The following is a 64,290-nucleotide window of genomic DNA, read 5'->3' as shown; positions in this document are numbered from 1 at the left end:
CTTTGTATCTTGATAATTGCAAAAAAAACACAATTCACATATTATTATCAATAATTTTATATTAACAAGCAATAACAATTATACTATATCACAAAATTATATCGTACCTTAAATGTTAACACCTTGCTGCTCCAGGAAGAGTAAAGACTAAAGTAAAGTATTCTGTAAGGAGCTTCCATCACTTATATAAGCCTCACTACAAATCACGTGACACACAATATTGAACAGAAAAGTCAAAGTACCCTCTTATTTAATATCAATGTTATCAATACAATTAAAAAATAACTTAAATTAAATTATTATTATTACAGAATTGATAAAAACATACAATACATAGCGTAAGCCTTGTTTGTAATCGTCTTATTATTTATTTATTTCTAACTTAATCTGACAAGTGCATATAAGCACAGATTAAAAGTAAATATTTAATACGTATACTTATCAGTACACAAAAATTTAAATAAAAAATTCTCAAATACTTAATAAGAGAAGACTTTTACAGGCACTTTTGAATCATCATTTTACAAAACGCTAACGTTTAAATGTTAAAAGTAAAGATACCACTGGCTTGGAATGCAGATTCTACCGAGAACCGGTAAGAAACTCAGTAATTACTCTTCAACATTTGAAATAGAAAGTTATGTTAGTTAAATAAAGTTATATATCCTGCCTCAAACACAAGAAGTATTAGGTCCACGCATCCGGTGTTGAATATTATTTACCTATTAATGTTTTAGAAACAAATGATTTGAATTTATGCATCGGCAAAGTTAAAAATATCTGCATAATTTTATTACAGAAACGAATACCTCGCCCTTTTACAATTCAATTAAGAAGGATTTATTGACTTTGCGGAGTCGGAAACTTGGCGTTATAAGTTTATACTCACTTATTTATCATCACTGATTCTATCAAATTCGTCAATGTTAAAATAAATATATCGTAACGCCAGTACTAGATCATTATCTCCATTTCCTTTTGATTCACTGGTGTTTTTAAGTTCAAAAGTTTTTTTCATACTACTTGAAGAAGTTTGGCTGTAGTTCAAATGTGCTCAGCCACGACTACCACAAATCTTATTTAAGACGTTTGATGCCGTACCATTAGATCAAGGCACTTTTATTCTCCATTAAATGACATCCTACATTTCTGTGGCAAATATCCATTTTATAATTTTTTAAGATATCTAAATATAGACTGACCTTTAAAACGTCTAAAAAAATCCATCGCTGCACGGCGCGGCGGGATGTGTAACATAAAAATTGATGGTAACTCGAATCGAAGAATGTATAAATAAAAATATAAGGATTAAGGTATATATGTATACATCCTTACTGTTTTAGTTATGTATAGCAATAGGAAAGTAGCGAGCGGCGGAGAGAACGTCCTGTGGTTCGTCACAGTATACGAGTCGTCTTTACCCTCACGGGGAGCCAAAAGTTTATTACATATCAATTAAAGAAATGAGAGCAGAAATATTTTTTAGTTTATACTAAATTGCCGAAAACTCAAACAATTATTGAGAATTCGAAATTCTTGGCTTTAAGCAAGAAATACACTGGATACGTACATTTGCGACGCTTGGTTGTCGAAGTACCTAAGCCTAAACGTGCCAGACCGCTTTGATGTGGAAATGGACGGCGCTCCCATACAGCTTATGCTGTACAGATAAATATGAAAATGAACGTTTCCTCGCATATCATATAATAAATTCATCATTATCATTTCATTAGTTTCAATATACTTATGTAAGTTATTATGTTTGATGGAACATTGGAGATATAATGAATGATAAATATATTTTACGATTTAATATAAGAAGACCTACTTGTCAGACTGCTTACCTACATCATATTAAAAAATAATACTATAATAAACTGAACGTTTGTAAAAACTGTATTGAAGTTTTTATTATTATTAAATTGTTAAGTTGTATTAAGAGGTCCATTCATTTGTTCGTTTCAGAATTCAATTAATTTGTACAGAATAGTGTAGTTTGTAATACATCGTTTCATAAAATAGTTAAGCTATTTGAATTCAATATATAGTTAAACAAAGGTAACAATTTTTACATTTGCTATTCTAGTATTAATTAAATTGTTTTTATGTTTTCATTGATAAAACAGAAGCAATGTTTCATGAGTGATAATTAATTTAGACGATCACTATTTAACCTCCAGAAAGCTCTCGAGTCTCGAGACCGCTTCGTATCCTATCACTTACACCTTTATGTCGCGTTCAATTTAATGAAACAATATTACTGCAATGACGACCTCCGTGGTCAAGTAGTGTGTACACCGGTTTTAATGAGTACGCCACTCCGAGGTCCCGGGTTCGATTCCCGGCCGAGTCAATGTAGAAGAAGTTCATTAGTTTTCTATGTTGTCTTGGGTCTGGGTGTTTGTGTTACCGTCGTTACTTCTGGTTTTGTTTGTAATTACATTGTCACATTTACCTTTTAAAAGAAACACAGCAATAAATAATAATGTGTAAAAGGTGGCTCGTAAAAGTTCTCTTCAAAATTGATAGATATCCTTATATAGGTTTTGGTTCCAGGATATGTACTCGTAAAATAATATACTCGTTCATGTTATAGTGTTTATTTATTCGCCAATTTTATTTTGCATAATAATACTTTTTAATTCGTTTCAGATAAGGAAGAGTTGGATTGCATAGATGGCACGTCACCTTATCCTCTTTTTTACAATAATAATACATGTTTGTTTTCGAATATTTAAATAAAATTCCAAATTTCAAAGCTCTTACACCGTAATACCGATCACAGATCAGTTATTCTGGCACTCAAGAGCTACGCACCTAAAAGCTAGTACTTTGTATTAGGTACATTTAACAGTTATTATCCTCGTTCAAATTGTTGTATTACGATAATAATCTTAGATTTCATGTTAGGCGATAATTAGTAGTGTATGAAATGCCTTACATTAATTAATCCCAGTATTGACTTTAGATATTTTAAGGAGTAGGTGATATGTTGTTATTATATGACTCAAATCCCGGTCTGCTGCTTTGTTCTTAATATATAAAGAGTTTTATTACAACATAAAAAATCATCATCTTACACTACACACGGTCTTTAATGATAATTAATGCTTGTGATGTCTAATAACTACAATTTAAAATATAAATATATATGAAGATATTAAATGCTATTGAAATTACAAATGAAATGAATTCATTAACAAGCTTCCAAGTGATGCGAATTTTGCATATCCAAGGCTAGGTTATAAAGAATTTATTTTATATAGCAGATAGCAGACTTTTGCTGCGGAAGGAATTTTAATTATTTCAAAAAGGAAATTTATTGAAATTAAATAATATAATATTTTATCGAGAGACATAATTTTGAAATTCTTTAATGCTTTTATGATATTCAATAAGATATTTTGTTAGAATATCATGCTTTACACAATATCTATATATTATTATGTAGATGCATTAACAATATAATTAAGAATTCAAGGACAACATATTTTAAACTCCCAAATGTATCATATGTAACATGAAAGGTATTCAGTTCTGTGTAAATATGTACGGCTTTACTTGATTCGTTTCAACAATGCTGTGCCCTTTTCTTGCGAATGTCAAATCAATAATGACAGAAAGAGACAAATCATTGTTTATTTGGACATACGTTAAACAATGGTTAGACCAATAATAATTATTACATATGCAATAGCACCACCTGCTCAGTACAATAGGATTGACAATATCCTCTTAAGCCGAACTAAATCAGCGAATCGTGTAACGCTATCAGATAGACGGATTTACAGTCCGAACTGGCAACGACAAAGGATCTCGGGATTCCTTAATAGCCTTTTGAAGGCTTTTGATCCTTACGATTGCCGACGTCTTTTATCTGCGAAATTGTTGAACGCCGAATAACATACCTGTGAGATTGAAAATATGCTGTAAGGAATATTTGTGCAGCAAATCGAACCTATGTAAATATATTTTTTCGTATATCTGCCTCGCAATTTATATTCCATATAGACTTTGGTCTTGACGATCCCCAGAGAATCTTTCCAATTCCAGGGATAAAAAGTATACAGTATGTTGATTTAGGTTACTAGCTTGCCGTGATTGAGTTTGCTGAGTTTTCATGAAACTATCAAATACTTTCCGATCGCAAAAAGAGAATATAGAAAATCTTTTTTAAAATTCAAATATTCGTTACACAAAATGTAATACTTAGCTGACTTAACAATTATTTTTATATGATTATGTACCAATAGATACCTCGAATATAGCTTCAACTATCAGGATATTCTCCTTTTTATAAGAATTAATACTTAGGATATTTAAATCGTAAAAAGTAGTAGCTACTGTAATTAATTTTTTTTAATCATAAACTTTATTGTGAGACATCTAAAAAAGATAGATTAATAAGATAGATTTTATATAGATATTTTGGAGTTCTACAAATGTGTTGTCTATATACTTTTCGTAGCGTATGCTTCTTGGACTTTTTCAAATCTCTCCAACAAGGTCAGAATATTAAAATATAATTAAAAAAATATGCAAATAACATTCCTTATACTACAATAGTTTAAACAAACTAAAACTGTAGGCTCGAATAATAGTAAATAAGTAATTTTGGTGTGAAATTACAAAAAAAACCTCATTCATTTCTAACATTAACTAGCGACGCGCCCGGCTTCGTACGGATGAAATTAAAAGTGGAAACTGAGTTTAGAAAGAAAATATCAACTTTGTATATTTATTTAATAAAGTTTATTTTTAATTTATAACAGTAGGTCATCAGTCGAATTTAAAAATAATATCAAAATTGGTTTGAATCGTAATTTTAGTGTGAAATATATATCAACATTTATCTATGGTTTATAGATTCAAATTTGGATAATTTTAACTGCCAAAGGTCCTATTTCATTATTACAGTCAGTTATCTGACCGTTTTAAAGCGAAGGTTTTTTTAATTTACCTTAATAAAATAAAAAAATAACATATTCATCTGCATTATTTATTAATTTGGTTAGTAATGGTTAATATTTCTTACGGCGCCAATGTATATGGGCGATGGACATCACTTATCATCAGGTGGTCCATTTGCTCGTCTGTCTGCTCCTGAACTACTTCTACTATATCATTCATTCCCTAGAAAGACTGGCAAACTATGCAGTTTTTATTAAAGCGGTCAGGTGTGTTTGTGAAAACAAGTGTAATCCCTTTTTCCTAATGTACATAAATCCCATGATGGAAGGGAATTAAAACATTACTAAAAATAGTTGAAGTGCAGAAACATTGGCTTTGCTGGCTTTCCAGATGTAAACACTGTCAGCTGTCAACAGAGTCTGGACCTCGGACCGATAAAGAGATAAACTATCTAATTTTCGGGACACAAATCTAATACCAATGTTATTGACCCAAACCGGGATTTTCCAGGAACTCGGGTTCGGATTAAAAAGTTTTTATTTAACTTGCAATGTGAGTTAGTTTATTCGGATCAAACATCGCAAACTGAATTCGAACTAGTTCCTCTGATGATATTGAATAATAGTTATAGACTTGGACCCGGTGCAGTACCTAGCCGGGATTGAATCCAAACGAAAAAGTCTCCTACCACCAACACCTTAACACACAATTTTGAATATGAAAGATTATAGTTTTTTTTATATATTAATTTATATTATATTCTAGCTATTAGATTAATTTTCATATATTTAAACAGTTCATATTTTTTATATTTAAACAAATATAGTCACTATCATAATATAAAAATGAGAGCCCGAGATGGCCCGAGAGCCGAGATTGCCCAGTGGTTAGAACGCGTGCATCTTAACCGATGATTTCGGGTTCAAACCCAGGCAGGCACCACTGAATTTTCATGTGCTTAATTTGTGTTTATAATTCATCTCGTGCTCGGCGGTGAAGGAAAACATCGTGAGGAAACCTGCATGTGTCTAATTTCAACGAAATTCTGCCACATGTGTATTCCGTCAACCCGCATTGGAGCAGCGTGGTGGAATATGCTCCAAGCCTTCTCCTCAAAGGGAGGGGAGGCATTAAGCCCAGCAGTGGGAAAATTAACAGGCTGCTAATGCTAATAATGCATAATATAAAACATCAAGAAAATAAACTATTTGTAAATCAATCAAATATCTATTGAATGCAATATATAACGTACCTTTTTTTTTTTTTATGTCATAAGGTGGCAAACGAGCAGGAGGCTCACCTGATGGAAAGTGACTACCACCGCCCATGGACATCTGCAACACCGGGGGGCTTGCAGGTGCGTTGCCGGCCTTTCAGGAAAGAGTACGCTCTTTTCTTGAAGGTTCCCAAGTCGTATCGGTTCGGAAAAACCGCCGGCGAAAGCTGGTTCCACAGAGTGGTTGTGCGAGGCAAAAAATGTCTTAAAAATCGCGCTGTTGTGGATTTTCGGACATCTAGGTGGTGCGGGTGATATTTGGAATTTTGAAAGTACCTACGGACTAAGTGTATTTTCAGGAAGAATATTAGGCCTTTTGTTTAAGCCGTGAAGCCTTCGAGTCGATCAAGTGTAAAACTAATCGACGCCAATATAATGATTCATACACGTTTGCCCGTTATGTAAAAGGAAATCGATTTCCAGTTACCTCTTCCATGTTTTCAGGAGTAGGGTCGAAGAAAACTGCATTATCAACATTCAATAATAATTTATTATGGTTAAATTCACACGTTTTACCGTGAGATTATAGTTATATATTTACAACCTAATTTTAAGAAACTGTTTTACAATATATTAATAAAGTTTATTTATAGCGTAACATAACATACATTAATCTGCGTTTCTAATAACGGAAAATTGGCATTTTTGAGTTTACAACACGAGTTGATAACAAAAGATTATAACTATAAACAAAAATCAATAAACGTTTTAAATTATTTGATGGATTTTGAAGTAGACTAAAAGTTTCAAAGATATTAATTGTACACTTCATTAACCACGCCTCCGTGTAACAAAATATATCTTTCATAACAAAATAAAGCTGAAGGTTACAATATTACATTGTCATGTCACGATACTATAGACTAATTTATATACACAAATATAACTTCAACTAACTTTGTATTTACATATAATATAAATAACAAGCTTCATATCAGTATCATGTACTAACTCACTTATCGTCCTTGTGATATTTTGATTCGCTTTAAAATTTTACTACAGTAATTTATTTGAACATCTTTCTGCTATTTACCATATTTACATTTTGATATATTACAAATTATGTAATTTTTATTATAATTAAATCATTTAAAATAAAATATTAGTTTGATTATAAAATAGAACAATACATTTTTTTATAGAAATTTATATCAACGGGATATTTGTATTTAAATTAGTAATTATATTAAATCGAATATTGCATAAATATAGTATAACAATCATTTGTACGATTTCATTTGTTATCAGAAGTCCGGATATAACACATAATTACGAGCAAAATTCACACTAACTGTAAGAACTCATTTGTGTCATAGTGAGTGCAAACTCGCGTCAGTGTCGCTTTCCGCCCCGCCGAGAAGGAGACTTGTTTCACAGGGAAGGGGGCGGCTAGGCGAGTCTATTCGGACGTCTGGCTGACGCATTAGTCACAGCTCGATAGCCGCGGAACCTTTCCACGTGATACCGGCTCTTAGGAGATGATATAATCGCAACACGCACCATATACATAGACACTGAAAAAAACGTATGAATTAAATTTACAAGTCGTAACATGTAATAGGAAAAACTATAACTACTAACATCTTTTTAAATCATTTTTGTCATGAACGAGAATCGAAACCGTGACCTCGAGCGCATCTTCATAAGGTAACTCGCGCGTTAAGATCAAAATATCTTATTCAAATAGCCAACCTCCTCAGAACTCATTCCGTAGATTCTACTGAGAAAACCCGGTTAGTCACTCAGCAGTAACTGTTATATAAATGAAAAAGATACGAATTTCTTTACATATTTGTCACTCTAGTTGCTGGTGGCAAAGCAAGCTCATCTTGCTAGTTACAACCCACTCATCAAATATTTTACTGTTGAATGGTAAAACTTAGTATTTTTGTGTTCCGGTTTGAAGGGTAAATGAGCCAGTGTAACCATAGACTTAAGGGTAACATCCGAGTTAGGTGGCGTATTTATGGCAAATGTTTAACATTTATAATAGCTCCAATGTTTATGGGCGGTGGTGACCACTTACCATTAGGTGACCCATTCGTCCGTCCGCCCAATTATATCAAAAAAATAAAACTTTATGTTATGTATTTCTACCCAAAACCCATTGTTCTCATTCAACCCATCATTATCTCGTGTATAAATAAAAATATTTTGGTCAATGAATTGACTGGACTATTCATAGTAGAACAAAAGGTAGATTTAGATCTAACATTGACTGCCACAGAAAACTTTTTCGAATTAACATTTGTATAGCCTATTCCATCGAAAGGAGAAGATATACATATTCGCACATACGTTGCGTGTATGTGAGTAAAATTTTCAACCGTCTGTTCTGCTGGAACGACACGGTCAGAAAATTAAAATATATATTTGGCCAGTCTCTTGTTTTGAACCCAGAACTTCAGGATGTGCATCGCTTACACATCACAAGCTAGACTCGACCAACAAGGTATGTTTAAAGTAAGTATTGAAATATATAATTTATTGAGTTCCAATGAATCTAAAATTTAAATGTAACTTCCATTTTGTAGACTTTCTGGTGTTTGAAATGAAGATTCCCTCTTTTCCATTTTATATAAAACTTTTTTAAGATTTTTAATTTAAACATTCAAATATTTGTTCAAATAAAATCGCTGGAGTTTATAAATATTATTGCGAAGGTAAGGAATGATCTTTCGCTGAAACGAAGATCCGACTTAATAGTATACTTACATTCAGAAGAATTCTCGGTATTAAGAATGATATTTCCGCTTTGCACATCGCGTCGAATTGCTGTAACAATGGATTCATATTGAGTATCTATAGTAACACACATTTCAAAAAGCATTTTAAAGTAACAATAAATAAATCTGGAGCATAGTATTAAAGTATATAGGTAGTATATGTGTCACGCATATAAAAGGAAGTAGAGAGCGAGGGCGGAGAGAGAGCACGACGCTATATGAGAGCCATTAGGCGTGCATCAATATATAGGAAGTATAAAATTGGTAAAGGTAAACATTTAAATCCTAAAACCTAATACTAGGACGGACGCCAGGACATAGCGCCTGTAAAAATATGCAGACTACAATCTTCCTCAATAAATAGTCTATTTAATGCATAAGAAAAAAAAAACGATTTTTCGAAAAAGGTCTGGTAGTTCTTTTATGATATTAACAAAGCTTAATCAATGCATCTTCTGACATGTTAGCTGCTATAAATATATTTATGACCACCAAAAATCCCTGATCTTTATTTCGTAATAAGAAGGGTGGAAATATACGGAAACGTTTTCCTTTTAGATAATAATGAATCATTATTGTAACACAGAGTATATTCTTACAGATTATATATAAAAGTCAGAATACGCATGTTTGTGCGCGTAAAACTTAATAAGTAATCCGATCGATTGACTATCAATGTTGATAGAACGTTGCATTTGAAACAGACGTGTTTTAATAGTCAAATAAACGAATACACCTAACAAAAAAAATTACAACATTTTTTATTATTTCAAACAGTAAATAGAATGAGAACTTTGATGTATGCTAGAATTTCAACTGTTACTTTTTGAATAAAATTCACGAAATAATTTCATAGTAGACAGAGGTCATATACGGCAGCACGTAAAATGGGGTGTAATGTTTAGGTTATATGTTATTTAATGGTGTGTTAGCTTGATATATAGGGTGTTGCTCGATTAAACTATGTTCGCTAGAATACTTATAGTTACTTAACTAACAAATTCATATCAAACTGAGCCACACACGACTAAGCGTGGTCAGGCTTAGCTAGTTTTAATATAATAATAAAATTAATAATATTATATTATTTTTAGATATTAAATCAAAAAAATATATATTTTGATCTATTAAAATAATCATGCATTATAATTATACATATTAGTATAAATTTCTCATAGTATATTTGTGTCTCATATATTTTGGTCATATTTTTTTAAATAAACCACTTTTTCATTTATAACTATACCCATCGTTACTTTATATATTTTGATTATTTATTTCATAGTCCTTTTTTCAAGTACATTTCAATTAAAGTAATATTGGGCGTGGCTAAATTATGGAAACATTGAAGATCATCTATCCACTGGGCTATCGAAATTCACTTGTCTATGTTTTGTTGTATAATGATGACGATGAAGATGTCATCATGATTGATTTCAGTCACGTTGGAATTTCTCAAGGGAGACTGCTCGTGATGAATGTTATAGGACATAAGTGTGTGCGTAAACAAGGACACTCTTTATTCATTCGCTGTAATAAGCAGATGGGACAACAAGTCGAATGAAAAAATAATCAGATGTAATCCATTTTCAAATAATTGGGATTTTATGTCTTTATAAGCCAGCCATTCGGCTAATGCATTAGAGGCAGTGTTAACTAGCGATCCACTCCGACTTTGCACGGGTGCAATACTGATACTAAATATCCTACAGAATGTCTTTATATATGACACCGTAAGATTACAAAATTCGTTAGATTACAATCTAACGAGACAGATTGTAATCTGTCGAGATATTGTGAACTGTGAAATATGATTGCAATTTAACGCATTATTTTTCGCTATATTGTAATCTGTCGAAGTCAAACTGTTAGATTACAATCTGTCCCCTGATTGGTCGGTCTTGTTGTAAGAGCGACCAATCATACGTCACTGTTATTATTCGGTAGCTTACAATCTATCGAACTTAATTTCAGTAATAAAAACTCTAACTTAACCTAACCGAAATATTATGAATTATCGAAATTATTTATATCTTATTGCAAATTGAATACGCGTTCACAATCTATTACAATTGCGCGAAATAGATTATAATCTAACGGTATTTGCAATTTTACGGTGAAATAATATGGCGGATGCCGGGGAGGCGAGGGGCACATAACGTTCAACCAATCAGCGCGCGAGATGCATTCCGTTCTACGCCAGTTCACAATTTGCCCGCTTCCCATAGATTACAATATAGCAAAAAATAATGCGTTAAATTGCAATCATATTTCACGGTTCACAATATATCGATAGTTTACAATCTGACGAGATAGATTCTAATCTAACGATGTTTGTAATCGCTGACATATACAACGTTAAAAGCTTTTTTATCATTAGAAAATACAACCCGCTATGTCCCTGCAAATTTAATCTGTAATATCTTCGTAAAACTCAATAAGAATCCGATCGATTGACTATCAATGTTGATACAACGTTGCATTTGAAACAGGCGTGTTTTAATAGTCAAATAAACGAATACACCTAACAAAAAAATTAGAACATTTTTTATTATTTCAATCGGTAAATAGTACGAGAACTTTGATGTTTGCTAGAATTCCGACTGTTGAAAAATGTTCATTTATTTTACTTGCTGTACCATATTATTCGATACTAAATTCATAATTAATTTAAGGTACTTAATTGGTGAGCAATAATGCTGTATTACTTAAAATCGCTTCGTAAATAAGCCCTTAATTCTCGTAAAAAGTAAAGCATAATAAATGGTTATTATTAGCTATCCCTAAGAGATAGACATATACTATCATGGACTTTTTTGTAGACCCTTTTAAGGTGTACAATACTGTAGTACATTATTTTGATCTATCTCGTAAGGTTCAGTAAGCGTTAAGTGTGTAAGTAAAAAATGTTGTGTTTATTTACAATATAACATTAGAAACCTCTAAAATTATCCGTGTTTCTCTACTTAATTATGCATGTATATATATTATATATGTATACTTATAAGCCTTCCTCTTAAACAACTTTATTTAAAAAAAAATCGCATCAAAATCCGCTGCGTAGTTTTAAAGATCTAAGCACACATAGGGACAGACAGACAGCGGGAAGCGACTTTGTTTTATGCTATGTAGTGAGAAAATACCTATTTCATTTGTACGACCAAACGAAATTCAAGTTACTACTACGGAATCATAATGCTATTCAAAAGCACCTGCTTAATCTATGGATATAAATACACGAGCTATCTCGGTTTACGGATGATTTCACTTTGCGCTTTCGCTTTGCTTGGTCGTGCAGGTATTTTTGAGGCTTAAATATTCTTATGTACATAGGAACACACCGTGTACGTTTTTAAAGGTTAAGGTGACTCGAAGGACAGAAATACAATTACACTGATTGATTTTATTCATAATATAAAGGAAAATTGGTCAACAAAGCATCTGATAATAAATGAATAAGTCAGTTTTAAATATTTCACCAATTTGGTTTCGAAAGCAGTTGTTGTAGAACAAATAGCGCAGCAGAAACAAGTGTTTTGTAATTCATCCTTTTGAAATTTGGAAGGAGATTCAAGTCAAGAGAATTATTTGTATAGAAATGAATCGGGAAAATATATTACATGATAAATACGACTGAATAGCGTGACGGATTGATCTCCAAATCTTCCATAACTCTTTAGTTACATATCTACAACATCTCTCAGAACTCGTTCGATATAACGAGCTCATTATTTTGAAAGCTCCGAAATCATAAAATTAAATGGATATAGATTTATCAACTTTTAATATATATGTTTATTAAGCTATTCAGATAATGAAAACTCAAGAAACAGAAAACTTAAGGTTGTATATTATCATCACTTCTATATAGACTGAGTCAGTCAGCTAAGAAAAAAGCTCTATGAAGTTGACTTTTTTAAATGAATCCTCACAATGCTTAATTCTAAAGAATTACTAATTTACTCATCCAAAGAAGTCTTAAGCTTGTACGGGGAGTGGACACGACTATAGTCTAAAGCGTCAGGATCGAACGTGAAACTCTTTTACATCACTATGCGACGGTAAACCTTTGCGCTATTGACGTTTCTTTGATTTACTTGCAAGTAGTTGCTATACTAAGTTATGTAGGTAGTATATTTGGATGCAAATACAATCATTTGGCACCATCTGACTGATGTGCCGTAAATGAGTATTGTTAGACTTGATTCTAATACTGGATACATAAATTAAAGTGTATGTGATTTGAGTTTGATAAAAGAATAACTGGAGTAGTAGAGTTACTTCTGAGTTTTTCTTCCTTCTCATAATTCAAATTCCGAACCGTTGGTAGATATCAATTTAATGTAATCTTGAAAAATAACGATTCCAAAGTGCTTGTAAGTGCCCACTTGAATCAAATATATTATGAGTCGGAGTTTTTTAATTTTCGATGGTTGATTCTCAGGTTTGAGTTAATGTGGACTGTTTTGATGTATGTTATTAACTGTTTTTATCATCAATCATTTATCCTGATTATAATATATTTATAAAAAATATACGTACCATAATAATACCTAATATTTATAACACTTTTTAGTGTTTCTGTTTACTTGTAAATTTGATAAATTGAATATCACTCCGCGCAAGTTTCAGGCATACTTTGCTCTTAAGATGTTTTAATCTCGTTAATTTCGGTAGCACAGAAATTTTGTTTTAAAGGTTCGCGAACTCAATTCAAATTAATCAATTTCGTTACATTGAAGAGCACATATATAACTTGGATTTAATTCATCGTTACAGACAGAATATTTTACGGCGACTTAAATCTTGATAATTTTGATGTCTTTATAAAAATTAGTTCTAAAGCAATTCGTACAAAAATGAAAATAAATATAAATAAGTATATATTAGACAACATCACATACATTACTCTGATCCTAACGTAAGTAGCTAAAGTACTTGTGTTATAGAAAATCAGAAGTAACGACGGTACCACAAACATCCAGACCCAAGACAACATAGAAAATGATGTTAATTTTTCTACATCGACTCGGCCGGGAATCGAACCCGGGACCTCGGAGTGGCGTACCCATGAAAACCGGTGTACATACTAATCGACCACAGTGGTCGTCTTTGGACAAGATTAACGTGTTCTATCAATTAACCAAAAAGAAACAAAAACATAATTCACGGTACGCCAGGCAAAGTGATGTGAAATTAATAAAAGTAATGTTATAAATTACATATTATTGTAAAAGCGATGAAATTTTTGAGAACTGCGGTGGAGAGGTGCATGACGGCAAAAGACTTAAGACAGTATCATGCTTTTTGTCTTTATAGCATGAGTTGGTTTTACCCCCAATGCGACCACAAACAAAAAAGGACTGTTAAAAGTCTAATCCAGCTATTATACAAGTAGAATACAGTACTTTAATTTAAAATAGTAAATTATTCAATAATTACTAGCACGAAACATTTTATTATCTGTGTACGGACCATCTGTTTTATATAACTTAAGTAATTACTACTAGGTTACATCAAACGTAGCACGTTCATAAAAGTTGTCCACTCATTAGCTAATGAAAAATCATTATGGCAACACTCACTTAGAATAAAATTAATGTCGCAAGTGGTATTAATTACCCTAGTTACACGTGCTGTTATTTAAATACGTTGTTTTAGTAAAACACAATATTTTTTACCTTAATCACCGTAAGTCATCGAATTCAAAGCACAATTAATAGTAACAATATGGTAACAAAATATAATAATAATAATATTTTTCAGACAGTATTATTACCCAGCATTACTTGAATGAGTAAATATTAAATAAATCTAACATAAATAGAAAAATAAGGTAAGAAGACCGGTAGTTAAGATAGGAATCTTTTGTTACCGTCACAGTAGCATGCGGAAATCAAAAAGGGAACACGGCGTCCGCAGAAGAGACGTAGAGTACCGCCGGTTTCATAGTGGGTATTCCGGCTTACTAGTGTACACTATGTGTCCTTGGCAAACTAGGTGTGTCCCACATAGACAATCCCTGCCGTGGGGGAAACGCAAAACGCGTTTATCCAGTAAAATAAAAAAAAGAAGGAATCCCATGTTACGGTAGAACTCTTTCATTATTGACTAAAAAGTATATGTTATGTACCTTTTAGTTCCTACAGGACAAACATATAGTTAAAATATTAACAATTATAATATAAACTAAGCATCACAATATTATCCGTAAAGTCATTGAAAAACGGATACCCAAACGAACGTATTTATAATATTAATGAGATACAGGTTAGAGTTAATTTATTACAACAAAACACCGTAAATCATCGGCAGCAAATGTATACAGCATATATATAAGAGCCGAGATGGCTCAGTGGCTAGAACGCGTGCATCTTAACCGATGATTTCGGATTCAAACCCAGGCAGGCACCACTGAAATTTCATGTGCTTAATTTGTGTTTATAATTCATCTCGTGCTCGGCGGTGAAGGAAAACATCGTGAGGAAACCTGCATGTGTCTTATTTCAACGAAATTCTGCCACATGTGTATTCCGCCAACCCGCATTGGAGCAGCGTGGTGGAATATGCTCCAAACCTTCTCCTCAAAAGGAGAGGAGGCCTTTATCCCAGCAGTGGGACATTTACGGGCTGCTAATGCTAAAAAAAAAATGTATACGGGTCTGTAATTTGACATTTCAATTTTATCTGCTCTTGATTGGTGAACTGTAATCGAGAATTCTGCGGTGTCTGCAAATCACACAAAGAGATTTTTGTAATAAACGCTGGTTTTGTTTCCCTTTGTTTTCTAGACAATGAAACTTATGCGGTTTTAAGATAAAAACTTAATAGTTAAGTTGTGAAAAACGCGAGCAAATGTCCCGAAAAAAAATGTTATAAAGCTTATTATATCAAGGTTATATCGATGCTTGGCAGTGGATTCATTTGTAGCAGAATTTCATTGTACTGATGTACGTTTCCTAACAACGTTTTATTTCATTGCTAAGCACGAGTTGTCGCATAAATTAATTACATGAAAAGGCAGTGGTACTCGTTCGGATTTTATGCCGCAGTCTTCGTTCAAGATTAAAGTGAGATTCATATGTTCTAATCACTGGACCATCTCTAATGTTATATTACTGCAATATGTTAAAAAAAATATATCATGTATGATTATTATGGTCCAGTTAAGTAACTGCACCATAATAATAACTACACCTACATGTGTATCTCATCATATATTTTACCACCAAACAGCGATATTGTTGTGTTCAATTTGAAGGGTGAGTAGGCCACTGTAACTCCAGGCACACGTGACATAACATCTTAGGGTTCAATGAATGGGGAATAGTTAACACGTCTATGGGCAGTGGTGAACATCATCAGGTGGTTTTATTTACCTGCCTATCACATAAAAAATAAATTAATAATAGTTTGTCTTTTTACTTCATTTTTATTAATAATGTTTTCACATGTCTTCACAGTCACATCTCACTAATTCATATGAAACTAAATAGTATTGATACCATTTCCAAAAATATGTTTATCATAAAAAGTATGGATAATTATTACATACGTGATGTTAGAATTGTTTGAAGGCCGAGGGAGTTTCTGATCGATATACGTGAGGACGTATCGTGTTAACGATTTATTAGTATTCGGAACATTGATATTGGGAGACGAATGACCGAATATTTTGTTGATTTAGTCCAGTCACAAAAACGTCGCATGTTTTATTTCGACGAATACTGCATTCTATTTGATTGAATGTAAATTTCATATGTAAATAAGTACTAGTTTGTATAACTATGCAAGAGTTTACATGGGAAGCCTAGAATGACGTTTTCTGACGCCTGCGACGTTGACATAACAAGCTACATTTCAAACATAATATATACATAAGTCTATAATATATTCTAATTGAAGAAGGAATAAAGATAATCAAACCTTAGATTTATGTATTTCATGCGATTTGCTAATAGTTCGGCTATGTTTTTGATTAATATGTCATTATTTACATGACAACCCTGTTCTACTTCATGACTTATAACGGCTTCAACGTATAAAATGCATATTTTCGAAAATCAAACCAATGATATCGCGTCAAATCATGACAAATGTTGTTTATTTGGCTTTTGTCCTTATGGATGGAATAGACTGTACATGTAGATATAGCAAGCTATATATCTGAAGTTTAATAATTATATAAAGATTTCAGGTAGTAATAACATTATTTTAAAATACTGTGAAACTTAAAATCCATAAAATTTAATGTCATAAATGTATCATATCTATCAGATTAGCAATTTTTTCTGCTTACATTTTATCTTTAAATATATATTGTAAAGTTGGAAAAAGAAGAATTCATTGCTTAATAAGTCAATGCATACGGAGAAGTTTGGAACTTCCTTGGTTCGGATAAGGACCTGTCACCTTCATGTAAGGATGAGGATACGGACTTAAAGTAATTTTATATGTCGAAATTCACGTATATTTATAACTTACATATTTTATACATTAATATATCTCTCCCGATTTCATACGGGAAGAATTTATACAAAGATTTTTTGTTTCATTTTTAAAGCCAAATTACTAATATCTATAAGTTATCTTTATACTGAGGTGCATAGGTCGTAATATCCGCCGGTAATAATTATTTGTTACACCCAAAACTGCCAAACAGGGACTGTATTGATTTTTAAACAGCGTTGTCAAAGATCTCTTGTAACATGATTTTAACTGAAATTTCAAAGACACGTTTAATCTTTTAAAGTGCATTTTAGATAATTAAGAAGTTTATGTAGATTTAAAAATTTATTAAACTGCATTTTTTTGTTTCTTTATTGAACTTATTGTTTTTAGCGAGGTTTGAAGGATGAGGTTGAGCCAGTATAATGATCGGTTTAAAGGGCATGACTTCACAACAAATGGTGCGTCTGTGTTGCAAATAATAGTGAATATTTCTTACAGAGCCAATGTTTTTGGGCGTTTGGCTCATTTCTTTCTTCAAACAATAAATCAAGAAAAATTAAAATACATTATGAAGTTGACTATTGTGTTAACTCAATCTGATATCATATTTTACATTCTCTTTTGTAGGTGTACATAAAATTCATATACTTTTTGTAGTGTGTCTTTAGTTTATCTCTTTCTGTCATCATGATTTGACATTCGAAAAAAGAAGACAGAGAATTGTATAACTAAACTTAAACAAGATTTATGGGTAAAGACGTAAACGTATATGGGAATTAGAAAAGCATGAGCGTGATATATATATTTAGATATACATCACGAAAGATTGAACGTAGGGTCAATTAGTTCGTAAGTCAGACATAAATGTATGGAGGATAATTGTTACACTGCTTCATGCTTTTAATTAGCACTTAAGCTTTTATCTCCCTCAAACGTAACTAACCTTACTTAAAGACTTGTAATAAAAATGACTAAAGTATATTTGTCTCTGTCTATCAGAATATACCTTAGAGGGAGAAACAAACCATAAAGTTAAATATAAGTATATTATATGATTAAAAACTTGTTTCGTTTTAATTAGAACATTTAAAGAAATCGTGATAGAGTCAGTTAATAACATAGGGTTTATTACGTAGCTATTACGTAAGGTTACATTAAAAATAACATGGCAAGGAAATTAATTACATCAACTATAATAACTAGAAATAAAGCTATTAAATAAGTTACAGCCTAGGCCTCATAAAAAATAACATTTCATTTGTACACTGACTTCATACTGAGTCAATTTATATTTAAATGGAAAACAGAGAACCCTTGCAACGTTTATACGTGAGGTCGGTAATAATTTTCGTTCGATAGAACATGTTAAATACGTCATACGAATCTGAAAAATGTTCAATAAGAAGGGTCGTTTGGAAATTGCAAAAATAATCTGCCATTTTGAAAGTGCCTTTGTCTCTGTATTGTAAGGATTACTTGTCCTTTCATTTTAAGAGTTTTTTTATTAAGTTTTTAATAATCTTTTGTACTATATAAAGTAACGTATATTTGTATTTCGTTACATTGAATCGGTAGTGAGTTAAATTAAATATAGTTTTATGAACTGTAAATGTTAAGGAATTTAATAAGTTCACATGAAAAACAATACCAAAGCAATAACAATAAAAAATATATTTATATATTCATCTTAAATATTAAAGTGATTTAAATTCACGTTAACCTTTCGCGATGTGTACCCAATTAATACTGTATATTTATTATGTGATCATATCATCTTATTTTAGTCGATGTTCGCAATTGTTGCTCTTGTGGTCACGAACTGACTGGAAGCTACGTACGTCATACGATGTTGAGTGCACGAGTTTTCAACGCTTACGTCTACCTTCATTACACTTTTATTATCGTTATTTCTACCATAATGTTGTGAACACACTATTATAATACAATCGGACCGCGCGCGCGTTTGAGGCACTTTAATTTTATTAAATTTATGTCGGTAAGAACCGGATTTTATTTTGTTGATAAATTAAATAAATCATCATGATTACATTGTTGTTTCCTTATTTCGCTTCGGGTACAAAAAGTCTGTATTACGATGTGGAACTGTTGTAACTGTGTAATATGTGCAATGTACGCCTTGAAAGCTTGTTAAATCTACTTTTGTAATTATTTTTGCATTAACCTGACATTGAAAGACGACCTCCGTGGTCGAGTGGTGTGTACATCGGTTTTCGTGGGTACGCCACTCCGAGGTCCTGGGTTCGATTCCCGGCCGAGTGATGTAGAAAAAATTCATTAGTTTTCTATGTTGTCTTGGGTCTGCGTGTTTGTGGTACCGTCGTTACTTCTGATATTCCATAACACAAGTGCTTTAGCTACTTACATTGGGATCAGAGTAATGTATGTGATGTTGTCTATTATATATGTATTATGTATTGAAATTGATTACCGAGTATCAAAATATTTAATATGGTTACCGAAACCTTTTAGTTAACACGGTTTTCCATTAAAACTGAGAGCATAAACGCAAATGTACTTTTTCTATAAAACAAAAAAAAGTGTAATTGTTTTTATAATGAGCTTGGGAGCTCCCATTATCTTTCAAATTCATACTCCTAGTCTACATATTTTAATTAAAATTCCAAAAACAATGAATATCGATGAAGTATATTGGCTGATGTAGCGTTATTTACTTTGAAGATTAAACGGAAATTAAAATGTTCATCCAACTTTGAATGCGTATGTATAAATGAAGTAGACTTTTTGGTAACATAGCTTTGAGCGAGATCGTCTGCGCAGATACCGACCACTTATGAGTTATTCTACCGGTAAACTGCAGTCCAATTATTCGCTGTCTGTCCATTTATTTGTCTATACATGGGCTTTCTCTTATTAAAATTACTATTAATAAAAGTTTTTGTAGTCTTATTTATTCATATTGGTCACTCAGGTCGAATGTGGATTTGGTGTACTTAAAATCAAATTATGGTTAAAAATAAAATAGGTTTTTTTTTTATAAAACTCAAAATTAAAAAATAGAAGTAAACCGTCGCATTTTAACATATCTAAGAAACTATATAAATGTAGCATAGAACCTTCGTCAGAGAATTAATTATACCAACATCGTGATTATAAATAAAAACTTTTTGAATTACTCACAATTATGCATAATCTAGAAAAATAAAAGCAAATTAAAAATAAATGTATTAAAACATCCATCGCAAATAATTGTTTTCTTATTTAGTAATCAACTATTAAAATAACTTTTGAAATATACAGCGAAGCAACTGAAGTATAAAATAAGAACTGAAATGAGAGCGTACAATTGTATTTTTTGTAATTTAAAAATCATAATTGAAATTACGATGCAGCAAGACGCTACATTCTTGAAAATTTTAACAAATATCGTTTTTTAATTATTTTATTATATGATCGCTTGCTTCACAAGTGAATGTTTGCATTAGATGTAGTTTTGTAATATAATTTTAAAGGGTATTAATATTATTATTTGCCATTAGTACTACTATTTACGCGTAAAAAAGTAATAAAAACGTGTTTATATAATTTAGTTGCTGCTCCTGCGGATTTAACTGAGCGAAATACCTAAATACTTAATACTGTACCTATAGCACAAAAACCATCACCCCTATTTTACTCCCTTTATTCACCCCGAATTTAAAAAAAAAGTTGCCTTTTTCCTTACAAAATTTCATCTAAATAGGTTTAGCGGTTTAAGCGTGACGAGGTAATGGGCAAAATACTTTTAGATTTTTTATTTATCTAATGAAGCTACTAAAAAAAAGAAAATCGATTGACATAGGTACAGGAAGAACAGATACACAACTATTTTCGACATGCCTGTTTATATGTACATATATAGATTATATAATAAGGTGTATATTTACTTTATTGACGTGATCCCGTAGTATGTTAGAGTACACCATTGCCATCGCCTCCAAAGCCATGAAGGTCATGCAGCCAACTACCCATGGAACGAGAAAGGCGACGTTTTCCTGAAACAAAATATGTTTACCTTGAGTTTATAAACATTGAACTTGTATTTTTATAATACGTCGTTAGTTTTCTATTTACGAAGTACCTTTAAAACCTCCGAAAGATTTAAACTTAATCTTACTACTTTATATATATACACTTAGTTATTATATACTTAGTTAGCATCTTAACTTAGATGCATCAACAAAATGAACAACATAAAAAAAACTATTAAATTCGTCGTAGTATTAATACATATGTATATATGTAATCATTGCATAGACTAAATCTTTATTATATATTATTATCTCTTAGATATTAATTATTCTAGTATAAATATGTATTATGTATTGATATTTCAATAATACAGCCTCTGTTAACTCAAATATTTGCAAATGAAACATCCTTTTATTTAATCAATTAAAATATTCAAATAATAAAATCAACAATAAACATTTCATAAATAATTATTACATTATTAAAAGATCTAAAGGACATGAGAAAATTGACATGACATGACAATTTACTTTTTTTTATATAATTTAGTATCTTGAGTCTTGAGCCGACTTCGTACGATTTCAAGGTTTCACGTGTAACCTACCCAGCGATAGATTTTTTATTGTGATAATTTTTCGGAGTAGTCGGCGGTTAATAAGAGATAATTTAACAAAATTCGATCAACTTTATATAGACTATTAAATTAACTATGAAGGTTTATATACTCCGTGCTTAATATTCAGGGATAATGCATGAATACAGTTCAAATGTAATCTTTGTTTTATGAGTTTGTTCAACTCGACTTTCACAGCTATTAAATAGAAAATGCTCCTTGAAATCACAGCGTGAGCTCGTAAATGCCTGATGCGTTGCTAACGATCCACTAAAGCAAAGTTCCTTCTTTTGTTCTTATAAAAATACGTCAAACTGTGTAACGTGTTTGATGTTAAAGTTACGTGTAATAAGAAAGGCTATGACTACATCTGAATTCAAATCTTTAAGCGATTTTATAAAACTGTAAAATTACCACTGATGACTGTTGCAGTTCTCTTGAGGTCAAGGTTTAAAGTTTATTCCATCACGCTGTTTCAATGCGTGTTGCTGTTTCAATGGATACAAATTTGACAAATTTTCATCCAAGACATGCAAATTTCATCACGATGTTTTCCTTCACAGCCGAGAGCGAGATGAATTATTAAAACACCGATTAATCATATGAAAATTCAGCGGTTCATGCCCGTGTTCGAATACAAAATGAATAAAGACATGTGATAAAATTTCATTTGACACTTTCGGTTTTCACACGATTTTTTTATTTGTCACAGAGTACGAGATGAAGTTTAAGAGTAATAATAATAAAAAAATATTTATTTACTTTCTTATAGTTTGTAAGATCTTGTGCATTTGCATACACGTCATCGAATTGGTACTCTTACAATTTTTTTTTTTTTGAGTTGCTAAAGCACTTGTTTTATGGAAAATTAGAAGTAACGACGGTACCACATACACCCAAAACCATGAAAACATAGAAAATAATGAACTTTTTCTACATCGACTCGGCCGGTAATCGAACCCGGGACCTCGGAGTAGCGTACCCATGAAAACCGGTGTACACACTACTCGACCACGGAGGTCGTCAAAGCTATAACCTCAGTAATTAGAATTAATTTACTTAATGCTATATAGAAGTAACACGAACAACACGTGTGTATCAATTTATTAATTATTTTACGTTCTTAAATAATTGTGAAATGTGAATGTGTCAGACGAGTTTAGAAAACAAATAAATAATGTATTCGTATCTGTTGACTGAAAACGTATTCTGTAGATTATATATTCACCTAGAATAGAATTCTAAATAAGAACGTACCCATTGAACAAGAGATTCAGATAAAAATGCTACGATTGGAGAATACGCAAGAATAATATTATCAGACATTTTCTTTTTTCATACAAAGAAAAAGATAAATATAAATTTCAAATTATTTAAACTCATATTTAGTAATTCTGTCTAATAAAAACCATCATCGCACCGGTACGTAAATATTTATTCCAATTAAATATATGACGGCGCATGATGTGCCATCTTGTTTGTTCATACTGGTTGGAAATGAGTGTCAATGGGAGTGAAGCGTCGCGTCGATGGTAGCACGGCAGTCATCTTGAATCGACAGTTACATTCAAGATTTCCCACGCACCACGTTTGCGACGAATCGCTAATTTCCAACATTATCTTTATTCTTTTGTAATAGATTCAGTGATTTATGCGTGTTTTTGTAAATGATTTATTTACGAATCGATATTGATGACTATTGTGAATATATCCGTGTAATTGATTTGTTTAATTAGAAACTAACTAAATTTGTGGATCGTTCATATAAAATCGTTTGAATATACGCCCACTTATCTCGAATAATCCTGATATTGCCAATAAAATGTCTATTTATATTTATCACGTGTTATTGTTTTTTTTTCTATAAATAAAACGTATTTACATACATAACGGCTTATTGCTATGTCATAGAATTATTTTAATGTTACCTGGAATAGTACTTGTACATGTAAAAGAGATTTATTCGCGATACCAAATGGTAACAATCATATTTTGATCAATGGTTAAATTTCTAACACCAATAATTATTGTTCGGTAAATTATTATCCTTTTTACTTAACCTAGTGTTATTTGAATCGTGTAAAGTTTGCAAGATGTTGGATTTTGTAAAATCCAGAGGTACCATTTCCTTGCCGAGTATTTTATCAATATATATTATTGTTTTGCTGTCAATTTCAATGTTAAGTAGGACAGCGTACGTACAGGCACAAGGGATAATATCTTAGAACCCATGGATGGCACGTTGACAGTATAAGAAATATATTACGCATTACTACTCAATCTATATTAGAATCAATCATAATCATATTATAATTTAGATTTTATGTGATTGGATGTGTCTACCTTATATATACATATACTTCTAAGTTATGTTGTCCGTGGTGGATGAAACAGCCGAATTCGATGAAATTTGGTTCAAATCAAGCTTGAACCCCAAGGAAGGACATGGACCACTTGTTAGAGAACTCGTTTTTTTTTTATAAAAGTTTTAATTCTGTTAAGTATTATAGAGTGTTAATAATCAATGAGAAAATATAACCCTTTGAAAATAAAAGAAATGAAAAATCATTATCAAATAATATCATTAAAATTAATGTTCTATAACATTCTTAAGCTTGATGAATCTAACAATCTTTGAAGCTATTAAGATAAGCTCTTTATTACTGCCGTACCAGCATGATAGAGTTATAAAGAAAACTCTGACTCTCTCGTGACTCTCGTAAACCATCACTTGACACTCGATCTCATTTCAGAACACTTTATAACACTTGCGAAAAATAAAACTCAGTTTCATCATGAAGAAAAATATACGAATAACTTTAGAAGCGAACGGTTGTAGTCTCCGGCGTAATATTTTTCAAGAAAATGCATAAAACAGCATCTATAACGGAATATCGAAAATGAAGGAGAGAATATTCCTACTAAGAATATCAAATAGTGACCGTATTTAGTCACCGGTTATATCGATAAAAGAAAATATTTTACAAGAATTAAAGGTTAAAACTAAAATTGCACTCAATATTTTAAACTAAAAAGCTTTTCAGCTGAAACATGAAATGCAAATTTGATTTTACAGATAACAGCTGAATGAACTATAAAATTATACTCACTTTATAAATTCCGTAAAATAGGAATATGCTGAGCACAATCATAAACATTTGTGTTCCAATGATTGCAAAATACGCTATCTGAACACCTGGAACAAACGAAATAATTTATTAGCAAACACATACCAATATACAAATATATCTTTAGACTTATGTAGAATTTATGGATATAAGTGATTTATTTTTCTTATGTGTATAATATTATTCTGATGCATATAATATACATTATCTGAGCCAATATTGTGAATTGTAATTAGTTATTCTTTGATTCAGTATGAGGCAGGATCGAATCATGTGTAAATATAGAAAAAAAATTATCCACTACATTGAACATTCACACTAAAAAGCTTTCAATAAAAAACACTGATTAGTGTTTTTTTTTTTTATTTTGAATTAAGAATGTTTTAGACTTGCGGTATAATATAGTTGTTTTACTCGTAATCTCATTAAAGTGTAGTATTATCGTAGCAATTAAGGTTGGCTAATTTTTTAGTAGACCAAACATTAAACGGGATTGCAATTCTAATGTACCAAGTATATTTCGTAGAAAGTAATTATAATTGATCAGCCTGTACCGATTTGATTATATTCTAAATATCATATATTTTCTAATAAAATTAATATTTCTGATGAAAATATATTAGACCAGTGGTTAGAACGCGTGCATCTTAACCGATGATTTCGGGTTCAAACCCAGGCAGGCACCACTGAATTTTTATTTGCTTAATTTGTGTTTATAATTCATCTCGAGCTCGGCGGTGAAGGGAAACATCGTGAGGAAACCTGCATGTGTCTAATTTCAACTAAATTCTGCCACATGTGTATTCCACCAACCCGCATTGGAGCAGCGTGGTGGCCTTATGAGGCCTTAGCCCAGCAGTGGGAAATTTACAGGCTGCTACTGTAATGTAAATGTGTAAAATCAAAATCATAAGTCACTACATAATTTCTTCATAAATCTAAGTTTTTCGGATCGTGATAAAATCAAAAATTACTGAACTGATTTTCACACTTTCAACATCAACAAATGGATTTATGTATTCATGTGGTTTAGGTGTACAATTAATGTAGGTTTTGTGTATATTGGCTGAAATATGATAATGATTGTTGAGGATGTCAGAATAAATCATACCGACTGAGCTTTACGGGAGAGTGCCGCGTAAATCATTAGTTATATCGTGTTTTATAGAAAAATAGATAGAAACGTTTTACGTAGACCCTTATTCTAGCGAAGCCGAGACGGAGAGCTAGTATATTATGAAACAAAATATAATATAATAATCTTTATTGGTTAGTGTAAAATTACAAAAAACAAACTAACCTAACTTCTATAAAATGTTCTATGTACAAAGGGGTGGTCCCTATTAGAAATATTAACCATCACTCCGAACGCTTACGCGCCACCAACCTTGGGAACTAAAGTATGATGTCATTTGCACCTATAATTGAAATGGTTCACAACACTCCTTCAAACTGGAACACAACAAAAGGTTAAGTAAGTATTATTGCTGTTTGGTGGTAAAATGCGTCATAACTGGGTTCTTAGGCGGGCTTGCACAAAGCCTCACCAGTAGGAGTACCACTTATTGTTTATTGTCCGTCTATAAGCAATTCTTCAAGCAATGTTATTAAAAATGTTGATTTATATAATTTTAGAGTATAATTATGCAAATAAATTATTAAAGATGGTCCAGTGGCTAGACAACGTGCATCTGAACCAAAGCTTGGAGATTCAAATCCAGGTTAGCTTTCATATACCTAATTTGTGTTTATAAATCCTTCGTGTGGAACATATTTTGTCGGATGATAATCTGCCACATGTGTATTCACCACATATTTAATTTTACTAATTAGTTTTTTATTAATAAAAAAATTAAAACCGTTTTAGCTTGGTAAATTGTTTTGGGTAGCCACAGATAAAAAAAGTAATAAAGTTTTGGGATTTCGACAAAAAATTAGAAATAATGGATAATTAGTTCTATAAAATGGCGTTGAAAAATTACAAAATGTTTATCTATTGTTTTTGTAAACTATTAGTGTTATGTCAAACTAACAAAGATCAAACATCACACAACAACAACAACAACAACACAACAAGAAATGTTTTATATATATCATTTAAAAAAACAAAGAAACATTTGCATTACAGTTCCTATAAAAAAAATTGTTCCATTTTTAAATATGGTTTTCGAATGTTATCGGATATTGCATGTATGAAACTGTCAGTTTTTGCGTTACAGGTTAATACACAAAAAATTTGCTTAAATCGTGCATCGGAACATTTTCGCTGTAGCAATTTAGCCCCGCTTAATTTTTTTGTAATAATACGGCAAAAATGTACATTTCATTTCGTATGAGTTCAAGCAAATAGTACGAACCTATCCGAATGAAATAACCTTTATCAGAAAATTTATTTATATAAAAATTTATATATGCAATATTCACACGAATTCTCGAAAATTCTAATAATATTTTGATATATTTTTATTTTATTCTGTTACGTAACAGAGTAAATAAGAGTTTTATTCAGATTGTAATCACGTACATCACGTAATCGATTCTGAAGTGTACAAACAAATCGAGTAAAATCGATCACATCGATTACCCGAAGGTATTTGCTTCGCTCGGCTTGAGAAAATATATGACGGAATTAAGTTGGAGGTCCCGTAGTAAATTGCATTAGAGTCGAAAATTCGATGCTCTAAATTAAATTACATGGATCATTGAAGAAACTAATTAAATTTCTTTACTTTTGCCTTTTTCTTTTACAGGTTAATTAACCTACTATTAAAAACACATTTTTTTTTTAATTATCGAATGAGACAAGGTACTTATCATGAAGATTTCTCCTTGACCAATTCCGGTCACGACAACCGTTAATTATAGATATTAAATAACCGGTCAAGTGCGAGACGGACTCACGTACGTACAATAATATTATCTATAAAACGGCAAAAACATACATGTCTGTTGTATGGGAGCCTTTTTTATGATATACATATGTTTGGTGACAGAATAACAGAGAGATGAACGGACAGCGATTTCTTAGAAATAGGGTCCACTTTGCCCTTTAAAAACACAACCCTAAAAATAACTCAATATCGGATATATTATATTAATATTACATGTTTCTTTAAAATTGCTGTAATTATTTATTTTTTTGGGTGCGGATGGTTGATTTTTTCAGACGCTACTAAAAACATTTTGTTATTATAGAACTTCAATTTAAGTAAACCTTTTGGATTAACTGTTACCCCTCCACCACCTTGTCATTTTGATGAATTGAATATTTGGCAATAATTAGTAGTAGTATATCTATAGCAGTAATAGCCAATATGTTTTGGTTAATTGTACAAAGTCTTATATAAAAAATAAAAGTGGGCTACAAGTGCTAAAACAATAATTTGATCACCTTAAAAAAAAAGTGAGGTTAAAGCCAAAGAAAACACGCTTCTTGTGTAACATACATTTTATTGTAGTAGTAAAACGTTGACTTTGAATTTTCATTTGAGAAGAAGGGTATCTGTTGAGTTTCCTGCCGGCCATTCTCGGTAGAATATCCATTCCGGGAACTTTCAATTTATCTTGTAAAATAAGGATTCAAGTGGGCTTGTATGGGCTTGCTTGAATAAACTACATATATTCTGATTTTGATATACGAAACATGTATGTGTCTATTGTCGGCCAATTTTTGTTGCTTTTCATATTTATTGCAAATTTTGTAACGGTTTTATATATTTTATATAAATTTATTAAAAACAGTTAAGAAATTTTGAAGGAACTAAATATTATATTGATAAAATCTGAACGAAATAAAATTTAATCTTCTAGTCTTTTTAATATCAATAATCTTTGAATGTTTATCCCTGGATATAATTCGATCAATATAATCCCGGATTAGAAAAGTATCGAAAATCAAATATTAAATATTTTTGTTTTCTGGTAAGAGTAAAACATGTTTTTAATGTATATCACTAGAAGGCATTTATTTATTTTTAGTCCCTCCGATGACTTCGGATGTGAATACTTTCTATATTTTTTTAAGAGGTTCCAGATCATCAAAGTGTTATACAAGTGCACTGTTCTTTTTTTTCTCCTTTTCTGACGTGTATCTATGCTAGTTGAATGCAAAATATTCTGTCAATGTCACGTGTAAAAGAGATGGTTATAGCTGCCTCATTTCAGCGATCAGTCAGCAGGCCAGATTCTAAATTTAAAAAAGTTTTTCTAAGTAGGTTTTACTATTTGTGTACATTTTAATGCATGTTCATGGAATAGTTGTTTTAATTAAAATCACATTTATTCTTTTAAATATTACTTACCAGTTTACGGACTGCTCGAGATAGTAGAAGGTTTATTTATTTTTCGAATTTGAATAATATGAATAAAATAAAATAATAAAATTCATAAAAAAAGTATGACATTATATTAAAAATTAATAAAGATTTTAACCGTTACCATATTTTCTTCGTTCAAACCATATCAAAGTATTTCAAAACTGTAACAGATCTATTAATAAACGTATTACAAAACTAGTTCATATATTGAAATGTCATTTGAAAGCTGTGTCTATTCTTGTTGAATATATGCCATATGTAGATTGGAAACATTGTTATCGCCTATCGACCCGTTCGTTCGTTTCTTGTACCCCTATTCTAGAATAGACGGATGGCTCAGTAAATTTACGCCGTAGCTCTTGGAATTTATAAAATTTACCACGAAGGTGCAATTTAAAAATAAAATAATGTAACAACGGACCAGTCGGAAAGAAGTCATAAAAGAAAAATCAACGATATAAAAAAAAAAAAAAAAAAACATTTCCTATAAATGAAAGTTGAATAAACTCTATCATAATTATCATATCATCATAGGTTATATACTGTGACTTCGAAACTATATTTTACAGTTCGGTCACATAATTTTAGAGATAACATCTCATTCTCCACTGTCTTAATTATCTTTGGGAGTCGATGTCCATAAACTCCGTTCTCGGAATGACACTAGGAATAGAAATTAAGGATTAAATGCATATCAAGTTTGTAGATCTCATAGTTCTTGTGGAATAGTTTGAAGTGAGCTATTTTTCAATCATAATAAGTTTTATGTGGGTTTGTAAACTGAGCCAAGGACACTAATCTGTGTCTGATGATTGTTCGTGTATTAATAAAAGGAAAGGCTTATACGTTACACAATAAAGATAAATGTTGTTGCTGACTTTCCATATACATTTTAAAGATCTACAATTTTTTTGTACAAAGTTTCCTTGTGTTTTTTATACTTTCGGCAGCATTAAAATAGTTTCGACCTATTATTTACTTTTCGACTACGTTTACAAAGGTAGCTGTATATACATATACATTATATAAAACGTCCTAAGTTGCCTAACTGCGTTTTTTAATAGTATGAACGTTTAATATCAATCAAATTTGTTTTATTTTAGACGTTTGAATTTGGAAGGAACAAACGAATGCAACAAACGTACCTGTTCGTAATATTTTTATTACAATTTTTCTAGTTCTTGGAGTATTAGTGTGTGGTGCTCGGTATGACGTCATATAGTCACGAGTTTACAAGGCACGTTTGCAGTCAAACTCAATTTGAAATATAGGAGTTTTGTCAAGTTTTAAATAATAATCCGTTATTTCGAAAGACAATTTAGACGAGGAACGGTAACAAAAGCATCAATTTGTATTTAAAAAATATATATATTTGGTTTGCAATTGGAGTTTTATGTGTTGATATTAACTTACAAATTATTGTGATTATTCAGATTGTTTGGTTTGGTTTTAATTATTGGTATAAAATGTTACCGTTTCTAGAATAATAATAAACATGTAAATAATATCGGGTTTAAGCACATTGAGAAAGTCAATGACTAGTTCGCTATCATTTCACGTGATCTGATCATGACGACGGGTCGTAGGAGCCCAACTTTATTAATCATATATCCAGAATTTGACACGTTTGAGTGCTCTCGACGAGTTGTTGTTAGTAAGTAGTTATCAGCCACAATAACCAACCGGAATAACAGATAAAAAACTAGTGTTATAGTAACAGGAAGGACAGACAACAGTCAGTAAATAAAAAATATATTACGAACTAGTTGCTATTGCCTCCCGTTTCAATGTTTAAAGAAATAAAATATTATGTATCATTTCTAGTTCAATTTCAAAGAGTATAAAAACTCCCTATATAATAAGATTCTAACTGCATAAAAATTCAATAAATTTATATTCATTTGTTCAACACGTAAAATATCATACTCATACCTATCGACATAATATCGATATTACTAGGGTCGTTTTATCGATACTTAAAAAAATGTGCGCCTGTATTATATTTTTTAAATTAAACAATACACATAATTGCAGACTATTTTAAAATGTCAAAAAATAATTTATTACATAAGGTATTTAGGCCTGTAAGTTTCCCACAGCTGGGCCAAGGCCTTTGAGGGCTCTCCCTTTGAGGAGCAAGTTGTACAATTTATTCATTAAAAATTACTTATTAAATTTTCTGAATGTGATTTGACACATTTCAGCATCGAAATGAAATAGAATTTTAAATTTTATCTTTAATCGTTAATTTTCATTTTCGTTATGATTTACACATGACAGATTGATTCGTTCTTCTTTGAAATGTGTTCATTTACCTTATTTAATATCGGCCTTCTTGTTAAATTAAACGTATGGTGTTATAATTACAAGATTACTTAGATGATATTACACTTGTACACTTAAAAAGAATCGAATAGCTTATTCCAATCGATGACTAGAGATAAACAAAAATATATTTATATATTCCATTGATTCGCTAATAGTTATAGTCTATGCTATATAATGCAAACAGTTCTTGATTAATATATCTTTATTGGTAATACAACACTGTTCCATTTTTTCCACTTACGTCCACTTTAACTTCCCAATTTTCAATAAGAACCTCTCTGACATTCATAACGCCATTGTTTCATGAACCCTTGACGAATACCATAGATTATTCGAGATCTCGACCAATGATGTCATGTCAATTCAATGTCAATGTGTATTTGTATCGTTACACGTCCTGCCATTGGAAAATCATGACGTAACACTTGGATTGATGTCATTAACAATTTTTATAATCACTAAATCGTTCTCGAATATAGCGTATTTCCTTTTGGAAGATTCTTTCCCGAAGTTTAATAATTCCATAAATTGTTTGCACTTACTGTATTAGTTCTATGATTTGATTTGAAAATAAAAAAAAAACATATAACACTAATTAAAAAATAATCTTATCATTAGAAGCAAATGTGGAAAAGCAACACACTCAACGTAATTATGTTTCAAAAGCTAAATTTTCCATTAAAGAAAAAAACATAGAAGACCAGACAAAATATGAAATGTATCTGATCAACTGGAGAACATTTTGCTTATGATATTCCTATGTCAAAGGTGTAGATTCTTCTACTAACGTAGATTTATATTTTATTTAAATAAAAGTATTCTAATAAGCGGGAAAGAAAATATAAGTATGCAAAGAATTTGCAGTAGCATTTAATTATGCTAAATTACTTGTGATATTATGAAAAGCCTGATTTCTTCTACTACCGTACAAATTACTAATTATTTTAATTTTAATAAACTATAAATTAAATACAAGTTTATAGAAAAAAGAAATTGCAGTAGTATTTAATTATGCAAGATGGCTAAGATTTTTTATACAATTTGATAATTTTTGCTTATTTCAAGTTAGTTTAATATTTAAAAAAAAGTTCTTTGTACCAGGAGCTGGCAGCCGAATACTGCATACATTGTAATTTATTGTACGTTTATGATTGGCTTATTAAATTAATTCAAATAAACTTGACTCGACTTGAAGTTATTTTCATTGTTACTGTCATTCCAAACTGGCTGCTGACGTGGTTTATATAATTAATTAGTTATAGTTACATCCCCATAGCTTTGAGAATTACGAAAACATGTTATCGGGGACAAAGGGAAAACGCAATTTAATTTTGTTATTTTTGTTTTTTTTTTTAATAGAAATAGGCCTTTACGCGTTCCCCCACTTGGTGTGGGGAGGATGTGGAGCTCGCCGGCGCTGAAAGTACCGGAATACCCACTAAAAGCACGTAATACCCATTATTTTCGGGGGACATCACGGGATCACTTGCACATACTACCGCTACGTTCCGACGGTACCTCTGCGGGCCTCCAAATCCTAGGGAGACGCGACGCAATGCCCGAGGATAACGTACCTTGAAGTTTATAATTTACAAATGTTTTGATATTTAATAGTTAGGTGGTCATCATCGGATAAATGAATTTGACTTTAATTTGAAGAATTGATGATTAGACTTTTTTATTTTCAAAATTTTAATTATATTTAAATTTGTGTACAATTTTAATTTTTCACGTGATAAATTCATGAGTATAGGAAAAAATGTAAGTACCTCGTTGGTCTATTGGCTAGGTACAAAGCCACAGAATCCCAAATTTTGAGTTCAAATCCCATTAATGATTATATTGAATTTTTATGTCGAAAAATTCTAGGCCAGTGTCTGGATGTTAGAATTAGTTAGTTAGTTAGTCTGTGCACTTTCGTGCCTCGGAAAGCAAGTCCCTTTGGCCCTGCACCTGATTATGTGAAAGGTCGTGTGAAGAATTATCTGAAGAGTGTACCTGTGTTTTGTTCAAACAAGTGTATAGGACTGTAATATTATGTACTCGGTTGGTCTCTTTGAGATTAGGAGCCGTGTCAGAAGCCGGCGTGGACGATATTATCATCATCAGGATAACATAGAACTCTTTGATTTTCAAAATTAACAAAAATTTCATTTTTGACTACTTTAGATTTGCTTTTGCTTTATTGTATTTAATAAAACATTATTTATTAGTGGTACTGCTTTGTGAAACCCCATCAGTATAGGTACAACCCACTCATCACAATTATATTCTACCACCAAGCAACGATACTTTGTATTGTTGTATTCCGGTATGAAGTGTGAATGAGCCAGTGTATAGACGCACAACACCTCGATGTAAGGTTTTTTTTTTACCGACATGTGGCCGATTTGTCCTTCCACCTACCCATGTCATAAACAAACAAGTTTCTGCCCGCAGTACGCATGTGCGTAGGTTACCTTTTATATACCCGACGTATATGCAAAATGACATGATGATCGATTCAATAGTAAAGGCATGAAACCGTCACAAACAGAAACATAAATATTATTGTTATATCAGTTGGGAAAGCTATATTGTGTGATTTCTTAACACAAAAGTAAATACCTATATATTTTCCTAAATACGCAATTAAATATCGATATTTTAAAAAGTAACGGTTATAAAAATATCGTTCTTTAGTACCTATTCATTAGAAACTTTTCATATAGTTGTGTAAAATTAGCCGCTCTACCCCATTAGTAAATGAAGACTCCAGATCAATATTACCATTAGGCGTATTTGCTCTCAGACTATCAAAGAAAAAAAAAACAATATACATTAGTATTGTTAATTTTGTAAAACGGCTTTGTGTTACAAACCCTTTTCATCTAAAATAAATCCGTGTTCAATGGTGTACGTATTTATATATATATATATAAAAAAATTATAATCTCATTTAGCGTTATTCGAAATTTTTATTTTTTTTTATTTTAAGTTATTGCATTGCGCAAAGTTCTCAATTCGTCTGCCAAGTTAAGAGTTTTTTCAAGAAGTCAAAAAGTGAGTGAAAATTAATTTGAAACATACAAATATAGATACCGTTTTAGGTAATGTAGAGACAAATATAACTTACCGTAATAGACATCGTCAAGTTCTTTGTATCTTTTGGCGTTAACACCAATCCTCCAACTGTATAAAAGCACCACCAGGATTGATATATTCTGTAACAAATTTACATTACTGTATTACAAATTATTATTTAACTTATATTTAGAACTAAGACATGAACTACTAAAAAAGTGTAAAGCAATAATAATTTGCCGTTATTAATTACATTGCAGTTTCTGCCATCTGAACGAATCGGACACATCTAATATAAATTAATTAAAAAAAAAGGAATGAAAATATGTACATTGAATATTAAATAGTGATTCCGTAATAGACTCACACAAAAAGTTGGTAAAAAAAATTTACCCCCGTTTGATTTCTCGGTTTTCGAAAGAGCTCTGATGCATTTCTTGGTATGCGTACAAACTGATCAGAAAGTGTTTTATTTCTAGTAATATTTTTTTAGATCATAAAATATGTTTGAAATATGTTCATGCATGTACTACAATGTAAAATATAATGATTATTATCCTGATATATTTTTTTTAAATTGCACGTTGTGTAACGAAACAATTGCCGGATAGCATTTATTTATTTTTTATTATCTATTTGATAAAATACATTTTGCCAAAGCGATAACAATTTAAAAATCGCTCTCTGATTATTCTGTCATATAATTATACGCCAGAAAGAGATAAAAAAAATATATAGTATTATTATTACTATTTCAACTTGCTTGATGTGTTTTGCTTTTGCTATTTGTTGTTAAGAATTCGACCGTGCCTGTTAGGTGATTTTGCGCTTCTCTCCAAAGATTTTTATAATTATTTCTTTAACTTTGTTTATTTGTTTTGTATAAATTTTCGCCTGAGCTAAGACTGGGGCGACGATCCTAAGAGATGTTGCTTAATCGTTACAATCTACAAAGCAAACTCATCTCGCAACATGGTAACCGTTGCTGCAGGTATGTACTGAGTTATTTACACAGCAGATATACGATGCACGGCATTATAATACATTGAAAACATTACGAATAATAAATACGTATATGCTCAGGGCATTAAGATTTATCTTTAGATGAAATTAAGATTTATAATTAATAAGTACCAACTTATGACTTTGCGAGAGGGACAAAGTTCTATAGAGATTCGAACATTGTCCTTTTATTTTTATGACTTTTTGTTTTACTTCTATAGCAAAGTAGCCAATATCATATGGAATACAGTGTGTGTGCACTACAGTTGCACACTCATAATCCAATGGAACACAACCAACTCATCAATCCGCTCTCCAGCCTGATAAGCTACCCACTGGAGTCTAAACCAATGAGGCATTTATCAATAAAAATTGTAATTAATTATAATACTGACATCCATAATTTAAGCAGCATTTGTTTATCTTAATAAACGACAATCTGCCTAAGCCTTATATACTGTTATGAGTATTGACAACAATGACGTATTTGAATTGGGTACGCGCAAACAAAACTAGAAGGGTAAAGGATATATGGGTGTCGTTAAATCTGAGGCGATATTTGCATAAGATTCGTACGGATATAATTATGCAGGTCGTATGCAAATATACTCAAATCACAAGACGTGCCGTGCGAGTTTATTTCACGTAGCGTTTTATACGAAGACACATTTATAGTCAAAATATAGTCAAAACTTATGTCATTAATCCTTTTGAGTAGTTATTTTATAATCTTTCGACGCCGTAAAAAAAACTTTGAAATCAAAATATACTTTATTCAATTAGGCTTTTACAAGCCCTTTTGAGACGTCATTTTACAAATTATATTAAATGAAGCTACCATCAAAATAATGTTAGTTAAATGCAATTATATATGTATATAATATATCCTACCTGGAAATCAACAAGTATTAGCTCCACGATTTTTTATCTATACATGTAATAGGGTAAAGGGTGAGTCTTTACAATACACGCACACAGGACACAAGACCTTAATTCCCAAGGTTGGTGGCGTATTGGTTCTTATGTCTTTGGGTTATAGTTACCATTTACCATCAGGTGGCCAATGCCAGTCTCCCTAAGATAAAATAAAAAACTTTTCTTCGCACACAGATCTTTCTTCTGAATATCGCGTACGTATTTGCAAACATGTACAAAATTCGTAGTCATTTTTTTAGAACTACATAGTTGTCAATACGTACCTTTTGGCCTTTTGGCAGTTCGCATTCGTTTTTAAATTTTTGATTAGAGAGCGACTTGTAGTTAGAGGGTTGGTTAAGTCTGACATTCGAGATTATTGGCGTCAGAGGGTATTGAGTGATATTTGGAGGTGTTTTTATGTTAATCATTTGATTAACATATAAAGATTATATATATATATATATAAATTAAATTGAAAAGTAGATTACTTTAGAAGATAAACTGAAGTCAGTGATGAAATTTTGTCTAACATACTTGTTTGAATAATTTCGAGTAGGTACAACAGTTCATTCAACGTTTGCCTACTCTTGTCATTTCCGACAGACACCCAATCGTTAAATCTACGAAAACCAGAATTTACTGTCTTAGAAGTGTGTAAGGAAATTGTTACAAAGCACATAAGCACAACTACAATCAAGCAGTGGATCCTTTAAGATTAAAAAAATAGGTAGTAATATCGCCTAAGAGGAAGAATGGAGGTTTGGATTAGGAAATTTAGTTTACTGATTAACTAAATATTTGAAAACACATTTTCAAGGTGTTGATGACGTAATCCGTACGAGCCAATCCGGGAGTAAAGACTAGCTTACAGACACTAACAGATATGTATGTAAGTACATAAGTACCTACATACATTTAATAAACTCTCTCCGTCGTATTCGGGCATAAATATTGATGTACACTAAAGGCGCCATTAGAATGTGGCGTCAGGATCTCATACAAGTGGACATGAATAGCAAACACATTGTCCACACAGATTATGGTATAGTTTATAAGATGACATTCTCGTATTACGTAAGTGGGATTCAGTGTGGGTGGGATTATATATTTCCTTGTATCTATATAGGTATTACTTATGTAAGACTTCTGTTTGTTTATTATGAATTCACGTTAAAAAAATCGAGAGATATCGAAATTCCCAATTAAGATAGCTTATTGTTTGCGTATCAATAACGGATTATGATACTTATAGGATATATATGTAACCGATTTAATATATATTATTCTCCATTTATGTAAATGATTATTATATATATATATATATATGATGTAGAAAATAATAAATAATAGAAACCTATTAAAAATTTATGGTTGCTGTATTTTAAATATTGAAATGTAACTTTTAAGTTTTTAGTTAAAACGTACCGAACGTTTATGTAATAATTTGGGTAATGTATCGTTAAACCGGATAATTTTGAAGACAATATAAAAACACAAAGTCCAAGCCACAACACAAAATGTTTTAATTGCTTGCACACGATGAAAATTTGTCTGCGTTAAAATGGGTTCACTGGTAATATTTAAAGCAAATAACTTTACAACACTACTACCGGTGTTGTAAAGTTATTTCATCGCGAAATACTCTATCCCAGCATATATGATCAAAAACATTTTGAATTTATAGCGAATTGGAGCACTTCATGGACTTATTTTATATTATGTACTAAAAATTTTATGCGAATACAGTAAAGTTCAAAAAGGTAATAAATCTATATTGTTTTATGGATATATGTAATGATAAAAAGATACTTACGTTTGAAACCGATGGTGGCTTTTTATTTTACTTAATGTTTGTGTCTATTTTTCAAACGTATTCATTTCGTTTTTATTTTAAATTATTTTATATGTATTGTGACGTCTCGGTTTATAGGCTATTATACAGTTATATACATATATCTTCCTCTTCACACACATGGAGTGTGTGAAGAGGATGTGATGGATGTGAATGATTAAATGACGAACAATAGAAGGTAATAAAAGAAAAAAAAATGATGCGCGATTGACCCTAAATACTTTTAACGAGGACATGGAAAAAATATATAGAAGATTTTTTATATTCATATAAAGAAATTTTAAATTTCCTGGTTTATAAAGTTTTAGTTTAATGTTCAAATATGTTTGTGTAGTTTGCATGTACATAAACTTTTGGAAGTCAGTTTTAATTCCTTTTTGTTATTTTAACAAAGTAAAATTTTGGTCTCCTGCGGTAAGCAGATTTTTTTGTTAACTAATTAGATTTTTTTAAATGAACTCTGTTTCCAACAAAACTTTTGTTTTGTCAAAAGCTAGTAGGATTGTGAAAGTTTGACAGCTACTTATTTTTGTCAGTTGTTTTGTATTTAGTTATAAAATTTTCGGGGGATATTTTTGCAAGAGACTTTTACTGATTAATGCCGGTCTAGTACATACTATTTAACGAATAGCATAATACTGAACACCTCAACAGTAAAGCTTTGAATACTTTTACTCACACTTTATTTATCACGGAAGGCAGGCAGCAGGCATTTCTGTAACAGTAACCTTGTTGGTCTCGTGGTAGATAGTAGACTATACGATTACGTATTACTGAGTCCTGGATTCAAATATATAAAAGTAAGTTATTTCCGCTAAAAATTCTCAAAATTTGGAAGAACATATTATACATGATGGTAAATTTTACTTACAACAATTTTACTAAAAGTTCATTTTGTTTTAAATCGTAGAAAAATCGGTTAAAAATTCTATTTCAAAAATGTTGACAATGTCAAGTTTTATTAGTTGTTACTTATTTCGATAGAATCCAAATGTCATCAAACAAGTCCGATAAAATTATTATTAAAACTCGAGTTTGAAAACAATATGAAAGACGACAAAGAGAATTTCGTTTAAAACGATGTTTATGAATTTGGATGAAATTTTTAAGCCCATTTGAAAAGTCTTGTTCAAACTAATTCCAATTGAGACACAAGTCTAAAGATCAAAGGCTGGAGAGAACCGATCCAGTTTAATTTACAATTCGTATTGTAGCATTCGTGAAATGCGATGGAATGTTTTTATTTTCCATTTTTATGGTTCTGCGAAAAAAGTGATCCTTACATTTGGATTACTATTGCTAGACGGAATATTTTTTTGGTGGATTATTGTGCAATTTACATCAAGATATTTTATGGTAAAATAAATCTACTAATGTCCTGGGTTCAAACCGCGGAAAGTACCAATAAAACACCAGAATTCCTGTACGGGTTTTTTCAATATTACAATATTACATTCAATTCAATTAAAAAAAATTAAATTCAATTCAATATTACATGATTTGAATATTGAAATTCTGTGCATGAACTTCTTTCGGTCATGTCGGAGAGAAAGACGTCTAAACACAGATGTCGTCTAAACACAGGATCTGCGTTCAGATCAAGCACAGTTACCACTGAATCAGTCAGGAGATCGTATTATCTGTGAAGCCGTAATATAAATAGCCATAAATAATATCCGAAATACACAAAACCTATCGATACTGTTATGTTTTTAAGGATAACAATTAATAAGACGTATTAAAAATATTGTTTGTTTTTGTATTGACATGTCTGTCATAGTAAAGTGCTTGATAATAATAATTTTCATTTACTTTTCGTAACAATGCTTAAGCATTGGACATACTCGTAGATATATTAACCGTCTACCTACGATGACTACCCTCGTACAACTACTACAATTAAACAGCTCATAAATATTGTAGATACATGCAAATATTTGGTTTTATTATCATATTTTTTTTGCGTCTATTTTATAGGCGATTTTGTTAATCTAGTATTTTTGAATTGTATTAATAAATTCAGTAAAGATTTTACTTAAAGTAATTTATTAAATACTTGGCTTTTATTCATATTTTTTTATTATATCATTATTATTTTTTCTCTCGATTACAATAAAAAAAATATATAAATTACTTTAACATTCCATGCAATGAATCTTAATGTAAATTGTTTCGACTGTGGCAACATAAATCGAGCGGTAATCCCCGTGGAGTACAAACAAGGATGGCCCTTAGGAAACGTAAATGTTGTCCAAACAACGTTATTTGTTAAACAAGTGTAGGTAAATTAACTTTCGCAAAGGATATGAAGCAAATAACAAACGAAAAAAAGGGATATTTGCGAAGCACGTTGATAACTGAGACATTTTTAATAAATAACAATCTGCAAGATTATTATTACGATTACGATTGATTTTATCTTAATGTATGTAAAATCCTGATAAAACGTACGCACGCACACACACGCAGGCAATACGTATAATTATGTATATTATAATTTAATCATACTTTATTAGTGATTTTTAAATTATGTAACTTCGAAACGGTCGCCACTTATATTTGCTATTTTGTAAGTCAAGCTCTTTTTTACTATTGTATGTACATCTCTGCTTGTAAAGTATCTTTCTATGTTATTATTTTTTGTTGTTAACTTATAAACTTTATTTTATTTCCCTAACACAACATTCTACCTCAAATATTGGAAGAGAGTTTCTTGCCGATTGTTCTCGGTAGAATCTACATTCCGAAGCGACGGTAGATTTAAGTATAATACAATTCAGTTAAATGATGATTCATAAGTGCTTGTTGCCTAATTGAATAAAGTATATTTTGATTTTAGTTTTATAAATTTATTATTTTTCTGGTACGTATAATAAAGTGTAAAATAAAATAAGAATTCATTTCGTTACTCACTCGTGAAATATTGGAAAACAATTTACGATGATACGCTATTTTGAGCCGTGTATCATTTAAATATCATAATTTTTAGTTTCAATGTCGTATACTACCTTTTAATTTCGCAATCACTTTCTAAGCTGAATTTCGAGTTTGTTCATACAAAACATATGAAATATGTTTGTTTTATTTGTTTGATGTTTTATTATGTTATCAAATCTGTTTACAAGTCCCAAGTGATTATATAACTAGTTAATTTATTCCGAATAATAAATAATAGCTAAAGCAATGTTGATTTTGGCAATGTTTTGTCTAAAATTATTATTTTGTTTTCGGGACGTTTAGAAATGGCCAAAAGAAGCTTCGGTTAATAAGCTGTCAAGATGTATTCGAGATCAAATTTATCAACAATTATGATATCATTTTCTAAATATGAAATATTTTATCTTACTTGATGCCAAATATAAATACTAGCTGCCCATCCCGACTTCGTTAGGAATTTATCCGTCCTATACTCATTTAATGAAAGAATAATAAGAAAAAATCGCTAAACGATCCCTTTGTCCGTTCTGTGCTAATACGTCGTACAGGCAAATCATGCAACGCGTTCCCTATACTAATATCATAAATGCGAAAAGAACTCTGTCTGTCTATTGTTCTTTCAAGGCCAAATCACTAAGCCGAATAAAATGCAAGCAAAGCCGCGACTGACAACTAGTTTTAAATATTTCTAAATTTCTATAGAAAAATCTTTTAAAATTAAAATATTTTCATAGGTTACTCAATTATTTATAAGAGATAGGTATTTTTGGTATAAGGTAATATAAGTTAACGCTACCTTATTTGTAGACATTTTTGAGACCTACAAGTATCTCATACCAAATTTTAGTTTTAGTGTTATAGTTTTGTCATGGACTAACAATTTTCTCACTGACCGCTTTGGCATGGTATCCCAAGAAATATTTATGATACAATTACTTGGTGGTAGGACTTTGTGCAAGCCCATCTGGACAAACCCCAACCGCCCGCCATATATTCTACTGCCAAGTAGAATTAGAACCTGGTTGTTGTATTCCAGTTTGAAGGGTGAATGAGTCAGTGTACAAGGGATTAAACATCTCAGTTCCCAAAGTTGGTGGTGCGTTGGCGATGTCAGGATTGGTTAAAATTTCTTACGGGACCAATGTCTATGAGCAGTATTGATCACTTACCATCAAGTGGTCCATTTGCCCGTCCGCTTAGTAACGCTATAAAAAATATTGTTATACATACATTACATACTATTTAGCCTTTTCCCAACCTGAAACTATACTCTAAAATAATATTAAAGTTCCACGGACGGGTTATTAAATTTTACTTGGAATTGGAATAAAACAAAGAAATAAAACTCATAATATTATAATACTCTTTACAATATTAGTATGATATTATATTCAGTTGAAACTACTCGATGGTCCAGTGGTTTGATATAACGTTACAGATTTCGAGGTTTTGGGTTCGAACCCAAAATCGGGATAGTAAAAAGTTGTCTGGTTTTTCTTCAAAAAAATCCATTAACAGCCCGAACTCAAGTATGACGTGTATGTGCTCCTGTACTTCCTGAATTCTTTCCGGTTGTGTCGGATTTGCTATCTCATCGGATTCTGATCAAATAGAAAGTGCATCTGTGCTTGTGCACACACTTGTGCACAATATGTCCTGCGTAGTTGGCTGATCTTTAATTTGGCACCCGTGACGAAATAATCACCGAATAAAATGTTGAAATTATGAAGCTTAAAAGCAAAGCATTGAATCATTTCCGTTATCAAATAACAAGCGCTTAATTCTACTTCACTTTGTCCATTCGCTTTATATCTGTGTCTGCTTTCCTCGAAATCTGCATTTAATAGTCTTTCGATGGAGACAAATATAGAGATTAAGGTAGGATTTTTTTATTCGTAGATTATCCGATTTGCATTTTAGAAAAGGTTTTTAAAATTTTAAATTCGATTTTTTACTTTTTTTTTCAGCGTTTTGTTAAGCGTCACAGTATCCGTTGAGCTGGATGTGTGTGTTGCTAATATTGTTAGTCCACGTTAAGTAAGATATTACAAAGTTTTTACGTTTTATTACAGGTATGTCAGACGCCTTTGTTTTATTATATGTAGTGATTGTATATTTTCAAAATTTAAATTATCAAATTAGCAACAAGTAAGATACTGCTATTTCAAGCGGAACAGATCTTAGGCAGATGATAATTGTGAAAAGAGGCGGATATGATGTCAGGTAATTTAAGTATGCGAAGCGGAAGAGTTAATTAACATCACATCATCGAACTGAAAGTTTTAGAGATTTTGTAATTCTTACAGCAATGTTAAATGAGATTTGTTTAAAGTGAAATAATGAGACGAATTATTGCTTCGTGAAATAGGATTTACCATATTATATGAATGTAAGAAGTTTAGTTGATCCTCTGCTAGGCCTCGTCTCCCTTTGAGGAGATTTCAGCGGTTGTCTGAGTTTGAACCCCGTAATCATCGATTTAATTTGTTCTCTAAGCTCTGGATCATATTAATTTCTTATGTATCATATTACATATCTTATTATATTTATAGAGCAGGTAATTGAAACATAATTCACATATTAAAAGGATAAGGGGCAGATGATATTTAAAATCACAACACTCTTTTCTTAATTACTGACAGTGTATGATCAAAGGCTTGAGCCTTTTGAAAGTATAAACAAAACAACAAACACAATTCACACCTTGATATATTCTATTGTATTATGTTTGTATAATCGATAAAACAGCCGTTAATTCTAACAAAACGAGTTCAAGTCGTAAATGATAAGATAGAAATCGTATTATGAAATAGTGAAACAGTCGTAATATTTAAAAAAAAATATATAAATTAGAACTCAGATGACACTTAATTGATTTTGACACGTGATAATAATAGAGATAAGACTTCATTTGATAACGAGATAAAATGTAGCAAGAGTCCTCAAAAAACTACCAACAAGTACTCGAAAAGAGTTCGGTTGTTGTAAACTATTTAAATAAACGAGATACGAAGTTAAATTTAATTATTTGCCTAATATTATTTCACCAACATCACACAGAAATGAATAGATATAAAGGAAATTGATCAGTGCGGTTGAGATTGCAGAATCAATTAAATTTCCAATAACGACATCAAAAAGGGCTTCTTTAAAATGATAGAAATTCAAAATGAACCAGTGAAAAGATTTTCTATATTGGCCAGTAAGGAACTTAATAAGGCAAGTGAAACAGTTCGTCGTAAATTATATGAACAGGCGTAGGGTATTCAACTGTAGCAAAGGTCTCACCAGTAAATATAAATGTTTCAGGGGGCAATTAAATTTTAGCAAATTTTTTATTTAGGAACCCATACAACGACTATTCGAGGAAAGTTTTTGTTTAATCGAAAATGTAGCAGTTTATTTAACCGTTCTTCGTAGGGTATATTTATATTATATCGCGAATGACTCGACCGGTTTTCCTGTTTAATAAATAAGTAAATAAAAAATTTTGGACAACATCAATACATTACTCTGATCTCTATGTAAGTAGCTAAAGCAGTTGTGTTATGGAAAAACAGAAGTAAAGACGGTACCACAAACACCCAGACCCAAGACAAAATAGAAAACTAATGAACTTTTTCTACATCGACTCGGCCGGGAATCGAACCCTAAACCTCGGAGTGGCGTACCCATGAAAACCGGTGTACACACTACTCGACCACGGAGGTTGTTTAAATACGAAAGTAGTAAAAAAACGGGTACTCTAATTATTATCAATATAATATAATATAATTATCTTCTTTGTGGCAGGGCCTTGTTCAAGCCCGTCTGGGTAGGTACCACCCACTCTTCAGATATTCTACCATCAAACAGCAAGACTTAGTATTGTTGTATTCCGGCTTAAAAGGTGAGTGAGCCAGTGTAACTACAGGTACAAGAGACATAGCATCTTAGCTCCCAAGGTGGGTGGCGCATTGGTGTAATGATAGGAATCGTTTACTTACCATCAGATGATTCATTCGCACACGTTCGCATACAGATTACATAAACTCTTTGTTACAAAGTATATTATATCGGGTAAATTATAAATTTAAACATAATATTTGTTATTTCATTAATATTTTGTGCTCAATAAAATAGCTTTGTTCTCAATTTCAATATATAACTTTAAAATTGAAGCCTTTTAAAATCCAATTGTGAGTAAATATATATAAACTTGTAATTAAGTTAAATTGCGTTGAGAATGAGTTGAAAACAAACACAGTTGTAAAATGTTGTTTGGTTAATAAACAATACATAATACAATATAATGTTTGTTGCCTTAAACATCTCATCGATGTATGCAAGGAAGGGCTACAAACTTTGGTCATGAATTCGGTGTCATGTGACATTGTTATCAAGTTTATATGATTTGTAGATCGTTTGTTTCAACCCATTGAATGTACAACCAATATTATTCAAATATTTCAATTAATAAATCAATAAAATATAAGCAGAAGATTACAAATTCTAATGTAAGATCACACGCAAAAATTCGCCACTAAACTTGGCAAATAAAGAGGTATAGATGGTTAGAGCCAGTAGTGACGCTGGCTCATCACCCTTCAAATCGGAACACAACAAAAACAAGTATGTATTGCTGTTTGGCAGTAGAATCTATAATGAGTGGGTGAGATCTATCCAGATGTACTTACATAAAACCGGATGGGCGAGTGTAATAGTACCAAAAAGTAACAACTGCTGCAGTCATGTAAGCGATTCAGATCCAGTAATTATTAAAGCAACATTAATAAAATTTGAACCCCTAACTTACAATTAAAATTAAAAGTTACATTCTACTTAGCCATCTCAGCTCTCAGCTACAATGTAAGTAAAGTTTAATGTAGACACATCGCTTTACGTAACGAGTTTTGGTGGCGAAGTTTGAAAAACTGAACGATCTCCCGGCTACATGTCTTCCGATTTTCATTCCTCGTTTTATTACCCTCTCAAGATTGTAGAATTACGGTCCTCATGTGTATACCGTGATACGATACTACGATTCTATTTGAATATTATACGACGGTAATCGAAAAAGTTGCCTTCGTTATTAATATTTTCGACTGTGTTATTTGTATTAATGTAGCTTGTCGCCCGCTTTGTTCAGAACTGTGGTTTTTGTAATGTAAATATACAAACACTGTGATGGCTGTGTAATAATAATATTTAAGGATAATTTAAAAAAAAAACGTTTTGTAGGTTGTAAATGTTTCACTGTTGCGTTTTCTCCTCTGAGTAGAAGGTTAGGCTCACGAGTCGATTTACAAACGTAAATTAAATAAATATAATCTCGTGTTACTTGCGCGGATTTTATTCACGATTCATTTCATCCTTAGTTTGTCTTTGGGTCTGCTTAGAATATCATACAAAGAACGTGTATTATAATAAAACAGAATATATTGCTTTGGCAATCTAAAGCTTTTTGAAAATTAGTAATATTCGAATCTAAACGTTTCATTACCCAGATTTGTTACAAATGAACTTTTAGTACTAAAAGACTTATTTAGCACTTTTTAATGTTGCTATTTAAATAAATATAAAAAGTGTTAATAGCTTAACATTGTACGGGCTTCCTAGCGATGTGAATGGCACCACGTGCAATCTTGACCTCTATCGTGGGGTGAGGACGACTATACAAGATTTACGCTTTTCTGGAGAAAATACCTGAATTCTTTGAAATTACTAACATAATTTTAAGAATTTCTAGAATCCTACTTTGAATAGGTTTACTCGAAAAGCATAAACATTATTCCATATGAGTAGACTTGGTATACTTATGCGAATGGCATGTTTTATTTTTAAGTGTTTCTTTTCTTAATTTAATGATTTTTAATGGTTTTGTGTAAACATTAGACAATATTAGTCGCATTGTAATGGCCACGGTAACGTTGCGATGGGGGGTGCTAAGAATAATCGGGCTACTGTCGACAAACGGCGACTGTCTCTAACGTCACTTCTAATGAAAAACCAGGCTAGCAATACTGAACAAAAAAAAACTATTACCTTCAAGCGGCACTCTTAAGTCTCTAGTAAAAATAACACGAACGAATTTCATTTTTATGTGGATAAGAATAAATTTGTATAAAGATTAAATTGAATTTTACTTAACTGACCCAAAAGCGTACGTTTTGTTATTATAGTGGTCATAAAGTCATTCTTCTCTTGGAAATATATGTAAAAAGTAGCGACTTTACACCTAGATATATATTATACATAATTGGATTGAATTCAAACAATATTTTACAGGTAGAGTAAATGTCCCGTTCCGTATATGTTAACCTCAGTTTTGGAAAGTTTAACTTTATATATATATACATATTTCTTTCATATTTAAAGTGCACTTACGAATTGTGAGTCAGATGTTGTAACCGAATTTCAAATCAGTTCCATCCGATTGAGCAGAAATTTTGCAAGCCCTTTGTTGCAGACCAAATATCGTTATCTATTCAAAATATTCACCAAAAGCTTAGTTCTGAAAGCTTTATTGTATAATATTTACTACTAAATTTTAGTTTTATTCCCTCCAAACTTTATGCCCCGAGCTTGAGATGGCTTGCATTTACAAAACACACATACACACGGATTATTTTTAACCTGTGTGTGCAAAATGATTGTCCAGCAAATATACTGTTATTTATATTTAAGAAATACTAGTTAGTAATAATTGAAAATTTATTTCGAATTAGCCGATAATAATACGTAATATTATATTATAATTAAAGCCATTTTGAATGTGTGGTTACGTTAATATAGGCCTAATATACATATAATATGTTAGATTATGATAGCAGTAAATTTTAGCATCGTATTTAATTTATAGAGCTTAGATTCATTTATAGAAAGAATTTCCGTATTCTATCGATATATCGATTATATCGATTTTTGATTTCCGTAGGTCCTCGACCTATCAATTGGCACAAAGCAATTTCAAAGGCAAATAAATGTGTCTTATTTAAATTGAAAATTTATATAATTAAATTATAAATGTATCCCTTGGACCCTAACTTTTGTTGTTATCGATTTGTGATTTTAGAAAACGTAGTGGCGAGTAAATTGGCTACCTGCATTGCCAATGCACCACTTACCTTGGAAATTAATTTGTTATGTCCTTTGGACCTGTAGTTACACTGGCTAACTCACTCTTTAAATCGGAATACAGGTAGGTAACACCTACTCAGAATAGCTTGTACTAAGTACTACCACCAAGTCAATAATAAACAGAGTTAAATCTTAAACAGAGTCCGCGGAACCATAAATATATCTATTTCTTAATAAATGAGCCACAATAACGGATTTTGAACGGATTTCACAATATAAGTTGAAAGTAATAATTGTATTTTAAAAAAAGAATTCAAGAAGCAATTATGATTATAATCATAATTACTAACCAGTATATCGTTTTCAATTTGTCATCTGTTTCATAGCTTGGTCATCTTACTGAATAGATTTTACCTGAATTTCAATGATTTATCTATTCCAAGTAAGTACATATCATAGGAAATAAAATGGTAAACTTACTAATGTGTACAGGGCACTCGCGTAAGCTGCGTGTTTCACGTGCAAAGTTCTGCAGCAAGACAGCGTCGTATCTTGCTCGTGGGCTGACCACGCTTTCATCTGTCGAAAAGATTTGTCATTAATGTACATTTATGGAGCTCTCATGGTCCGGTTAGAATACGATAATCTTACCCGAAGATTGCAGATTTCCCTAAACCCTAAATTTTCGTGCGTTTATATTGTCTGTTCGGCGGCACAGAAAAATAAGCTAAGGAAAAATATGTCGTATGAAAACCATATGTGCCTCCAGAAATCCTCAAAATTGTCGCTTATTACTTTCGTATTTTCTTATCAAATGGGGAGTTTTTAATTTTATTATAAACTTGTACTGCAAGAATAAATATTATACCTCTACACTAGCAATGAACGTTACCCATAAATTCTGAGACGTTATGTCCTATGTGTCTGTAATAACACTTGATTCCCCTTTACCGGAATACCGCAAAATATGGTAGAATAACTAATGGTATCTATCTAAATGTATTTCGACAAAGTTCTTCCATCGGTTAGTGTTATTAAAACATATAAAAACAGGATTTGTATTCGTCGTGTATAGTTCTCAATGTATGCCAATTAGTCAGAGTTCAAGAGGCAGTCGTGACAAAACTCTTGATCAAGTGTTTCCATTCGACAAAGTCTTTGTGTTTTCTTAACTATAAATTAACATTTAATAATCAACAGATGATAAACTACTTCATTATTTTTTTCAAGGATTTGCTTTTATGCTTTGAAGAACGTGATAAAGGCCAGTAATTTTAAATGAAAATATTCGTCAACTTAGTTTTGTATTATTAATCGACTTTAATCTATTTATGGTTTTATAAGTATTTTTAAAGGTAATCTTCTAATGTAGCCCTTTATATTTAGTTAAAGTATCCTATTATTACATTTTTTTTAATTTCGTATAATTCTGATCTATATTAACAAATGAAATATGTTTATAATTTGTTTCGGAGATATTAGTGGTGGTTATTCAATTATTATATGTTAATTCATTTTTCAATTACATTTGACCTCCACTTTGAGAAATATTAAAAGTCATAAATAATCAAACAACTAATTTATACAGAATTTACGTTTTAATTCACCCATAAACTAATATTATCAAAAAGAAACAGACGTTCTTAATTTAAAGGTTTTCAAGAAACCACCCTTATTAAATTATAAATACATCTTAAAGGATAGTGATGTGATGACTTAAAAATAATATTTACAAATACTTTTATGTATATTTAAAAAAATATTTTAATTTATATAAATTGCTAAATAATTATACGATTAATAATTTATAATATTCTGGTTAATCATAATAAATAATTCAATTCAAACCTGATTTAAATTAGTTTAATTTCCGATCCATAAATATTTAAACATGCATGGGAAATAATATATGAGTAGACCACATGAAATTTATCATAACATTTTGAAATAAGAACACCTTCCATTTTTGCATGAAATATAAAGTTTATAAATTACCTTTGATTCAATGATGAAGCTGCAAAAATATCTGAATCACATTGCATAGTATTGTTACTAGTTATTTTTGTCGTAATTATTTGCGAGTTTGGGGCGACAGGACGTGGACTCACCACCGCGGTCGCGTACTGACTGAATATGGAAAAGTCTTTCATGAGGCAGCGTCGTATAAATGCGAGTAATACGTTGACTTTAGGAATCGTTTTAACGAACTTTTATCGCAAAACTTTTAACAATACGTTGAATATCTAGTTTTTAATGAAGATTGAAATTTTATTTATTTATTACTTTATTTTAGATATTTTATTTTATTTTCATTAGGACAACCAACAGTAGATACAATATCATATCCAAAATAAAAAATTACATTTCAAAATGATCAAGGCAAAAGTTCTACTACTTATAGGTAGTCTCACCATGTATTATCATATTACACAATGTACCTTATTATTGAAAATATGAATTAAACATAAGCATAATAATTAAAAATAAGAAATACAATACATTTTTTAAACTATTATTAATAAATAATAATATATAAGTGATATTATTCGTATTTATTACCTACTCCATTAAATAAATTATAATAAAGCCTTTGTAAAATTTTGATATGATTAAGTATAATATTTTTTACAAGCTTTTATTTAACTTGCAATGTAAGTGTGCACGGTTGAAATCTTACTCAATTTAGATGAATCTTTAACTGATTGATCTGAAATGTTGTATTCACGTTCCGTTTTAGATGGCAATATATGGTTAACAGTGTGACGTCATTCTAAATCTAACATGGCCAAGATACCCAAGATAGCGCACCAATTATTTTTAATTCATTCCCACAATATGGGTATCAAATAAAAGGGCTTGCTAAGAATAGCTCGAAAAATAATGTGACGTCACTCTTAATACAACATGGCGGACTTCTATAGCTTAAAATTCAATTTTGAAGTAGATATCTTTAACCGATTGATCTGAAATTTTGTATACACGTTCATTTTGGGTGACAATGCATGGTTAACTAAATCCTGCATGGCAATACACACAAGACGGCGGTTTTTTTTTTAATTGATTTCTAAAATATTAGTTTCAAATGAAATGACTGTAAACCAATATGGCGGAGTAAGTTTTTCGTGCTTGTCTATAATATGTGTATCAAATGAAAGGACTTACTGAGATAACGAATGTGAGTTTATTTATTAAAAAGTAAAAAACCTTTTTAAAAACAAGCTTTTACTGAAATTCGATTATTTTACTTTTCAGTGCATTTAAGTAAAAACTTTTTTTTTTTTAAAAGATTTTCTACTTTCAATTTATAATATTTACCAGTGATTTTTCCTTTAAATTTAGCCGAAAATCAAATCACTATCGATTCTAAATTCGAAGTACTGCAAATCTAGCGTCGTTTGATAGGATAGTTTTATTATGTACCATCATACATTTTTTAATAATCATATTGCGCAAAAGCTGTTACCATTCAAATACATAAAAAAAATTCCCAGTCATAACTACACTGCTGTCAAGAATATTCTTAGGACCTTATTATGTTTCGCATTTTCCTATTCAAGGTCAAACCTGTATCCCGCGTCACCGACGATACGAAACCTGATAAAAATAATATTTACCGAACCACTTAGTGTCGGCAAACTTCGAGGAGCTTCTGAACAATCTTGTTAAGGTAAATGTAAATACGGTCGCATGAACTCGCTTACGTTTTACTATACTTTGATATCATTGTAACTTAACTTTTAGGTTTTTTTTTTTTTGTTTATAAAAATCACTAATCTTAACGACCTTTTTCTGGGATAAGGCAACCTTGTCATTTGTGAAGAAGATTAGGAGCTGATTCCAACACGCTGCTCTAATACGCATTGGTACACGTTTGGTAGATTTTCATCCCAGACATGCAAGTCTCTTTACGATATTTCCCTTAGCAGTTGAGATATAGAATAATTATTATAAACACCAATTAATCCAAAATAATCTGTTCTAATCACTGGAACATTTTAACGCCTTTCTTTATAAAGAATAAGTATCCATTTATTTACAAACAAACCCTAACATATTTTGTTGTTATCTGGTATAATTTCTTAAAGTGAGCCAAGGTTGTCTCAGATAAGGCCGCGAATTTTAAGCCAGCTTTTGCTTAGTTTTTTCTTTTACGTTTCTGTGCTACAAATAGCTATGTTTATGTGTACGTGTTTATTTTGAGAAGCATCAAAAGTGTTTGGACGTACTTAGCGATGTTGAAGTCTTTGGTGCCATCCCTTGTCCTCGTCGTACTCACTTCTTACCAAACCTCAACATTCATGAGAAAATAACTATAATAGAATTGTTTTGGAATTAGATATCAGACTTGTTGTAAGACTTATTGACTTCCAGGCGGGATGTATTGTGTACATATGTCAATTACATATGTATATATTATTTAACTGACATGAATTTGTGTTTTTAAATGTTTAAAAAGAGTAACTACTGAGTTTCTTGCCAGTCCTTCTCGGTATAATCTGCATTCCGAACCAGTGGTAGCTTCACTTAATACAGTTTGATAGCCTACTTGAATAAAGTATATTTTGATTTTATACTTCAATACATTTATTGTACTTATTATTTTTTATTAGCTTAACGAAAAGGTAAAATGAACGCAAAAATATAAATAAAATAACGCGGGTAAAAATTTTAAGCTTTATATTGATTTCCTAATTTAGATTTTTGTCTAATTATATAGTCAATGCAAGGAATAATTATTTATAATACATATAGTACGAAAGAAAGATCGAATGTCACCGTAACCATATCACAGGCATATTTAAGCTTAAATGGTGACCACATATCTGTTGATAAATTCAGGACATTTACTATTTTCAATGACGCATATCACTCACCTAATTGTACCAGGTGATCAAAATCATTCAGTAGCGGGTTGTAAATTGTCGTTGATATTAATTATTGCTTCAACAACGAACAGATTAAAAATATGTACGCTGTTTTTTTTATTCATGTTTAATTAACAGGAAAAAAAATATGTTTTATTCGATAGCTTCATCTTAATTCCTTATCATCTTGACCTGGCTCTAGTTCATATCAATAGTATATAGCACGTAACACGTTCTTGTAAAATCCAGTCTCGCTGAAATACATTCTCGTATAATATTGTTTTAGTGTGTGTTTTGTGAATATTTTCCTTTGTTAAATCTGCAAATATTTTCGAATATCATGCATAAATATTCAATTGTAATCCTATGTTTCTTTGCTTTAATTGCAATAAACGAGTCTATGCCCATTCCTAGGTAAGCGTGTTTCTTATTACTCTTGATTATGCGTCTACTGACGTGCCTTTTGGTTTAGGTTTAACTTATAAAATTATTACAAATATTTATAAATAAAAATTGAGATTGTTATAAAATTTTGTCAAACCTTTAAATTTGTTATAGTTCTGAATAAAACTATTATCTACTCAGTAATTTTATCAGAGCAAATTGCGTGACATAATTACGACGTCACGAATCTGTCTTGCTTTTTTTCTAGTACTAAGTAGCTAGAATGTCCGACGACTAAATTACTACTTCATTTTGCCCAAAGACCTAGTTAATAAATAAAAAAAGCATTTCTTATAGTAAATTCGCTTAACATTATGGAACTTAAAATACCATCAAAAACTAGCTCCTTAAAATTTAAAAAAGAGTGTTCGTGAGATATTTTTTCTGATTGGGTCTCAACCGTGGGAAATTAAATAGCTTAATTAAACCTTAAATTAATTATTAATTAAACTTTAATCTAGAGGTATATTATTATTATTAATACTTACTTTTTTAATCCATTTAATTTATTTTTTAGAGTAAAATCTTACCCAGTTCGTGATTATACAGATCAGAAAGATAATGAAGGACAAATGTCCGAACTGAGAGATAGTGAAAACAGTCCTAGGAGAGTAAAAACTAAAAAAGTGGCTCCGACTTGTGTGAATTGTAAATTAACCATAACTGGAAACGGCGTCAAGAACCATAATATAGTACACATTAATTATTCAAATGAATGAATGCCTTTAGTTCCAGCAACATCAAATCAGCAATGAAACAGTATTGAAATATAACGACTACAATAAAACATAATGAAAATATACATCATTCAAGTAAGCTCTTACCAGCGCAATCGAATCAATTAAATGTAAACCTCATGTCAATAGATGACGTCAATTAACCATTCAATTCATTCATTCAAAGTCAATGAACCATTTCGGCATGCAACAAATTGGATATGGAAAGATTTATAATAATAAAATATTTTAAGATATATTTAAGTAATTTGATTTCGCTAATGTGTCTTTTCATATATTTTTCGTGTTTTTCCATTTCAGTTTTAATTAATTTAAAGTAATTGCCGTGCGTACTTACGGGTGTTACATTTATAAATAAAATATATATTAGTTATTATATATTAGTATATTAATATAATCATGTTACTATATAAATTTAGTTATTAAACCTTTTTAATGAAATTAATGAAAAAAAAAAAACAAAAATAATTGTGTTCCTATTTTGAATCCGAGTTTAAGGATTATTTGTGTTTGTTTCATTCAGTTACAAGTATTTACTACATATTGAGTGACGTCGATGTTTGCCGCTCCGCTCCTCAGGATCGTAGTAGGTAAGGAGCTACATAAAGCGACACAGCCTCAACAATCGGAGTATCTAATACAAGAATTATTTACGTAGGACTAGTATTCCATAAGATAAGTGCGAACAATCATTTAACTTCCCAGCTTTGTAATATAAAATCTATTATAAATGTAAGTTCCTTGTTTATATATAATATACATACTCGCAATAATCTCAGAAACGACTGACTGATATTCATTTTGTTTTAGCCACTATGTTTATCTAATCATAAAAAGTCGGAAACAACAGGAACTCCATTCCCATGGGACTTTGAGTTGTCATGGAGTTCTACAGGAAACGATTAAGTTGAAGATTTATGGGAGATATTCCTTCTTTCATCCTTTATTTACATGAATTTGATTTGATGAAAATTATTTGATTAATTGTGTTTATCGGTAATTACTTTAACAGTTTAACAAGTATATATATATATATACTTTATGTAATGAATTAAGTAAGGTTTAATTATTATTCACTCACTTGAAAGTAATGATAGATTTTGCCAAGAGAACAATATTTATTTTTTATCTGTATTAAGCTTTTTAGGTTAAGATAATAAAAAAAAACAATTTTTCGAATATAAAATAAAACATAAAATAACTAATTTTTTTATTTAAAAATACTTTTAATTTCAACTAGATATTGTTAAATAATATTTCTTAATAAATACACTATTAATATAATATTTTATCACTGTTATGGATAAGAAATGATGTCACTTAACGTGTTTTTTAATCACAGAACGAATAGTGATCTCATTAGTGTTTTTGTATCCGTTGCCTATAATGTTAACTGTGCAGTTCGTACAACTTTCAAAATACGTGTATTCTTCAATTTCGCTTTCTTCTTCTTCGCTTTCGAAATCAGCCCAGTACTGACTGTGAAATAAAATTTTACTATAAACACTCTCAAGTTCATTATATATATACGGATACTTGGTGCTACCACTTGCACACAGCACTACTGCTTTGGTTTGAAGGGTGAGTGAGCCAGTGTAATTGCAAGCACAAGAGATATAACAACTTAGCTTTCAAGGTCTGTGGCGCATTAGTGTTATGTAAGAAATGGTTAATATTGTTTGCAGCAGTGTATATAAAGAAAAGGCTTCAATAATTTGAATTTATACATAAATGATTAAAATCAGTTTTTTAAGTTATATTATGCGATGAAAATAAATTATAGGGACATATTAAGACAAACAATATGGCTTAGTAGTAAAAATAAATATGCAAGAAAATGGTAGTCTAGTAATCTGTGGTAGACATTAGTTTAAAATTTAATAAATTGAATTTCGCACTTTTACCGCATCCGAGTCTTTGAGTTAATACATTAGAAATAGACATTGTATTGATTTTTTGCCGGAGTGAATAAAAAATTCAAATTGCGAAGTTCCTTAAAGTTTATAGTTATGAATTAATAAAATACATTATTAACAGGTAAATTGTAAATTGTATTTTTATCGTTGGTGTTTCTCCATACAAAAGTTATGTCTCTATCCTTTCCTTTTTAAATAGTTCTGATGACAAATGCCTATTTTAGTCATACCTATTCATTATTTAATAAAAAACAAATAAAATTGAATCATTCAAAAAAAATAAAATGTTATTTGACGTCTAAACAATTCACATTCTTAATCACCAGAATGCCTGTTTTATTTTTGATGATAATTATATTTATAAAACAGACTTGATAAAGTATTTAAAATTTGACGCGGGTAATAGAATCATCATCTTATCTTATATACGAGTATATATTTTGTACGTCACGTACTGTGTCATTACTTTTAAGCGGGGAGACCGATGATTTTTTTGTGACTATTTGAGTAGGTTACTGGATGGTCTGTACGGTATCGGTGTCCGGTGGGTGCCGCCGCGATTGGTAAGTAAAAAATATATCTTAATTCACCCTAACGAAGTCGGGACAAGCTATAAAATACAATGAATCGCTCGAAATCGGCTATTATTTGTCTTTATAATATTATGGTTATTGAGAAATAAAAAAAAAACAATATAGCAATAGCGTCAGATTGTAAAAGATATGGCAGATGTAGCTTTCCTGTCATAAAGAGAAGCAACAAAGGTGAATACCTAATAGTGACGTCACATGAATTATTAAATATAAAATGATGACGATTATTTCTCAAATAGTACAATTAACAATGTTGAAAAATTAAATGGACAAAATAAAAGGTGAACTTTAAATTTACCATTTCTCTTTACCTTTGTCGGTTATGCGGCACCGCTTTATTGATAGTAAACATTACAAATAAACAAAAAACAAAAACTAGAGTTTTATTCATTATATATCAAATATAATAAAATCACTATTTGAATAAATGTATTAAGTGAATACTCTTGTTGATTACGACTGTGAATTATTTTTAACGATTGTCTTATTTTATACATGAATGTCTTGAACCGGGAGGTCATTAGATAAACAATTCTCACAAATTTTTTTTTCTTACCCAAAGATAATTCCAATAAAATAAACGTTTATAATAATATATTAATTATTTCATTTTCGATTTAATTAATTCAATGTTGTTTTTTTTAATGTTCTCTCAACCGTCTCAACCTCTGTATAGTCAATTCGAATTGAAGAAGGAGTAAAGATAAAAAAGCATTTAATTTACGTATTCAATTGGATTTGCTAATAGCTCATCAGTGCTATGCACTACACACAGTTACAGATAAATACATCTTTATTTAATATCCCGAGAAGTAACATCTAACTTTTATTCATTTGAATTTTATTTATTTAATTGCTTATTTACATTAAGTCCTTAAATATATACAAATACGAATTTAAAAATAGTTACTGTACAAAACTTGACCGCGTGGAATGGTGGCGAGAATGCTAGCAGCATTTCCACGTTGAATCGCAATTGCGATCCTCTGGGCAAAAAACGAACCAGCCCTCCTGTCACCAGTGGAGGAAAAAGGCGAGGTGTTATACTTTTAATGAAGCTTTTTGCTACTTGGAGTGGAGTCAAGGACCAAGTGTTTCAACAACAAATTAATTTTACAAAAATTGTAAATTAGTAATTTAAATTTCTAAAATTCCGATATCAAAACCTTAATAAATATCCTATATTATTATTCGAGAGATCTCGAGCAATGATGTCGCGTGAATGCAATGTCAAAGTTGTTTATTTGTCTTTATTACTCTTGTAGTTGGAAAAGAAATAGGTTGGCAATCGTTAGAATGATTTCAATATTACAGAGCGATGCTATGAACAAAATGGTGTCTTATTTATGTATACTTCATTGCACATAATGTAACGAAGTGATTCCGTCAGACTAACACATAAAAAATAGTATGAGAAAAAACATGAAAGGACTTATCTCTTGATTATATCTAGCGATTACTCACAGACCTTTGGTGAAATAAGTTTAGTAAAAAAACGTGTAAAAGTTATATTATAAAATAAAAATTATTTTAACTATATGTGTAAATGTAATGCTGCGAAACATAGAATCTATGTATAATCATTATAAAGAGGTAAAGTTTATTTTTGGATCCAGGTGGTAATCTTCAAATTTACTCATCCGATTTAACAAAATCTTTTACCACCATTTAGAATGAATCTTCAGGGACATAGGCTATAAATTATCCCGTTAAATGTAAAGGTTTTTCGTTAAGACTATTTTTGGAACGGAATTCGACAAGAAAACGTACAAGCGTTTCTCACGAACGCTGTCTTAATGGCAAGCGATCTATGAAAGCTTTATATATTAAAATTGATTTTAATCTGTTGAGGTTCATTCATTTTTGTAAGTACAAGTAGTACCTAATTTTAATATTTTGACAAAATAAATTTGTATATATTATCGTCCGGTAAATTTTGTATAGATAAAATTTGGTTATACATAACGTATTCTGGACGAGTAATTATTTATGATCGCTTTCTTTTTAGATGCAATGTCTGTTGTTATATATATATATTTTTATTTCAAAAAACTTAATTTAAAAATACGTAAATTGACGTATGTAATGAAAAAGTACTTGTTTTTCTTTTGTGGTAAATGTCAATGTCCTTTTTTATGGAATGTGTAATTTTTTTACAACTTATTAGTTTTTTATCTATTTCTGCTATTGTAATTCATAAACGAACACAATAAATCGTGCTTTAAATTATAAAGTAAATAGATAAGTTTTTATATTTAATTTCTTTAGTACTACAAATTCTATTATATTTTAGTTTATAGTTTTGTGGTTGAAATAAGCTGTACATAGTAAGTTAATATTTATATTATTTGAGATGCTGTAGTCAGAAAAAAATACACTCTTATATGTTCTGGAGAGAATGCTGACCAAAACAATAACATATACACAAAAACTTCGCAAGAGGGACTTAAATGTTTCTAAAATATTTACAAAAAAATTATGCATAGTATATAGCTAGCTATATTTTATAGGTTATCAAGTATTATCAAAATCACCTTATCAAAATCTATTATATATTGAAATGATTTTAAAAGTTTTATTTTGATATAAATTGTGGCTTCGATACTTCATCAGTCGAACCGGCAGTTTTATTGTAAAAAGCATTAGCAAAGTGAGGGCGAATAAATAGGTTGGTCAATGTTTCTATCTCGCTAGTTAAATAAAGCAAGGGATGATTATTTTACCCGTACGAATTTGGTTCGTAATTATAAACATATTACGTACATAATTCTTAATTATACTTACAATAAGGACAATTAATAGCATTTTAAATAATAATTATCCATAAATGAATATTTTTTTTTAATTGTTTTATTTTTTAATTCCTCGTCGTTAAACCTGTCTTTCTTTTTTCAATTGTTTTAAAGTAATCAATTTAAAAAAATATATGACTGATTTGTTTTTATTAAACAGTTAGGCGGACGAGCACTTGGGGTACCTGATGGTAATTGGTCACCAGCTCCATAAATATTGTTTCTGTAAAAAATTTTAACCATGCCTCACATCTTCAATACGTGACCAAACTTGGAAACTAAGTTGTTATGTCCCCTGCGCTTGTAGTTGCATCGATTCACCCCTCAAACTGGAACACAACAACCCAGTAATGCTGTATGGCGGTAGAATAAATTATGATGAGTGGGTGGTATCTACCCAGACGGGCATACCCAAAGCCCTAACATCTGGTATAAAATTTATTTGGAATCATATACGTCATTTTTAAATTAATTCAAATTAATATTTATATAGCATACCAATACCAATAGGTTAGATAACGGTTTTGTATAAGTACATACGTACGTCTATATGTAAATATGGAACAATTTATAAATGTTGTTTACCAATTTAAGCACTGGTTACACTCATTTTATTTTCAAATAATTCAGTGATAAAATAAACCTTACGAATCGCACAACACACGTACGCCGAAACCATTGAAGGCCTCCAGGGCATGATCAAAGATGTTTATACATCCTTAAAAGTGGATCTAAAGAGGTATTCGATGGATGGATGTCGAAAAACGGGATGGCATTAAGCAAGATTAGAGGCGAGACTTTAATAACTTTATTTCTTACTTTTCCTATTCAAGTAATTTAATAAACGTATCAGTAGACACTTCCCTCCCTTTGAAAAACTACAAGAAAAAGAAAAAAACAAGGACAAACTATACAATATCTTGAGACCATACAATTCTCGAACAATTCGAACACAGTTTCCATTGATTGCCCTGCTGTGTGTAATGTTGTGCCGTTCATTTGAAATCTAATTTCTTGAACGTAGAATTGTTCAATTCATGAGTGACAAAATATTAAAATATCTCGAAGTAACAATCCGCCTAAAAAGTACCTGTCATTCCCTGTTCGTTTTTAAAATAAAGGTTCTGTGGAGTATGAGTATTTCGTTCTGTTATTATATTGAATTATTAAATATTATATTATTTTACTTACTTCAGTTTTACAATAATAGCAATAAAAATATGAAAAAATCATACAATCGGATCAATACATTAATATGACGAACAGAACGTTTATGACAAGGAGGCTTGTCCCAGCTTGTTTTTAAAAAACATGACGTCAGCATTGCTGACGTCACGAATGTCAGCGTTTGGATTTCTATCAATGAAGGTATGAAATTAAACGCAAGAAATTTTCTTTTTTGATTTATTTCAAGCTGATGAGGTCCAATCACTTCGACGGCTCGAACAAGCCTCTCCATACTGGCGGACCGTCCTTTTACAACAAAAATGGGTGGGGGAACTATTCACTCAATATAACACCTATTTATAGTCGGTAAAATATTTTAGACGAATTTAATTAAAACATCTCAGAACTCACTAAATATTATTAAATTAATAATTAAACAGTTTTCAATCATTGAAATAATTAAAATAACCATTTCTGGGCACGTGTTTTTCTTAAATACGTGGTTTCCCGCCGACATATACATTACAGACAATTAATTATAATAAGTAATATAATACTGACTTCTTCATATACCATTTGATATACAAATGTAAAAATATAATGAGTCACAACATAATAAGTAAACATTTTATTTAGGTCCATGTTTTTCACAGCTTTGGATAATTTTGGTTTCTTTTATTTAACGGTAGAAAAAAAGTAAAAGTACGAAGAATATTACATTTTTACATGCATTGGCTGCCTGTAAATATCCCACTGCTGGGCTAAGGCCTTTTTTCCCTTTGAGGAGAAGGTTTGGAGCATATTCCACCACGCTGCCCCAAATTGGACTGGTGGAATACACATGTGGCAGAATTTCGTTGAAATTAGACACAAGCCGCCTTCACCGCCGAGCACGAGGTGAATTATAAACACAAATTAAGCACATGAAAATTCAGTGGTGCCTGCCTGGGTTTGAACCCGAAATCATCAGTTGGATGATTTCGGGTTCAAACCAGTTCAGGATGCACGCGTTCTAACCACTGGGCCATCTCGGCTTTTTTTATATAAATCTTTATTATTATTTTTTGGTAAAGCTTGGCGGACGAGCACATTGGCCACCTGACGGTAAGTGGTCACAACCCGCCATAGACAATGGCGCTGTAAAAAAAATTCAAAAATCAAAATATACTTTATTCAAGTAGGCTTTTACAAGCACTTTTGAATCGTCCTTTAACAAAGTATGAAAAGTAATGCTACCACCGGTTCCACCAGAAGATGCACGCGTTCTAACCGCTGGGCCATCTCATACATAATTATTTTCGAAACGTCATATTAAGATAATCTTTCTTAATGAAAACGAAGGGAAAAGAAGAGGAAATCTTGCCGATACGGATTATATTAATGAACTAATAATAATATAATAATTATATTCAATACATGAAAGTTGATGTTGGCTAAGCATCGCCGAATACAATTAATAACCTTTGATTGTAATTAACAATGATAATGTCCTGACGGATTATGGATACGTCGACCGAATGGCCACTTCGACCGAATGAATGAAAAGAGAATTCAATCCATTGCACAATTGCAAAATCAAGTCCACTCTCTTTCATTTTCCTGATCATTTGATGGGACGGTAATCCGACACGGGTGAAAAGAGATCAGGTAACAGACCAATGGATTTACGTACTTTTCTAGGCACATGGAGACCGTGCTAACTCCCAGATTCTGGGCTGTTATTAGGAATTTCTTAGCAGAAAAACCCTCTGGTTTTTTTTAGTGCGCTGCAGCCAGGGGTCTGCAGCCTATAAATTAGTCACTAGACCAACGAGGCAGCTTGTATTTTAACAAAAGGCTTTACTACATAAAATAATTAACAACTTACTTGGTGGTAGGGCTTTGTGCAAGCCCGTCTGGGTAGGTACCACCCACTCATCAGATATTCTACCGCCAAATAACAGTACACTATATTGTTGTGTTCCGGTTAGAAGGGTGAGTGTGCCAGTGTAATCACAGGCACAAGGGACATAACATCTTAGTTCCCAAGGTTGGTGGCGCATAGGTGATGTAAGGAATGGTTAATATTTCTTACAGCGCCTTTGTCTATGGGCGGTGGTGACCACTTACCATCAGGTGGCCCATATGCTCGTCCGCCAACCAATGCCATAACATAACATATTCTACCACGCTGCTCCAACGTTGCTGCGGTTTGGTGGATGCATATGTGGCAGAATTTATTTGAAACTAGACACATGCAGGTTTCCTCATGATGTTTTCCTTCACCGCCGAGCATAAGATGATTTGTAAACACAAAATTGAGCACATGAAAAGTCAGTGCCTGGGTTTGAACTCGCAATCATCGGTTAAGATGCACACGTTCTAATCATTGGGCCACCTCGGCTCTAAATTAGGCATTTGTGATCATTTATTCCGGTGATTCCGTGTGAAATGTTTTTTTACATATAGATTGTATGTACAGTTTTTAGTACACAACAGAGTAGTAATAAATTATATTTTTTATTTAGTTAATGTATTGAAATAAACAATATTTAAGTAGACAAAAATAAAATAAAAAAATTAAGAATATTTTTTGTTTATTTCATTTTATTTCGTCAATCTATTTACATATTTCCTATTTTCATTAAGCTGTAAATGATGAATTTTAATACTTCAGAAGATGATACGCGCTGTGTTTATCTCGCAAGCCTGATTTCTATCCAAGTTAAAGAGTTTTTCGAGTAAATTTAATCAGAATTCGTGCAAATTATGTTTTTATTTATTTCATAATTGATATTGTATTCCTCATGTTAAGTCCTATTTGCTGTAAAATTATATAAATATATAGTTCCTATCCTAAAGACCCTCAGTACAAGGCAACCTGGTTTGGGCTCCAACGTCCCCCAAACAAAAGTACTTATTATTAAAGCGCATGAAATATATAAACTGTTCTGTCTGTGCAAGACAATAAATAAGTTATTATTATTTATTATTACAATTCGCAAACGCAACTTAGAATACAAGTCTTCATAGAATGTATATTTAATACATATTATCTTGCAACACTAGTAAGTATCTTTGTTCAATTTCTAAGCTTTTTTCTAAACAGAAGTATATTTTCCGCTCTGATACTAAAATTATACAAGGTCGTCTCACGTAATGCTTTGAAGCTTTCGTCTCGCATCAAAGACATAAGAAATTGCCACGCGTTTGGATGAAACATGAAG

General features: G+C 31.0%; 1 protein-coding gene across 1 annotated transcript; it reads right to left on the bottom strand.

The window, feature by feature from the left end:
* Window positions 1–7,346: 7,346 nt before the first annotated feature.
* Window positions 7,347–50,691, bottom strand: LOC125077843. Its single transcript, XM_047689930.1, has 7 exons — window positions 50,566–50,691; window positions 49,051–49,149; window positions 34,855–34,942; window positions 25,078–25,163; window positions 21,270–21,377; window positions 8,903–8,962; window positions 7,347–7,701 (listed from the first exon to the last, which is right to left on the bottom strand). The coding sequence occupies exons 2-7, from the start codon at window positions 49,147–49,149 to the stop codon at window positions 7,615–7,617; spliced, it is 528 nt and encodes a 175-aa protein (XP_047545886.1). The 5' UTR covers window positions 50,566–50,691; the 3' UTR covers window positions 7,347–7,614.
* Window positions 50,692–64,290: the final 13,599 nt, after the last annotated feature.

The sequence above is a fragment of the Vanessa atalanta genome, chromosome 4 (genome assembly GCF_905147765.1).
Source record: "Vanessa atalanta chromosome 4, ilVanAtal1.2, whole genome shotgun sequence".
Lineage (NCBI taxonomy): Eukaryota > Metazoa > Arthropoda > Insecta > Lepidoptera > Nymphalidae > Vanessa > Vanessa atalanta.
This window is presented reverse-complemented; position numbering and strand designations above follow the sequence as displayed.

Bases quoted from the DNA above. Each gene is read 5' to 3' on its own strand.
- LOC125077843 (XM_047689930.1), bottom strand. From the start codon at position 49,149: ATGAAAGCGTGGTCAGCCCACGAGCAAGATACGACGCTGTCTTGCTGC. The intron at 34,943-49,050 runs GTAAGTTTACCA...AATTTGTTACAG, and splicing joins CGAGTGCCCTGTACACATTA to AATATATCAATCCTGGTGGT. The intron at 21,378-25,077 runs GTGAGTATAATT...ATTTTGTTTCAG, and splicing joins TATTTTACGGAATTTATAAA to GAAAACGTCGCCTTTCTCGT.